General features: G+C 47.8%; 1 long non-coding RNA gene across 1 annotated transcript; it reads left to right on the top strand.

Annotated features, from left to right (window-relative positions):
* The first annotated feature begins 12,746 nt into the window (after positions 1–12,746).
* LOC142790102 (uncharacterized) lies at positions 12,747–22,316 on the top strand. Its single transcript, XR_012889378.1, has 2 exons — positions 12,747–12,849; positions 21,687–22,316. It is a non-coding gene; the product is annotated as an uncharacterized LOC142790102 (long non-coding RNA).
* Positions 22,317–70,881: the final 48,565 nt, after the last annotated feature.

Raw genomic sequence — 70,881 nt, 5'->3', positions numbered from 1 at the left:
TTGGACTAGTTGGAACATTATCATCACGATCAGTGCACAAAAAGAAAACTCAAGAAAGCGCTTGTGAGGCGCATTTGCTTGTGTTTTTTTGTCCTTTTGTGCACTAATCGTGATGAGGATGGCGTATTGGTGTCAGCTGATAGCCCTTCCAAGGCTGAATGTCCTTCCAAGGCTTCCAAAGCTTCCAAGGCTTCCAAGCCTGATAGCCCTTCCAAGGCTTAACCAGCGCCCGACAGATGGCAGCGCTTCACCGGCGACTTCTCCACTTTGACTGCTGTTCTAGAACACCATACTGTGGCCTCGTCTGCTAGCTGGAGCGTGAGCCATAGCCAGTGCCAACGGCGAGCCCGCAACTCATGAGTGTGTGTAGCGCTGTCAGGCGCAAATGGAATATGCCTTAGTCACTAATAAAGTTTGTTATCTGCCGTGCCCCTGCCGTCGACCTCGCCCCAGCCCAGCACTCACAGTAGTACAGACAGAAAAAGAAGCCCTTTTAATGTTTAAGCCGCTAGTCCCATGTGGAAATGCAAAGCTGTGAGCATAAAATTGAACACATAAAGTTGCTCGTAAAAGCGCTTTTATAAATGACATGTTCCTATTTACAAAGGACTTGGGAGTTTCTATGTTTACACGTCGTGGTTTCAAGGGCACTTATGTTTAAATGTTTCTAATCATCCTCATATAACTAACAACCTTTCTATCTTGTTGTACTTATGGTGTTCATATTTGGCTGCATATGAAAAGTGTGCAGATAAAGTGACAAGGTCCTGTCATGCACTAGCTATAATTTAATGTGAACAGCTTTTTCACTTACCGTATTTACTTGCATAATGAACACACTTTTTTTCTCAAACAATCGAAGCAATGTTGATGGGTGCGTTTATTATGCGGAGTAAATTTTATACAAACATTTTCGGGAGCAGCAAAAAATGCGGTAATGCAAAAAAAAGTTGGGTCGTTTAGCCTTTCGCAATTTACATACGCATGCACGGTTTAGAAACAGCTTCTTTAGTTGTACTTTACTCATCTTCAGTGGTTGATGGCGCTATCTTCTGCAAGCTGTCCCCAGGCCGCCCGCGAATGCCATAAAAACATTTTGCAACTCTTTTCTCGCAGTTGTCACACTGCAACAGTGGTATCTGCTGTGATCTCGAGGGGTGCCCAAAAGTGTGCGCTACTATGCTACGACGCACTTTGCCTACTTCGCGGCAACCTAGCACAACGACCGTGGCAATGCCGTTAACATTGTAGCAAGCACGACGAGGTCGTGGTAGCAAGTAACCAACATTGCGGCAAGCAACCCCCGAAGCATCAAAACAAACTGTCAATAACAAGATTACCGACAAAATACGGTTGCTACCTTGCTGCTACGTGAGAAATGTCTGTACGTGCGGATAACAATGCCTGTATGCGTGGAAGCAAGAATCAGGAGCGCTACCATGTTGTGGAAATCAACACGATCTTTTCTGGACGACAAGCGATTTTTTCTGGTTTTCCGGAAACCTGCCACCTGATAGTGACGAATGAACCTTCCCGACAGCATATCCTGCTGTTGTCGCTTAAAAATTGCGTGCACATGTTTGAGCTTTCAGGGGTGGGGGGAGGAGGGCTGATTTTTTAGAAAAAGGTAGAAAGGTAAGAAAATGGGGTGTGGAGTGAACGATAAATGTCTCTCATGTAAGGACACCTTAACCGATACACTCACGGGGGAAGGAAATCAAGGGACCGTTAGAGTGAAGAAAAAAGAAAGCAGGCTAAAAAAGAAAGGGGGGTGGGGAAGGGACCAACTTCAGTTGGCACGGGAAGTTGGGGGACCTTCACTCACTGTGTGCTTATCAGCTGTGATGTCTCTCCATTGGCACTGCTTGTGAACCCCGCTGTGGCACTCAGATAAGATGAGGAATGTGCTGTGCTCATATGGAAAGAAAGGCAATAGGCATGCAGCAACCGGCGAAGGGTGGAGGAAGCGAGCCAAGGTAGTTGAGGGGGGGTCGGCAAAGTAATAAAAGATGGAAGAGATGCAACGGATGAGCAGGCACCTGGTTAGCGAGACTGCAGCGGATGAATGTAGGGGGTGCATTTATTACGCTGGGGAAAAAATACAAATTTTGATGTCTGAAGTTCTTGGTGTATTTAATATGTGAGTGCGTTCATTATGCGAGTAATTACGATAATTTAATTCTAAGTTGAAGTTTCTTGGCGGTTATTAGAGTCACAACAGGTGGGTATTGCAACCATATTGTGAGGCATGTTCGTCACTGAACACAAATTCTCTTGGTATAAATCTTTCACGTGCTTTGGTGTAAACACATACAACCGTATCACATGTGCCAGTATTCACAAGAACTTATGGGCGATAAACCTTATGCAAAATTGCTGCCATCTGTCAGAGGTTTGACGAAACTATCGATTCGACGTCATGATGAAGGCTTGTGTCTGAACCCTCTAAAAGATATTCATAATGCTTAGTGCTCTAGCAACATGGGGCACGTCTGCCCATTATTGTTGGGCACCGTCGCGGAATCGTGTGCTAGGAGAGGTTGAGTTCCTGTCATTGGCGGAGCTTTAAGATAAAGAAAATACTGATTTTTCTTTGATCATCCAGCGCCAAATGGTCAGTAAAACCTCACCGTATTACCCCAAATCGGTGAGAATGCAATAACGGAGCTTTGTGCATTCAGAACACACCCAAACGAAAGCTGCACATGGCGCATCGTTTCCCACAGTTGCTCTCTAACATTTTCAGCTAAGTAATTACAAAACCATTTATGTTGCCAGGTTTTCGTAGATTCCGCACTATAAATTGTCGTAATCGTGACATTTGAGCAAAATTTAAGCAATGTTTAATTTTATTGACTACCGTGAAATAGAAGTTCCATGCTACATCATTGCACGCATATAATTAAATAGAAAGACACACGATGATGTGTAAAAGCATAAATTACTCTTCTAAATTGTATGGCTGCTAACGAGTACACAGTGTCCAGTCCTTAAGTGGAGGCATAAATAGGCTTCATGCTACTGATAGAGTAGAAATCCACAATGACGAAGTCTTTAAATTTTGTGTGTTAGTTTGCGTGAGTGTTTCCCTTTGTGATCCATTCATACGAGTTCACATGCTCATATAATTATATACTAACATATCATACGTTATTGTATCAGGATGATCACATGTGAGTATGATGTGATCATATGAGTATGCGATCAGTTCTCTGAGTATGCTGCTGTGATGCGCACTTACGAAGGTGGTTAGATGAAGTAGTCAGCGGCAATTATTGAATGTAAGAGGGAAATGTCTCTTTGTCTTTTTTCAATACTTTTGTCATAAAATCGTCTTGATATGGCAAGCGACATCTCTTTTCCCCATTTCCCCGCCCCTCAGTTCAGGGTAGTTAACCAGATTCTACAATGCTAGTTAACCTCCCTGCATGTCTTTCAATTTATTCTCTCCCTCTCTTGATATGGCAAAGCGCACACACATGTAACGAAATAGACTTAAACATTTATTTGACCGATTCAAGTTCACTTTATTTCACACGGTAACTGAAGCTCTGTTCCAATTATGAACAGCATTGTGGACAGTCATCACTGACATCTTAGAAGCCAGCATCGAGCACATGCTTTCCAAGAACTGAAACACGCCTGGATGGCTGCTACGCGTTGAGGTGCAATCTCACGTTCAGGAGAAAGTTAAAATAACCAAACTCAACTGTTCGTTTTTAGCTTTTGTCGTGTTCAAATTTAAGAAAAGCTGAATGTTACTTACATTCAGCATCTGGAGAAGCATCTGCTTGTGTGCAGATGACTATTCCGGCGAGATCCAAGTTACCCAAGCGTTCGCCGAGCTGCCATCTTATTCAGACAGCGAAGTAGCCTGCATCGTTTTTGTCCATGATGCCATCTTCTGGACACTGTTTATTTTGCCGGCTACGTAAAAATTGCAATGGGAATTATGATGGCCTTTGTCCATTTAGCTGTCTATTCAGCCATCTACAGTGAGTAGTAGAACAAGCCTTTGATTGCTAGTGTGGTTACTAACAATTTAGTAATGACCTGACCACCGAAGTCAGCACTGTTCACTAAGTAGGTAGTAAATTTTGCCATCCTACACTTTATTACTTCCTTTTACTTAGAGGCTAGTGCTTTTTGCTACAAATGAACTGAACATTCAAGTCGGCACTGTTCACTAACTAGGTAGTAAATTTTGCCAATTTGAACTTTTTTACTTTCATTTACTATGAGGCTAGAATGCCAATATCATCCTAATTGATAAGAAAGGACAAGTCAAGGACTTGAAAAATTGCAGGCCAATCAGCTTACTGTCCGTTGTCTACAAAATATTCACAAAAATAAAATAGCTAGTAGAATTAAGGTGACATTAGAGTTCATTCAACCAAAAAAAATAAGCAGGATTTCATGCAGAATACATCACAAGACCGTATTCATACTATCAATCTGGGGATAGAGAAATGTGCGGAATACAACCAACCCCTATACATAGCCTTCATAGATTACGACAAGGTATTTGGCTCAGTCGAGGCATCAGCAGTGATGCAGATACTACGAAATCTGGGCATTGAAGAACCCTACATAAACATACTGAAAGAAATCTACAGCCAATTCACAACCACTATAGTTCTTCATAAAGAGAGTGATAGAATCGCAATAAAGAAGGATGCCAGGCAAGGAGAAACGATCTCTCCAATGCTATGCACCGCGTGTTTACAGGAGCTTTTCAGGTCCTTAGATTGTGAAGAGTTAGGAATAAAAATTAATGGGTAACATCTTTGTAACCTGTGATTCGCTGATGACATTGCCTTGATGAGTAACTCAGGGGATGAATACTGAACTGGACATAGAAAGCAGAAGAGTAGGTTTAAAAATAATATCTATAAAAATAAAATAATGTACAGTGTCGTCCACTCTTAGAATGAACACGGCAATGCATGGCGGCGCTTCGCGGCATGCCAGCGCCCATGATGCAGGCGCGCATCAAAGCTTATCGGCGGAAGCACATAGGCATTGCGTAATCTCTTGTGACGCGCTTGTGCGTCGTGCTTGCTTTGCTGTGAAGCATGCCTAACGATGAGCATGCCAATAGAGATTGAGTGCGCTGCACTACTGTTGTGGCAAAGCTCGCATTACTTACTGAAGGGCGATGCTGTTTTTGCGTAACGAAAAAGTTTCTAACATGCTACCGACAGGACAAATGCAGCCTGCAGACGTCTCTCTGGCAGCTCAAGGCTTCTCCAGAAATGAAATATTTGGGACGTTACTAAGTCGCATTTGCGTTTTTTTCTCGCCTATCGCGATTAATAACCCATTGTTAGAGCAAGCTACAGAGGCAGGACTGGTATTAAGCAATTTTTCCTTAAAGCAGTTCATGCCGTGACTGTGTATTTAACGTACTGTGGAACAAATTGTAGTATATTTGCCAATCGGCATCCAGATCTGTCATTATGAAGACCTGTATGGGCATGTTTCTCAAACTGAACGCCAAGTCTATTTGAGAAATGATCCACACATCAGAAATGGGTTCTTTCAATAGGTAGTGTCAAGTTTTATTTTGCTCAGCATCCCTACTCCTTGCCTCCGGCCGCACTTCAACCCATTCTTCCCATTTAACCTATTCTGTCTTTGCGTGACGAATCAACTTTGTGACTGCGAGGCGCTAGCTGAGGTGAATTTGATACCTTTGCCCTTTCTGTGTTTTTTTTTCACAAACCTTATTGTTTGTGTGTATTTTTGCAAACATCGCTGCATTGCTTTGTTTAAAGGATTTAACAGAGCAAAACCACTGGACATATATGAGAGGTACTGTAGAAGATGGATGTCGACTAATGCCACTGCATGTGCAATAGCACATATGGTAACACTAATTTCAACGACCCATGGTTACTCAAATTACGAAATCGTTGTGTAACTTTTACAAAATAACATAACTTGATAAAGAAACTGGTAGAACGTTACATGCAATGTTAATCCCTGTATAGTGAAGTTACCCATGTCGAATAAAACACGCTTAAAAGGCTTAAGTATACAAAAACAAGTTCGACTATACTTATTGTGGTTTAACGAGGAACATAGCTTGAAAAGCAACTGCAGCCTTTTGGCAGCATCACAACCCAGTCAAAAAAGTTCAAGTAGTTCAATTGGAAAAATATCAGTTGGCATCAATTGGTTTTCAACCCATCGGAATTTCGCCACCAGTTGGAAACGTACCAATTATATTCAATTGGTACACTACATAGTTCATATCCAATTGGTTATACCCATTTAGACAGAACTGGTGGCTAATAAGTTGAGCAGTTGATGTAGGTTGGGGTACCAATGGTCATCCAATTGAAGCTAACTGGTGTCTAAATGGCTAACTAGTAAAAGTGAACTGGTGTGCAACTGGTAATCTAGTTAATCGTAAATGGTCACCCAGTTGAAACTATGTGGTATTCGATTGGTTGAGCAGCAGCCTGTTAGCTCGGCGGGCGTCATTGAAGTACCCGAAACGTTATAGAAAGGGAATGATTTGCTTACACATAATATTCCACTTGCCACACAGGCTATTCAAACGCCGCACAGGCCAAACACTGAGCGTGCGTCTCTCTGTTAACGTCATCAATTTGCTTCTCTATCTACAAAAAGGGACGGGCATTTCTCACAATCGGCCATTTTGCAACGCTTAACGCCCTCGTTAAGTCTGTCCCAAGAATGTTTTCGGCTGGCCTAACACAAAAGTTCGGCCATCGAACTATATGAAATACTTAATAGATGACACATGAAAGAAATAAGATAAAAACAAAACAGAAACAACACGAAAAACAACTACACCTATACACTGGTGCGTTAAGTTCTTAATGGCACGCAGAAGTTCGCCCGTTCGTTGCGCGAAAATTTCAAGGCAACGTCGTAGCTTCCAGCCACCTTAACTGGATTGACTTTGAGGAAAGCCTTACCGCGCACGATTCCAGTGTCCTCTTGTCTTAACTGCGACTTCGTTGCTTGGTCAGGCTCGGGCTTCGGCTTTAGTTGGCCTGTCTGCAGGGGTTCTTTCTTTGGATTTGCTCCGGCTCTCCAATGTTCTTGGTGTCGTCTGGTTCTGTTGGTTTCGGCTCAGTATATTCGTTCAAGTAGGTCCGGGGCTGATCGTTCTTCTTTCTCTGCCTCTGCTCTCCGGCAGTTTTTCCCGATCCTGCCAGTGGCTTGTCTTTCGTTTTGTCGTCTTGGCTTGGCTGATCTTTCGGTTTTTCGTCTTCTGCAACCGCGCGCTCCTGCTCACAAGTCGCCTTTTGTCCCTGGGCTTTTTCTTCATTTTCTTTGTTTTATTTCCTTCTTCGCCGCCTTTTCCTGATGCCTTTTTTTCGCCATTCCGGACTTTTCATTCATTCTCTCCGCCTCGCTGCCTTTTCTCGCAGTACCACGTTGGGAGTTTATCTGTTCTTCCCTGCTTTCAGCTTCGACTGTGCCCTTGTCTTCCGGCTTTTTTTTTTGCCTCCGGCAGACGTCTTGGGCTTCAATTCTTCGTGTTCCTTCGTTTTTGGTGTTTTCGCCGTTTCCTTCACTCTCTCCGCCACGCTGTCTCTTGCATAACCGTGTTGGGAGTTTGCTTTTCTTGGTCACGATATTCGGCTTCGTCCTTGTGTTTTGGATTTCCTTCAGCTTCAGCTTCGCCCTTGTTCTTTGGCTTTCCTATTGCTCTGGCAGACGTCTTGGGGTTCTGATCTCCGCCCTCTTTCATTGTCAGTGTTCTACAATTTCTGGAGTTCTCGGCGTGCGACAGGGCTTGTTGGTCTACGTGTCTTTTGCAGGCCGCAACTGGCGAGACTTCTGGTTCCTGTAGACACTTGGCGTCCCAGCGTTTTGCCGCGGCGCTTCCTGTTGAGAGTAGATGATGGCCTGTCGCGTAAACTCTGGAGCTATGGTGGACAAAGGTTTAACAGAAACGTACCTCGAAATCTTGTCGCGATGCGATTTGGGAGCTCCTTGAATGGCACCAGTCATTGGCACCTCCAACCAGTCGGGCCTTGGCAGTTTTCAGCATGTAGGCAGCTGACCACACATGAAGTTTCGACGTTGAACGAACGTTTTCAATCCACTCGCATGCTGAAGAAGCATCTCCAGAGCAGTAAAAGGGGCTGATGTTGCGGCTAAAGTCAGTAATTACCTGGAACGCTGGTGCTGGTTGAGGCTGTGCTGGACCAGCCAAAATCAGTTGTTCCAGAAGGGTCGATAGTAGACGGTCCTTTTCTTGGATAGCTTTAAGCAAGTCGCGAGCCGTAATGGTGTCTACACTGCCAAAGCCTATACCTCTTCTACCGCAAGTTGGGTTGTCTCTTCCGTCGGTGCGTTACATCTCAGGGTTACGGTTACATTAATCAGCTTCGTAAACTGACAGAACGCACATTTTCTCTCCATGGCAACTGGATGGCAATCCCACTTCTGAAATGTTAGCTTCGCCGGGCGTCGTTGAAGTACCCGAAGCATTATAGAAAGGGAATGATTTACTTACACATATTATTCCGCTTGCCACACAGGCTACTAACACGCCACACAGGCCATAAAAGAGCAACATTGCTCTTTTATGTCTGTTTCATAGGTACATTTATAGTAACGAAATTCACTGTTTGCCACTTTATTCTCCTGCGCGCACTTCCCAGCGCATTCACAATGCCCGTAGTTTTATGCGCATTCATGGTCACACGCAGGCATTTAACTTATCATCACTACCTCGAGCCATTGCATATTGGAACGGTCTTCCAGATCATGTTGTATCCATTTGTAACCGTGAAATCTTTCGTGACAACCTGAATTCGTTGCACTCTAGCATTGTATAACGCTGTTGCACCTTGATTTTTGATATTTGTAATCTTTTATATATGTATATATTTTTTCGTCTGCTTTTCTCCTTTATTGTTATTTCGTTTGTATACTGATGCCCCCCTTACTCAATGCCCTTCAGTGGGCCTGTAAGGTATTTTGAATGAATAAATAAATAAATAAATAAACACTGCACGTGCGTCTCTCTGTTAACAGGAGATGCTGTTCGAAGACACTTTTTCTTTAATATTCACCCTAGAGCAATGCAACTTGAGCTGTTTGTGGAACTTTTTATGCTAATTTCATATATGTAATTAGTTTTCTTGCAAGTTACAAACTTTTAGCTCTGCAACATGACAAAGGGAAAACCTTAACCCTTTTGCCCCCCCCCCTCTTTCTTCCCAAAATTCTGTAATTCTCTACCATTCATAGTTTATAATGCTTCAAATAAAGTGTAGAGTGCAAACAACTAATTAGGAGGCACATACAAAATATGTATTACACGTGAAAAATAATAGATGTAAAAAGCCCATACTTCACCTATCCTAGTAAAGGTATACATACAATTTTTTCATTATACAATAAAATATTGAAATTTACTCTTGATAATTGCATTCGTCATTCTTTGAAAAAAATTTGGGCAAAATTTCATGCAGGTCCAAGTACAGTAAAAGCTCGTTAATTCGACACCCGTTAATTCGGAAATTCGGATAATTTGGACGGGTCTATTGGTCCCGGCCAAAGTGCATGTTATTCTATGGGACCAAACCTTCGTTATTTCGTCGGAATTCGGCTCCGCACCGCCTAATTGGGGCAAATGCTGACGGCTGCTGCTACACAAAAGTGTGATAAAGCAGCGCTGGCACCACTGGAGTGAAACTGAAACCTGAGTGGCATCGCCATCATCATCAACTAGTGGGGGCGATCGCAGCGACACTGAACGTCGGCGTCTTCTTTCTTCTCCACTCAGCGCCTCCGACGCCATTTTCCCTTGTGTTGTCGTGTCGGAACCATCTCTTCTTGCGGAGTTCTCTTTTTCTTCCATTGTGACCGTTTTTGCATGCCACCACTATCCTGCGCTACAGTGATGGCAACGCTGAAAAAGCCGCAGAACTACGTTGCGAAGAACTTGGCGACTAAAGTGGAAATTTTGGAAGCACTGAAGAACGGCGAATCGCGACAGCAGGTTATGACCAAGTACAACGTGAAGCGGAGCACGTTGGGAACGTACGTGAAAAATGAACAACAGATTCGACAAGCCTTCGAAAGCGAGAAGCTTCATGCCTCTAGAAAGCGGTCGCGAATTGCAGCTCATCCCCAGCTCGAAGAAGCTTTGCTCTGGTGGATAACTGGCTGTCGCAACGCGCATCTGCCTTTGAGCGGACCTCTCATCATGGCGCAAGGTGAGAAGTACGCTGCAATGATTAACATTGAACCGTTCAAAGCGTCAGAAGGGTGGTTTTCGAGGTTTCGAGACAGACACGAACTTGTGTTCAGGAGTGTGTGCGGCGAAAAGGCCAGTGTTGACGAAAGCGTGACCACTGAGTGGAGAAATGTGAAGCTGCCGGAGTACATCGCCGCATATGAACCATGTGACGTGATTACTGCAGAAAAAACTGCTCTATTTTTCAGAGCTCTACCCGACAAGACGGTGACTTTCAAAGGGGACGCGTGTATTGGTGGCAAGAAGTGCAAGCAAAGGATAACTGTGCTTATTGCCGCCAATATGACTGGCGCGGAGCGCTTGCCACTACTTGTCGTCGGGAAGGCGCTTAAGCCACGTTGTTTTAAGAACGTCAAATGCCTTCCTGTCGAGTACACAGCGAACAGGAAGGCATGGATGACATCGGACATTTTTCGCGGCTGGCTGCATCAGTTAGACCGGCACTTCACGTCGAAGGACCGCAAGATAATTATGATTGTTGACAACTGCAGTGCCCATAACTGTACAGTCGAACTGAAGAGCATCAAAGTAGTTTTTTTGCCGCCCAACACTACGTCTGCTCTTCAGCCGATGGACCAGGGTATCATTCACTACTAAGAAGGTAAGTCGAAGTACCGCAAGCACCTGCTAGAGCGAATGATTCTATGCTCAGAAGCTGGAAAGTTGTATCGAGTAGACTTACTCGGCGCAGTGCACATCATCGCCCACGTGTGGAAAAACACTCCGCCGCAAGTCATCGCCAACTATTTTCGGCACAGCGGTTTTGTGAGGCCCGAGCATGCAGCAGTAGCTGACGATGGCATCGAGCAGGTGTCAGCCGAGTCCACCGACGGCGACTGCCCGACTTTCGATGCTGTCCTTCCCACAGATGTGACCTTTCAGGACTACATAGCGATTGATCATGGTGTCGCCACGAGTGGTCTCGTGACCGATCAAGAGATTATTAAAGATGTCACGGGGGCCCATGAAGTCCACGATTCCGACAAAGAATCATGCGAGGAGATACCGCCGCGACCTCATCGCACCACACGGGAAGTCTCGGAGGGGCTGTTATTATTAGACGACGCTTGCCTGAACACTCCCGACAGCTTGCGTGCTGTTGGCCGTTTGGAACAGTTAAGAAAAATTGTGATGTCAGCCAGAATCTGCGCGAAAACGCAGACGACAATTACAAAATTCTTCAACAAATAAAGGTATGCTTCTGCAGCTTGATTTTAAATGTTGTTTTTCCTGTCTATTCGGTTAATTCGGACAGTTTTTCTGGTCCCGTGAAATTCGAATTAACGAGCTTTTACTGTACTAGAAGCGCCCGAAAAAGGAGGGGCACATTGGAAAATATGACAAATTTGTGTTTTGAGAAAAACGAGTTTTAAAGTTAACATTGAGTTTTATTTATGAAAGATATTATTAAATCAGATGAAATTTGCACACCAAAAAGAACAATCCTTTTTGTTGTGGCCACTGCGACTAAAATACGCTAGCACCATGAGTTTGTCCCTATCGGCGCTTTTGGCACACTCTTCACAGACATTTCCCTCGCAGACAGGACCATGAAACGCTTGCCAAACTTCCGCTTCATTTGGCAGAGCCTTGTGCCAAATGTAAGCTAGGAAGAAGTTCGACAGGACTGCGAAATCCAAACTAAGTCCAGTGTCATGCCATTTTGCAGCCATGTTTGTGCCACATACCGTCGCAAATAATGGCAATGTCATCCCTGCTAAGTTCTCTCACTGCGAGCTCTTTCGACCTCTCAAGATTGGCGCTGGTGTCATCCATTGCCGCATCACGAACTTTCTGGCTGACAGGTGTGAACGACTTTGATGCATTGGCTTTTGCAAGCCCACAACTGCCGCAAATCGGACCAGCGGCTCGTAGCCTATTCCTACAGAGCTCGCCGCACAACAGCTTTCACTTGCGAGCAATGCCTTTTTCATTCATAACGGAGATAATTACACGAGAAAAGCATTGTTCAGCTGCGCTGCTCGACATGACATGAACCCCGCAAACAGGTTTCACAGCACATACAGGCGCGCAGCGGCCAATGGCGGTCCCCGATTAGTACCATGTAATAAGCCAGTCGCGGCACTCGAAAAATGCGCAGAACAGTGATTCTTTTTATTATTTCTTGCGCTGCATCAGCGAGAGAAACTGTTGTTATGTGAAGAGTGAGGCTCGAATTTCGACTCATGCGATCAACAATGGCTAGCGGCGGCGCATTATCGGCGGCAAGGTGCTCGAAGACTGCACACTTGCCACCTTTTAACAGGCACCTTGTGCTCTTTAGATGAAGTTTTAAAGCATTTCCAGTGAAGTCTCGACCTGTATTATTTTTTTCATAACAATAGAGGTACTAACATTATCAAAATAGGCGAGAATAAAAAATCAGTAATTTTGAAAAAATGTCGCGTTTTTCGACCTGCATCTCCCCTTAACATCTTCGTTTTCCTTCTCTATCTATAAAAAGGCGCGTGCATTTCCAGCAAGCGCGTCTGTTCGATGTAACTTGCCGACTTGTCACTGGGATACTGTAAACACCTGAAGTGCATGACACAAACTGATTGTGCTGTGTTGTGCTACATTCCCTTTATCACGAGGTAAGACTTTTATCAATTTTAATGCGAACGGCAGCGCAAATCGTAGTAGTTCATTAGGGGCGCTTAAAGCAACTGTATGCCGTAGTGTACACCGATTTTTCATTTTTAGACAATGGGAAAGCTTGTGTGCAAATGAAAGGACAGCAGCATTCTTTTTATTCATCCTTATGTTATGATAGATACAATGCTTTAACCAGCTTCAAAAGCTTTTCACATTGGGCTACTAAGGTCTGAGGCGGGGAGACGGAGACGTCTATCTAATCAAAGGGAGACGCTAGTGCCAATGAGGTGCCTACATGATTTATTGAGAGGTCAATGGAAGCGAGAAAGTGCAATGCCATTTTTGACTGTTTTAGAATGTGATGACTTGTAACTTAAAAGTGGTTTTGCTGATATGGGGCAGAACATCCAAAGGTTGTATTCAAGTGAAGATATGTATTGAAGAGCCAGAAACTGTAGGCATTGATCATAAGGTACCGTATTTACTCGCATAATTCTCGCACCCCCCACATCGCCCAACAAAAATACCATTTCTTTTTTCCTCGAGTAATTATTGCACCCCCGAAAACTGCTGCGATAATGTCGTCTGCTCTTTCCAGCCACTGATGATGATAGCGCACGCCATCTGGCGCCATCTTTTAAGCATCAAGCGTACTATTCTACAGAGATTCAATCCAAGTCAAGCCGAAGTGGCCAGTGTGCGTTGCGTCGTGTTTTCTATGTTGTGTCGGTAATCTTGTCACGTTATGAGGCGATACTGAAGCTGTACAGCTGCTTTCAAGTTGCAAGTGATAGATCATGCACTAAACAATGGCAACAGGGCCGCCGGTAGGCCCTTCAGAGTCTACGAGTTTTGTGTTCGTTACTGGTGACGGCAGCTTAAAGCCACCAAGGCGCGTTGGGTCTGCCGTATGCCTAAAACTGGGATTGATGGTAAACTTTATTTCTTCAAAAGGAAACTGTGGACGATTCTGTTAAAAGCCATCAGCCCAATACTGACATCCCACTCTTACCTTTTGAGGGCTCCTCTTGAGCGACGCTGCCGCTACGCCCGCAACGACCGCAAGCTTTGCGTACAGTATTCTAATTCTCGACTATTTGCTTCCACTTTTTGTGTCTTTATTAAATCTTGTCTTGTGTTGTATCTCTGCTTTTATTGTTGAGGTAAGTTCTAATTAGTATTTCTTAAAGCTTGCTGTAAGTTGCTGGTGTGAGAATCCCGATTTGCGGCCCCTTCGTTTTCTTTTTCGCTCTTTACGTTTTCGTGGAAAGTTTTCCCCGCGTAATTCTCGCACCCCCCAACTTTGCATCAATTTTCCGGCAAAAAAAGTGCGAGGATTATGCGAGTATATACGGTAGTTTGAACGACAAGGTGACACCTAAACTATCTTGAAAACCTTCAGCATATCTAGAAGGAGCTTTCTGGTGCAAAAACTTGGAATATAAATAAGAAAAGTGTGTACATACGTAGTGGTAGTTTTGCTTACTTAAGCCATTCAAATTATGTACCAGCATCCTGTTAAACTTACTCAGGTAGTTTTCTCGGAAGCCAAAAATCTATATATCGACTATATAACTGCTGGGGCGTCACAATTTTTTTTCATGTTCCATGCTAATAATGTAACCAAATATTGCCAGCTAGGTACTGCTGCTGGCACCTCAATGTTTCTTGAACCACCTCAAAAGCTATCAACACAACCTTTGCTGCATGATCATAGAGACTGTGATTTATTTTTGTTGTGCAGGACAATGTTGGTGACGAGATATTGCATATTTCTTCACTAAAGGTATACTGTGTTAAATATGGCACATACTGATTTCCTGTAACTCGAGAAAGCATGGCACCTCGGTGCCCATCCTGATGCTTCCTTAGTCAACACTCCTGGCTGTGAATAGGGTACATCAGCGACAGTCTAGGACATTGTTTGTTAGGATACGAGAGCCAAAAGAGAGGCAAAATGGTTAACTGAATGTTCTTTCTGTGGTTATCAAGCTGTCGGTCCTTGGACATGATAGGAAACGCCAAACCAATATAATTTTGAATACTTGAAGAGATCAAATGCCCCGCAGGGGCGCCTGTTAAAGCAGGCGTTTGGTGTGTAGCGACACCACGGACCCGAGCTAACGGGGGAGTTTCTACTCCCTCCCACGCCTAGCCGTGCGTGGCTTTGCCGTGTCCGGGGAAAAGGGGATCCTGGGGGTTGAGCTGACGCTGGGTGATTGGACCTTTAAGGCCCCCTGGCAGAGGCAACACACCCCTTTGGCCCCGGCTTCACGTAGACGGCACCCCTGGGCTGACCCAACCAAGGGAAATCGGTAGTCGCCTTTTCCTATTTCTCTCTCTCTCTACATCTTAGTCTTTTGTCATCTTTAAATCAATCCTGTCTTCTTCTCTCTTTAATTTACTTCCGATTTTTCCTGGCGGCAAGGGTTAACCTTGTGTATGTGCTCTGTCTTGGGCACAATACATTTGGTTATAGCGGCTGTGTACAGCTGACGTTGACATGCCTCATATATATTTAGGACTTGTCACGTCCCCGTGTTGGGCTTCATGGTGGGCGGCTGGCATGGCTGCCGAACTCACATTTAGTTTATGGCTTTTTCTTCTCTCCCTGCATTGCATGATCGTCCTCTCCCGAAGAGAGGGCGCACCGAAGACTTTTGCAAGTATTTCAGCAAACCGAAAGAAACCTTTCCCCGCTACCATGTAATCCATTGTGAAACCGCTGAAAAGAACGCCAGAACTATTTCGCCTTTCGTTGTTTCCAAATGCCTCACCACTACACTTGGACCAGGTTACCACGCTACAAGAATGGCCAGTGGGGATCTCCTCCTCGAGGTAAAAAGTCAGAGCCAGTACGAAAACCTCTCAAAACTAGAATCGTTTGGAAACATACCTATCTCAATTACACCACACCGCTCACTCAACACTTCCCGAGGCGTTGTATCTGATCAAGACTTGCTTGACCTGACTGAAGGTGAGCTCCTCGAGGGCTGAAAGGACCAGCAGGTGACACAAGTACAAAGAATCAAAATTAGGCGTGATAAGAAGGAAATCCCAACAAAACACATAATTGTGACATTTTGCACCAGCACCCTGCCTGAACATCTCGAAACAGGATACTTGAAGTTGAATGTGAGACCTTACATTCCCAACCCGCGACGTTGCTTCAAATGCCAGCGTTTTGGTCACGGCTCTCAGAGTTGCCGCGGCCAACTCACCTGCGGAAAGTGTGCCACCACAGGACACGCTACAGACGAGTGTAAGGTGGAGGATGGGGCCCACTGCGCAAACTGCGATGGTGCCCATCCCGCATACTCCCGAACCTGTCCAACATGGAAAAAGGAAAAAGAAATTGTTACAATCAAAATCACACAAAACATTACTTTCCGAGAAGCCCGTCAACAAGTATCTGGGCTTTTCACAAACAAACCATCGTTTTCCGATGTAGTGCAACAGGGGGCAGCACTACAACGGCCTGCGGCAACTGCCCATGCCAGGCACAGTGTGCCCAGGTGGTCGCCAATGCCCCCACCCACGGCGGGAACAGCCAAGGCTGCCCTGCCACTCGTCCCCACGGCGACAACCAAGGCCGCTGCAAACTCTTGCAGCGGCCAGGGTATCCCAGCACCAAAGGAGGTTCCTTCGACCTCTAGCTCAAGAGGACCGAAGGTTTCGCCCCCCGAGGTGAAGGAGACCCGAGGGTCGGCCGATATGAAGGCCTCGTCTCACCAGGCGAGGTCCCAAGCCCAAAACATCAGCTCGCAACTGCGGGCATGCAGTGCCTCTGAGGAGGCAATGGACACCACGGCACCCCTGGTGCAGAAAGATCGGCGTAGCTCCCTGGAGCGCGCCAAACGAAATAAAAAGCCAATAACGGGGCCCGACGACGGCCCTGTTCTTTGAGTCTTAACGCTTAGCTTAAGAAGCAGACACACCCATTGTTCCTTACACACAGCACTACGTTACCTCCAATATGGCAACACAAATAATACATTGGAACGTCAGAGGACTCCTCAGAAACCTCGATGATGTTCAAGAGCTCTTTTGCAAACATTCGCCGAAAGTACTGTGTGTACAGGAAACTCATTTAAAATCTAAAAACACGAATTTTTTGCGTCGGTATGTTCTCTTCCGAAAGGACAGAGATGATGCTGCGGCATCATCCGGCGGTGTAGCCATTATTGTTAATCAAAAAGTAGCATGCACACATTTACCACTGCAAACAACACTAGAGGCAGTGGCTGTTCGAGCAGTTCTTTTCAACAAGCTCGTCACCATCTGCTCTCTGTACATACCCGCACACCACCGTCTTGGAAAACGAGAATTCGAGTCCTTAATAGACCAACTACCCGAACCTTACTGGTCCTTGGTGACCTGAATGCTCATAGCAGTCTATGGGGTGATTCTCGCTGCGACGCACGAGGTCGTCTCATTGAACAGTTCCTTTTTTCCTCCGGCGCCTGTCTGTTGAATAGGAAAGAGGCAACATATTATAACCTTGCCAACAAAACCTACTCTTCCATAGATCTCAGCATCGCATCTCCATCACTTGTACCATTACTCCAATGGAAAGTTCTAAATAATCCCTACGGAAGCGGTCATTTTCCTGTCGTTTTGAGTACAAAAACATCATACGAATATCCTGCACGAGTTCCCAAATGGCTTATACACAAAGCCGACTGGGAACAGTTTCATAACAAAGCTCACTTATCTTGGACTGACATATGTACGCTAAGCATAGATGAAGCTGTGCAGTACTTCACAGCTCTCCTTATTAACACAGCAGCCAAATGCATCCCACAAACATCTGGACAGCCCGGCAAGCGACACGTCCCATGGTGGAACACAGAGTGTCGTAATGCGCGAAAGGAACAGAACAGGGCATGGAGGTTGCTGCGCAACTCGCCGACAGCGGAAAACCTTGAGAGCTTTAAGAAAATAAAGTCTCAAGGCAGGAGAACGCGTCGGCAGGCCAGAAGAGAAAGCTGGCAGAAGTTTTTGTCAGGGATCACTTCATACACACAGGAGGCTAAAGTCTGGAACATGGTCGGTAGGATAGCAGGAAAACAAGTACACACACTTCCACTCGTAAACACTCAGGGTGATACCTTGGAAGATCAGGCAAACTTCCTCGGTGCACACTTTGAACGGGTATCCAGCTCGTCCCACTATACTGACACTTTCCAAAAATACAGAACAAGAATAGAAAAGCAGAAACTAGAACATAAATCCACTAGATACGAGTCATATAACCAAGCTTTCAGTCTAGCTGAGCTCCGAACATCTCTAAACTCCTGCAGTACTTCTGCCCCAGGTTCTGACCGTGTGGTGTATGAAATGTTAAAAAACCTACCAGCCGAAACACGAAAAACCTTACTTTGTTTATACAATGCTATCTGGTTTTCTGGCACTATCCCTACCTCCTGGAAAGAGACTATTATTATTCCCATTTTGAAAGAGGGCAAGGACCCTTCTTTAGCTTCAAGTTATAGGCCTATTGCACTTACAAGCTGCTTGTGCAAAGTATTCGAAAAAATGATAAACTGCCGACTTCTACATATTCTTGAAACAAACAATTTGCTCGACCCATTTCAGTGCGGGTTTCGAGAAAGTAGATCCACCACAGACCACCTCGTTCGTATCGAGGCACAGATAAGAGACGCCTTCGTCCATAAACAATATTTTCTCTTTGTGTTCCTCGATATCGAAAAGGCGTATGATACAACATGGCGTTTCGGAATTCTAAGAGACCTGTCCCACCTTGGTGTGCGCGGAAGAATGTTTCATATAATCGAAAGTTACCTGTCAAACCGGACATTCCGTGTCCGTCTAGGCAGTGTGCTCTCCCAAACATTTGTCCAGGAAACAGGCGTGCCACAAGGTGGCGTGCTTAGTTGCACACTTTTTATTATCAAAATGAATTCTTTGCACTTGTCCATTCCCCGCAATATGTTCTATTGTACATATGTCGATGACGTTCAGCTTGGCTTCAAGTCATGCAACTTAGCCATGTGTGAGCGGCAGGTTCGGATGGGTTTAAATAAGGTCTCCAAATGGGCATACGAAAACGGATTTCGACTTAACCCACAGAAAACCACGTGTGTCTTGTTCTCTCGAAAGAGAGGCATGCACTCGGAACCTGACATTTGGCTGAACGGGCAACGTCTGTCCGTCAAAGCCGAGCATAAATTCTTAAGCTTAATCTTGGACAACAAGTTCACCTTCGTACCGCACATCAAGTATTTAAAAACAAAATGTTTAAAAGCCATGAATGTTATGAAAGTGTTGTCACGTACTACGTGGGGTAGTGATAGGCAATGCCTCATGAACCTCTATAGAAGCCTTATTCGTACCCGCTTAGATTATGGGGCCGTTGTCTATCAGTCTGCCACTCAAAGTGATTGATTGATTGATATGTGGGGTTCAACGTCCCAAAACCACTATATGATTATGAGAGACGCCGTAGTGGAGGGCTCCGGAAATTTAGACCATGCCACTCAAAGTGCCTTGAAGATGCTTGACCCCGTGCACCATTTGGGCATCCGCCTTTCTACGGGTGCTTTTCGCACCAGCCCCGTAGAAAGCCTTTATGTTGAGTCAAATGAGTGGTCGCTTCATCTGCAGAGAACTTACATGTCTTTTGTTTATTTCCTTAAGGTGAAAGCAGACAAGAAGCACCCCTCATACTCTACAATTAATGATTTGTCGAGCTCAACTCTGTTTCAAAACAGGCCTTCGATGAGGCAGCCCTTCTCAATTCGCCTGAAGTGTCTAGCTGAAGAAACTGAAGTGTCACTTGAACACAGTTTAATGGCTCCTGTAGCATACCCGCCACCGTGGCAGTGGCAGACTATAGACTGCGATGTGTCCTTCTTAGAGGTTACAAAACATGCACCTATTGCCCATATCCGAACATACTTTCTGGAACTCAACACAAATACACATGTCCTGAGTTCTTCACAGATGCCTCCAAGACTAACTCCTCTGTGTCCTACGCTTCGGTCGGCCCATCCTTTTCGGATGCTGGCCCTCTACATCCACGCACAAGTATCTTCACAGCGGAAGCTTACGCGATACTGGTGGCAGCTAAACACATCAAACAATTACAAATACAAAAAGCAGTAATTTATACAGACTCCCTCAGTGTGGTAAAGGCTCTGCACAGTCTTAAAAAACAAAAAAACCCAGTCCTTGTCTCACTTTACTCCATTTTGTGCACACTCTACACGCACAAACAACATGTTGTAGTGTGCTGGGTGCCAGGGCACCGTGAGATCCAAGGCAACGTGAGGGCGGATCAGCTCGCTGCATCCGTCCATGAGAGCACCGCCATTACATCCATATCAATCCCGGACCTTGATCTTAAGCCGTCTCTCAAACTAAACCTCAGGGACTACTGGCAGAGCAAGTGGGATACACACTCACAAAACAAACTACACGTTATCAAGCCACACCTTGGCCAATGGCCACCAGTATCAAAATCACGTCTAACAGAGATAACACTAACAAGACTCAGGATAGGGCACACATACACGACACACACACATCTTTTATCCGGTGGTGATCCACCATTGTGTGATAAATGTGGTGAGGCTTTAACAGTTCTTCACGTTTTAATCCAATGTAAACAGCTAGACATTCTAAGAAGACAACACTTCCCATTACCCTACCGACAACATATACCTTTACACCCTGCAATGTTTGTCGGTAGGGAACCACTTTTCACCCATAAATCATTGTTAGCTTTTTTAAGGGATGTTAATTTTTACCATGTATTATACCCAGGCATTGCGTAGAGTGACCTCTCAAGAGAGGTCGCTGCTGCTGTGATTACATTTAAAAGCACATGTCTCGCAGCCCTTGGACACAAGGGCACTGATGAGGCAAGTGTGCTAGTGCCAAATATTTTTGCATGTTTTTATTATCAAAACCTTTGTCACCCTTTTAATATGCATATCACGCCACTGTCATGTCTTTATTACTTATGTTTTTACCCGCATTATCGCGAGGAATTTTAAGGCCCCTATACAGCCACGCAACATATCATTGTCCACATCTCTATACTCATTGAAAAGGCGCTCTTTGGCCATCAATAGGCCCTTGCGCCATAAAACACCACACATCATCATCATGAAGAGATCAAATGCTCAAACTGGTGACTGCATCGCCTGTGCACATTGAAAAGCAGGGACTAAATGCACTCTTGCCTCCCGTCTACATATGACTGTTCAAAAAATTTATGCATATTTGAAACTCACCAAGGTACTTGTCCTGTTATAAGCGTTTTGCATTTTGTGCTGTGTCATTGGGAATGACGCACTTTGGGTGGGCCTATGTGCTTTGAAAACAGGCTGTACAACGAAGAAGCATGTTTTCATTTGAGAATTCTTACGTTTTTGCACCTTGTGTGAGTAGACTAATTTACACTGTGGGCTTCTCCAAATCATGTTAGTGATGGAGAATCTGTTGCTGGGCCTGTTGGTACATACTTAAAACAAAAAACAGCTTAAGGACGGGTACACAAGATGAGAAGACGCACGCTGGAAGCAGTATTTGTCTGTCGTGCTCTCTTCTTGAATATGGCTCCCAAAGCTGGTTTTTCCGTTTCTTCAAGTGTGAAAGTGCTGCTTAAAGAATATGCACAAGCTGGTTTGTTATTGCTTTTATGCTTTCATAAGCTCACATATTTATTTTTCATTGCGTTTGGCGGGTGCTTTAATAGTGACAGGTTCCTCTTTGAATTCACCTTATCGAAGAGGTTGCTTGACCTTCTATCAAGCATGGCAGCTTCGTTTTTTTCCCTGCGTGACTCTTCGTGTTGTTTTTTCCTAAGGGCCACCACCCAACACTCGGAGCACCTGCAAAGTTTACGAACTACCGCTTTGATGTCGACGAGTTCCTTCGGATTCTTCGCATTACCATGGACTATGTCAAGAAGTTGCAGGCCGTTTCTGTTGAGCTGGGCACCAGCGGGTCACAGTTCTTGACAGGTCATCAGGAATTGTAATACACGGAGATGAGACCTCTTGTCTCTCTATTTGCACCCTATGCCTTCCTTCATGATGAACCCCTACCAACTAGCTCAACTTTCGATCTTTTTGTTCTCAGGTATCACCTGCAATAATGTATTTTGTTTCGATCACCTTGCCATCTATTGCACCAAGCTGAAAATATCAAAACTACATAAAGATTAGAAGAGTGTACTAATGGAGTGGTGATATCAGAATGGCAAGTCAATTTCGTAGAAATGCATGGGTTTAAGAAAAATTAATGATAGGCGAAAAATTTTGATGCAGCTTAGAGTGCAACACTGTATGCTGTTGGACTTAACGTGAGAGCTCTAGGAAGTGTTGACCAATGATTCGCCTGTCCTTCGAGGACAGGACGCTGGTGTATGCGGGCAAATGCACGCTGCCCTTCCAAATGTGTATCGAGCTACAAAATAAAACAAGGTACCAGACAAGGTCTTGTGTCTTAAATTATATGTCAATTGTATTTGACCTTGTTTCCCCAGAGGCCTTTGGCTATGTATTGTGGCCTTTGGCTAGAAGTAAAAAATAAAGAAAACAAAGGTAGGACGACATGCACACAAGGCACTCTTCAGAATTCAACTGCCCCGTAGAATCAATTTGCACCTGCTACTGAGCTAACAAACAAGTCATCATCACAAAATGAGCCCAACAAAAGCAGCACAAATTCCGTGAAGAAGGTCAATTATAGCATTTATTCAACTGACTGTCCCACTCTTGAAAATAATTTTAATTGTAGTTAAAAATTGCACTCAATTACAAAGGTAAGTTCAAAAAAGCATTTCGATTATATCAAACCATGAAAACATGCGCAGTTATGAACAAAAGCACATACTTTATTAACGTTACACAGCCCCGATTCTAAGTGACCTGCTTCTAGCCTGATACATTAGAAAGCTGCAAGGAGATAATGGGCCGTTTGGCAGCGTGAGGACGCTCAGGTATGCCGATGATTTTCTGGTGTTCTTCTGGGCGACCCCTGAAAAGGCTTTTGAGAAGATCAACAAGATTTTTGCCCACTTATCGACGTCCTTTCTTGGTTTCCCAAAGAAGCACCCCGCTGACGGCCAAATGCGTTTTCTTGGCCTCAAGTTGTACAACAGTGCTGTGCCCAGGTGCTGGAAGCATACCCTCGTTTAGACAAGGGCCTTCTTCCATGCACTATTCCGAACTCGTCAAACGGGCCACTGCGTTGTCTGCAATGAAAAATGCTATAATTAGGTCCTGCTCCCATCAAGTTGCAATAAGCTTCTCGCATCAAGTCCTGCGATTGATGACAACAGGCGTTCCTGAACAGTTACCTGTTTTAGCGGAAGTCATCCTATCTAAGCTGTGGCGATTTTCAACCTCACTCTAACTACATAACCAAATAGGGAAATTAGCAGTAATACTCTTCGATACGGGGTGTCTCACCACATCAACAAAGCTGCCGCACGGGCCAGTGTCGAGGCCGTTTATTCAGCACTCATGAAACTCTGTTCGCTGTGCAGGACTGTTAAGAACCAGAAACTAAGCCCTCCATGTCAGGAGCGCACAAAGAAACATGACCTGTTTTGTACCGTGTAACCTGGGTTTCATCTAAGAGTTTCCCACATGCGACGGCATTAGACAGACTAGTCGCTGTGTGAGCAGTAGCTTGCGTCAGGCACATAGCCAGGATTCTTTTTCGAGGGAGGGGCAAAGCCTAATTGTTCAAAAGAAAGGCTTTTTATGGCAAATAGAAAGAAAGTTGCCTTGGAATATAAAAGGTCCTTGACTATCGGAAGAAAATGAGAGCAAAGTGGAATGCAGTTTAAAAGGCGAGTTAACTAGCGATCTCGAACAAGAAGTTCACACAGTCAGTAATGGGAAAACAATTGACGGGAAAAAAAGAAAGGAGATTGGGGGGGGGGGGAGGCCTGTCTACGTTATGTGCCGCAAAAAAAACTAAATAAATATTGGACGCTTTCTCTGCCGAACTTCTCACACACTGTCTTAACAACAAGCCTGTTTTTCATGGGCCTGTTGTGAAGACTGAATGTTAAGACAACATTTTATGACAGAAATTTTTAAATAAAGAACACACATATTCAGGAAAACAATTTTATTGAACAAAGAACTTAAAACAAATACTTCCTTGACACAATAGACCGAATGCTACCACTCATTTTAGCAAGCAATTTTAAACGATGGCCGCACCAATGCTTTTACAATGAAGTAACAGTCAATTGAAAAGCAAAGAAAAACAAACATGTAGCCTGGCCGAAGACGGAAGTTCACACTATAATTTTCATACGTCACGATTTCTCCAAAAGCACTACGATAACTTCGTCGGCCCTGACTTGTATTTGGTGAGTGGACCTAAGGGCCAGATCATCAAGCCACTCTTCTGCCATCCCATTCCTCAAATACGTTTTCACTTTTTCAGCGTCAAGAAGCTGCTTTCTGCAGCAGCTGTACTGTTGTGTATCAGCTGCAGCTGTACAGCGTTGCCAATATCTTGAGGAGTGTGTAAATGTCCGGAAAGAGGGCTTTCCTTTGCGGCTGAAGCATCCGCCGCAAATTGGGGAATTTTAACCTCTTGCATGGCTTACCAATTGGGTTTCTAGATTTCCCATTCACGTTTTTGTGTAAGGATAGGAGCTGTTGTCATATCTCGGCTAAATATCGAAGGCCAGCTGTGCAGATTCAAATTTTCCTTTGGGGGCGTGCTTTGGCAACACAATTGGCAAGCTTTGCAGTGTTTTCTAATAGTTTGCAGAGCGCCTTTTAACGGAAGCTTTTAGGTCATCTATGTACAGAATGAATAAAACTTCCACAGAACTTCAGTTGTAGTTTGCCTGGTATCTCTGTGTTCCTACCATCCTTGGAATCTCACAATCCTATCCGGACTTCGCCGCCCTGTCTTGACATAGAAAAAATATGTTGTGGAATTCTGCCTCTGCGGCAGTTCCCATCTGTTCCAGCTCAGTCAGCACCAAGTCAATCTGCTCCAAGGCGACAGTGATGTCAATATATGTGGTCCGCAGATACACAGACAAGTATGGATTGGCAGATTGATATGGCTATACCCTTTTGATCGGCTGGCGGCTAACGCCACCTAGCCGTAGTACTTAGTGAACCGAAAACTAGATTTATCTTTTTTTTCCTTTAAATAGTAAAGTTGAGGACTGGTACTTTATAGTGAATGGTTTAATTTTCACTCGGGCCTTGACTTTAGCCACAAATTAGATAACCTCTTTCTAGTTAATTCTACCTGATTAAAGTCTATTTTGCCCTCCCTGTCCCTAAACCCCAGTGCTTTGAAAAAGTCTGCGCCATCATCCTGAACTATAGGGCGAAGCCCTTTACACAACATTATCAAGTGTTCGGCAGTTTCCTCCTCCCCTCTACCTGCACTGCATACCGTGTCTACCCCTTCGTATTTGGCCTGATATGTCTTGGTTTGCAATACTCTCGTCTTGGCCTTGAACAGTAGAAAACTACCCAGAGTATTATCATAGATCCTTTCCTTGGAAATTTTCTGCTTAAAAGTTCGATAGATCTCTAGTGCGGACTTCTTAATCATGCCAGTTCTCCACATATCGGTCTCCGTTTCCTTCACCTTCTTCTTAAACGGTAGTTCTTTTTGGCTTGGCCCCCTGCTGTTTTCTAAGCGTTTACTCGTCAATTTTCTAGTTCGCTTGCTCCAATATATAGACATTCTTCATGTATGCAGTAGCTGAAAACCTTCCTAGCCCAACGCTTCTCCCCTATTTCTCTCAATTGCTTCTTCAATTTTATCTTGCTGCTAGCTTCCCTGCCCTTGAATGATGTCCATCCCATATCACCCTGTACTCCCTGATTTGGTGTGTTTCTGTGAGCTCCTGAAGCAAGCCTACCTATTCATAGTGGCTTAATTTTTAATCCTGCTTCAACCTCTGATCTCATGCACAAGACCGCATTGCAGAAAGGCAGACCAAGAGCCATGACGCCTTTCCAAATTCCTCTCAATCATAACTATTGTAATTCCATAGTACCCTATTTTTCATCACCTCTGCATTCCTGTTTCCCTTAGTCGTTGCATATATTTCGTGTTCCCTTAGATGCTCGGTCCCATTGCTTATCCGTACGCCCAGATATTTGTATTTATTCGTTATCTCAGGCATGACTTCCTGTATCGTAAGCTCACTGCCTTCATTAACATTAAAGACTGCTGATCTTTCCTTATTGAATCTCAAATCTATGTTATCTCCTTCATCACCGCAGATGTCAATTAGTCTCTGCAAATCTTCCTTGTCGTCAGCCATCAACACTATATCATCTGTGTACATCAATGCTGGTAGTGCCTGTTCAATGAGTTTTCCTTGTTTGACGAAAGAGAGGTTGAAGCCAAGTCCACTCCCCTCTAATCCTTGTAGGTACATCATGAATAACAAGGGTGACTGAGGACACCCCTGCCTAAGCCCCCGTTTTATCTCTGTGGGATTGGATACCTGTTTTTCCCATTTTAAAACTACCTTGTTACTTTTATCGATATTTTTAAGAGCTTACAGGGACTCCATCCTCCACACCTGGTGTGTCCAGTATTCTCCACAAGGCCTCTCGAACCACACTATCGTACGCTCTCTTAATATCTAAAAAATTGGCAGATCCCATGCACAGTGGCAATCGATGCTAGGCGAAGCACGAATGAGAAATGTTGTACGTCACTTTACAATCAGCACAACATTACAAGATAGAGGTAAATGATGCGGTACATGACTTCCGTGTCATGATTATTATGCTTGGATGTGTCGTTTACCTTCATCATCTGTTCATGTCACGTGATACCAAATTTAGTATATGTGGAGCTAGCGAAACGGCCACGAGCACGCTATGAGCCTGGTATGTTGTCATGTTCTTACATGACACGCGTGTCAGGATTATCATCTTTGCACCAGTCACATATTTCGTTGTCCATTGACGTCACGTAATACCAAATTTGGTATATGTGGACCTAGCAAAACTGCCGCGAGCGCATCATGAAGGGCCCAATATACTTCAATGTAGCGTTGAGACGTGCACACGCTGTGAACAGCGACGCTACGTTAGCAAAACGCGAGCACTCTATCGTCAGACGCCAGGCGCGACCAGCGTCTGTCGGCACGGCCTGACAGCAACCGGCGTGAAATGCGACATGCTGCATTTCGCACCGATGCGTTACCAAGACGACACTGTGTTTCCCTCTTTTTGTGAAGGAGGGACACCGGACACGCTGAAATGGGCTTGCATCAAAGCAGCACAGTGCGCGCTTGCGAGTATATGGCAGGACCGGCACCTGGCATGGTAACGCCAGCATGACGCAACAAAATAAACGCCCGCGAGCAGGTGCACCGCGTTGCGTTGAAATGTATTGGGGCCTTGACTATGGCATGTAGTCATGTACTCACATGACACGCATCTCATTATTATCATGTTTGCATCAATCACATACCTTCATCATCCGTTAGCGCGACGTGATACCAAATCTGGCATAAGTGAAGCTGGCGAAACGGCCGCGAGCACATCATCAGTGTGGCATGTAGCATGTTGTTAGGTGACACGCATGTCGTGGTTATCATGTTTGGATGTGTCATTTACCTATGTCGTCCGTTCGCGTTGCTTAATACCGAGTTTGGTAGATGTGAAGCTAGCGAAACGGCTGCAAGCGCATCATGAGCGTAGCATGTAGTCATTCTGTTACATGACATGCATCTCATGTTTATCATGTTTGCACCAGTATCATACCTTCGTCATTCGTTCACGTGCCGTAATACCAAACTAGGTATAAGTGAAGCTAGCGAAACGGCCGCCAGCACATCATAAGCGTGGCATGTAGTCATGTTGCTACATGACACGCATCTCATGATTATCATGGTTGCACCAATCACATAACTTCGTCATCCATTCAAGTATAGTAATACCAAACTTGTTATGTATGACGCTAGCCAAACGCCCGAGCACATCATGAGCGTGGCATGTAGTCATGTTGTTACATGACACTCATGTCATGATTTTCATGTAAGGGTCTGTTGCTTGTGTTCCCCATGCAGTCATGCCTTCCATACCAATTTTACAACATGCCATGTGAACGAAACCTCCGCAAGAGCGGCAAAACCATGAAATGTAGATCATGACATACATGTCATGATTTTCATGTTATGACTAGTCAAATATGTTTTTCATACAGTGATGTTATGCCATACCAAGTTTGGGATCAATAGCATTATCGGAACAGCCAGGAGAGCTAAATGTCGCAGGTGGCTAGATAGATAGATAGATATATATGCTCAAAGTCGCCGAAGTTCGCTAAGAAATGCTTCGCATTTAAAAATGCTAGCCACAGGAGCTGTGTTCCTTTTCTGCTACTCCGATGCACTGCGTCAGTGAGTACAGATTGCTTTCAGCACCCCCTCATCCATTATTCATGCCTGAAGTCTTTCCTTTATTATCTGCATCACCCGCCTTTAAACCACTGATGTCACTGTTGAAAAATAACAAAAACGCCGACCAAGGTGAAATACACAAAAGTTAAAAAGACATTTTCGCTCCCCACATGGGAGCCTTGTTCACAGCCAAATATGTTCTTCATACAGTGATGTTATGCCATACCAAGTTTGGTATCGATACCATTATTGGAACGTCCTTGAGAGCTAAATATGCTAGGTGGCTAGATAGATAGATAGATACGCTCAAAGTCACTGAAGTTATAGAATAGGATTACTGTTATAGGATATAGGATCACTGTTATAGGACTATAGTTGTTTATGTCAGCTTTGTCCCTCTTTCCTTTATAGGTCATGCTCATCTTGCTAAGTTTCCATCCATCAGGAACTTCACCATGGAATATTGCTCTGCTCACTGCCTCTGTCAAAGCCTGCTTAGACTTGGGACGCAATTCAACTATCAGCATATTTGGGATGCCGTCAGGGCCTGTTGATGTACTACTAGGAACCCCATTCTCAGCCCTTTCCCACACTCGTGAAAATGTAGCCACTGCGCCACTTGATCCATACTTGTCTATTAAAACGCATAAGGCACTTTCTTGTTGAATTATTTTGTCATCCTTGTTCTTATATAGTATTCATTGCTTCGTCCCCTTCAATCCTAACAATTTGAACTGTAGTTACAAACCACTTCTCTAAGCTTGTCTCATTACTCAGGGATCTTAAATGGTTGCAAAATGTTGCTGCTGCTTTTTTATCCTTTGTTGTATTTCTGCTAGCTTCTGAGCCTCCTTTCTTCTAATCTTTTCATTGAGCAGAGGAATGCTTCTCTTCTATAGCTTAGAAAGATATCCCATTTTCTTTCAACATCATCTGTCGGTTTACCCCTCTGCTAAGCATGTCTGTGTTCCCTAGAGGCTTCCTGACGTTTTCCTACGGCTCTCTTGACTTCCTTATCCCACTAACTCTTGGGTCTGTGTCTCCTTTTCCGGGGTGACTTGTCCCGTGCCTTAGAAAGCTCTAGCTGAGTCTAATTATTTATTTATTTATTTATTTCAACATACTGCAGCCCCACAGGACTATCGCAGGAGTGGGCAAATACATACATAGAATAGCATAACAAGTGTGCTCTACATCAATGTTTTGTAATATACAATAAAAATTCATCCAGTGATAAAGATCGAACGTAACCAGGCAAAGAACTTCACGATTCAATAGAATGAACAAAAAAACTATACTTCAACGCCACTGTACGATGAACGAAAGTAGACATGTTTAACTCATGGTAATTTCGGGTGGTCGTTGGTCTAACGTGTGCTATATACTTGCTGAGTAGAGGGAACCGCGGGGAAATAATTAACGTATAAAGAAACTTCAGACATTCAACATATCGACGGGAAGAGAGACTGGTAGCTAGGTAAGACTGGTAAGATAGGACGATGGAAACTTGGTGAAAAATACCTGTCAAAGCAACGATAAATGAAGCGTGCAGCTTTCTTCTGAACAGATTATATTTTGTTGATGTCCAAAATCCTGTGTGGGTTCTACACAACAGATGCATATTCTAATATTGCATATTCTAAGATGCATATTCTAAGATGCATATTCTAATAGGAGTCGTAGGCTGAGAGGTCCTGAACGTAAAGTGCGTTGTAGGTAGCCTAATTTTCTAAGCGCACGGTTGCACATGAGATCGATGTGTTGAGACCAAGATGAATCCTGATTGAAATGGAGACCTAGATATTTGTATTGTGAAACCATTCCGAGAGGGCAACCATTAAGCGAATAGGTAAATCGAGAGAGGGAAGAACGCTTGGAAAATGACATAGATACCATTTCTCAAAAGTTGATTTGCATTTGCCAAGTGTCACACCATGATTGAAATAAAGCAAATGAATCGTTAAGAATGATGGGATCATGAGCAGTTTTAAAAATGGTGTGATCATAAGCAGTTTTAATTGTATGATGCAAAACACAATCATCAGCATATATGCAGATTTTAACAGGAACATTACTTGGTAGATCGTTAATGAAAATTAGAAACAAAAGAGGGCCCAATATTGAATCTTGAGGGACGCCGGACGTTACAGTGGAAGTGGAGGAATGAAAAGACTTGAATAGTACGTACTGAGACCTATTGGATAGGAAAGAACAAGTACAGTTTACTAATGCTTCATTTTTAAGAATAACAGTGAGCTTTTTTAGCAGTTCGTAATGTGAAACACTGTCGAAAGCTTTGCAAAAGTCTGAATACTGTGTTAATTTGATCACCAGCATCAAGAACCTGGAGGATGTCATGAGCGAATTCACTGAGCTGGGTTATGGTACTAAACCTACGTCGAAAACCATGCTGGGCATCAGATAAAACATTATTGCAATCTAAGAATTCTATGATTTGCTTGAAAATTATGTGTTCGAGTATTTTACAATGGGATGTGATAGAGATGGGCCTATAATTCAATAAGGACTGCTTTTTCCGGATTTGTATAACGGAAGAACTTTAGCCAATTTCCATGTCGTAGGGACAACAGACGTCGACAGAGATTTCTGAAAGATAATGGTTAAATACTGACCAGTCCATAAGGAGTACCTATGAAGGAATGCGTTGTCTATATTATCAGGAGTACTTTTCTTCTTCGGATCGAGTTTTAAAATGAGAATCAGCACACCCTGATTTGAAACAACAATATTGTCATAGAACAGCGAGTACGCCCTATAAAAGGAGGAACAACGGAGTTATCAAGTGTAAAATAGACTGAAAGTTATCATTGAATGCATCTGCAATAAGAGCTGTATCGCCTGTAATTGTGTCATTTATTTCAAATGTGTCAGTGGTAAAGTCTATCGGTAGGACAGACTTCCGAAATTTATGTGGATAATTTCTAAGTAAACCGGGGAGTGTAACTTGATATTAAAAATCACGAGCATAATTTGTTTTGCTTCGAAGTTCCTCCTTCAGAGAAATGAATTGTGCGGCAAGAACAGCATCACCATTTCGTTTAGCACACCGCAACAGCCCAAGACGTCGCGACAGGTGCAAAATTTCCCGTGTGATCCAAGGCAACTCTGAATTCGTCTTTTTTGTGTTTAACGGCACAAAATGTATAATGCACTTTGAAATAAGATCACTGAAGAATTTTGTTAAAGTATCAACATCTTCGGAATTACTAATCGCTTCAAACTGGGCAAAAAAAGTGTTAAGTGTATCAATAATACCAATATCATCAGCATGGCTCATATTGCGGAAAGTAGAATAGATGTATCGGGCTTTCGGTACAGGACATGAAATAGATGCAAAAACAGCTTTATGATGCGATATGCCATCCACAACAGTGCACACGTAACCGTAATCACAGATTCTAGGGCTGAAGAAGACAAGATCTAAAATCGCCGTGCCTTTTGTGGCGTCACTATTTGCTTTAGACCGGAAGTTAGTGAAAAGTTCAATGTTTCTCTGTGAAGTTGGGAAGCATGACGTAGCAGAGATAACGACGTCCAGTTTATATCGGGGTTATTAAAAGCGCTCATACATATTAGATTAGGCGAATGAGGAGCTATTTCTTGGATGAATGCACTCAGGGAAACCAAAGAGTCCGCGATTAGGTTAGGTGGACGGTAAAAGACACCAATAACAAAAGTCAGTGTTTCAAAGTAAGAAAGAGAGAGAGAGAAAACTTTATTAAAAAGTCAGTCAATTGTTCAGGCATGGCCCGTCGCCCCTAACTGTCGGCCGGAATCCCTTGGGACGCTGCAGCAGCAAGCGTCCCAAGGGATTCCGGCCGACAGTTAGGGGCGACGTCTTGGGCTGGTTCTCCCACTAGAATCCTCAGTCCCAGGATTCTAGTGGGAGAACCATCGTTTTGACTTCGACATGTCCACACCATGTGAACCAAATTCGCAACCTCATCCCAAAATTTACACTGGGACTGGAAAACTGTGCGTGTCACTTGCTGTAAAGTGCGGGGTTTGAAAAAACCCCGGTCTGTAACTTTCGCCACAAAACTTCGTTTTTCTTACTTAGTGAGTTGTCTGCTCTCGGGTATACTTGCCGATTAAGCCTGTAGTGTGCGACGACTTCATGGTATGTGCGCATATCCTCGCTTCTTTGTTCGGTAGCTTGGGAGGTTGCAGGGGTCGACCGGTAGGTGAGACCTCGGGCGACCGAATGAGCTCCCTCGTTCCCTCTAAGTCCCTGATGAGCTGGAGCCCAGGCAAGCAGAACCTGCTTTTTGGGTACTCCTACCATGTTTAATATACGGACGGCAGTCTCCGTCACCCTCACCGATTCATAATTTCTCATGGCGTTTTTGGAGTCGCTGATGACGACCCTGACACCGTTTTGGCTGATGGCCAAAGCTATGGCCACTTCCTTGGCCTCTACAGTCTCGACACCAAGGACTGTGCAGCACGCAATCAGGCCACCATCTTCCCTGAGCGCCACTGCCGTGTGTGCCGCTTTGCTTTCATATTCCGCAGCGTCTGTATACGCGACGTCCTGTCGACCGGTGTACCTGGATTGTAATGCCTCTGTTCTGGCTTTACGCCTGCCTTCGTGAAACGTAGGGTTCATATTTCTGGGTAGCAGAGGTATCTTTATCCTGTCCCTGATCTGTATCGGTATGTATTTTAAACGCGCTTGCTCACGCGTGGGCTCATAGCCCAATCTCTTTAAATATTGCTCTCCCCGTTTTAGATCCGAGTAGTACTGGGATACTCCACGATTTTATCAGGTACTCAACGATTTTATCAATGTCGATTTGCAGAGAGCCTTCAATTTGGCCGTCACTGCCCTTGTTCATCTATAATGTCAAGTCATTCGCGTAAATGGTGTGATTTAAATTCTGAATATCCTCTAACTGTTCAGGCAGTTTCAACATCACACTGTTGAAAAGGGTGGGTGATAACACCGAGCCCTGAGGTGTCCCCCTGTTGCCTAATTTAACGTCCTCGATGGATTCTTCCCCGATTTTTAAAGTGGCTGTCCTCTTCGAAAGGAAGTCCTTGACGTAGTTATAAACTCTCTTCCCGACATTCAGGGAGCTCTATTCTCCAAGATTGATACGTGCCTCACGTTGTCAAATGCTTTTGCCACATCTAGCCCCACGATAACTTTTGCGTCTCGCGTTGGCTTGTCTATAATTTGGTCCTTAAGCTGTAGCATCACGTCGCACGCCGAAAGTCGGGGTCGAAAACCAATCATGGTGTCCGGATACATACCATTGTCTTCCATGTACCTATTGAGCCGTGTCTGAACGACATGCTTCATGAGCTTACCAACGCAAGACGTTAACGCTATCGGCCTAAGATTCTCGAAACCGAGTTTTTTACCCGATTTAGGAATGAAAATTACATTTGCGAGTTTCCACTCCTGCGGTATCATCTCTTTTTCCCAACACTCCTGCATGTACGTTGCTAGGTTAGCGATGGACCCATCGTCTCAATTATGGAGCATTTTGTTGGTCACTCTGTGCGGCCCTGCTGCTGATTTAGTCCTTAGCCGATTAATCTCCGCTCGCGCCTCAGCCAGGGAGATAGGGGCGTCTAAGGCTGCGTTTTCCCGTCCTCCATAATCTTGGAAAGGTTCTGATTCGGCGGGATTAATGTATCTGCTCCGAACTTCTTCTAAGAGTTCCTTCCTAGTGCCTTCAAATTGTTGCGCCATCCGTTTCAATTGCTGCTTAGACGCTGTCTTCGTGCTCTCTGGATATAAAAGGTGACGAAGAAGTCGCCACGTCCCGGCCGTACTTATATTCCTATCCATCTCCTGACAGATGTTCCCCCACCTTTGCTTCGTGAGCGCGATTGCGTGCTCTTCAATTTGCCTGTTTAAAGCCGCTATTTGTTTCCCGGTACTCCGATCCCATGTCCTCCGTTGGAGTCGGTTTTACTAAGCTTCCTTTTTCTTCCAAAGATTTACTAATCTACTTTCTACCACTTCGTTGTCCTCCTCGGTTTCCACCACTTCAGTGGCTTCCTTAACAGTACGTAACACCCCATCGCACCACTCGGCAATGCCAGAAATGGGAGTCAGGTCGCCCCTGAGGTCCCTGAAAGAGTCTCAATTTACGGCCTTTACCCTTCTTTTCCGAGGTGTTGCCGGGCCTCCCTCTACTACTATTTCTATGATCAGGTGATCACTGCGTAGGTCCTCTTTTGTGTTGCACCACGTGGCACTAGTGCCGCTCCCCGTCAGAGTAAGGTCGGGTGTGGTGTCAACCGCGACACTATTTCCCTTCCTCGTTGGCTGCAACGGGTCGATTATTAGATCCAGATTATGAGTTTGCATGTCATCCTTCAATTTCCTGCCTTGAATTGAAGCCTGCTTATATCCCCATGCCGTGTGGTGAGTGTTAAAGTCTTCGACGATCAGCAATGGGTTGTTCCTACTCTTACGTCTTGTAGAAGCGAAGAGATCCCCAAAGTCGCATAGCCTTTGTCTGGGAGAGCTGTATATATTCAATACGAATTAGCTAGCGTTTTTCTTTTTTGGGGGGGTATTAGTTCTATGAGAACATGGTTAATGTGTGCATTACCAATGTCATGCTGCACCACCGTAACGTTTCGTTTCGCCTGACCAGGGTGGCCACCTGCGTACTCGTGCCTTCGCTTACATAGGATTTATAACCCGGCAATGTCGCCTTTCTCCCACATTCTTGTAAAGCTATAACATCCGGTCGATCCCTTTTCGTTAGGAATTCCTGCAGAACCGCACGCTTGCGCGTTAAGCCTCTGCAGTTCCATTGCCAAACGGTGTTTTTACTGGATCTGTGAGCCATGATTGCCACTAAGGTTATTCATCGGCCTGCCTAATACTTCTTGGGTGAGCTGTTCATATGCCCAATCCCTCTTCGCGCATTCCGTTTTAAGTTGCTCGGGAAGTTTATTATCCCGCTGATGCAACTGCTGTGTCAGATTCTGAAACATCTCGAACATTCGTTTCTCGGAGGCCTTACGCCATTCATCGTCCTGGGCAGATTTGGCTTCAATATTTGCCTCCAGTTGCGCTATTTTCATGTCTATCACTGTCTCTACGTTCTCATATATTACGGGATTTTCCGCTTCTTTTGCATTCTTTTTAGCTGGAGGCGGAGTAGTGCTCTGCTCCTCCGGCCTTTCTATATTTGGATTCTGTGGCATTCGTGGTAGGTAAACCGGTGTTGTGTTAGACGACTTAATAGCTATTTGAAGCTCCCTATTTGCCGACTCATCATTGCTAGCTGCTCTTTAAGCATGGGATTTACTTACCTAATGGTAAACATTTCTTCATCACGTTCATCCTGGGAGGCCCTCTCTCCCCAACCCACCTTGCGATTCGGCGACGTGGGTCTCCCACTGTTGAGGACAGCACTGCTGGAAGTCCTCTCAGTTACTGGACCAGTCATTGGTGGCAGCTCTCCTTCTTGTCTCTTCGGTAGTCTTGGGAAGGAACCTGCTCTTCCTTTTGACTGTCTTCGATGCTTCGACCGGCTCCTGGACCGTTCTTTGATCTTTTCCATTCTGCACGTTTGTGGATCGGGGTCTTTCACCTTCCGCTCTTCTCCTTCCATGCGCCGCCAGGCCTCCCACTGTCTCTTCTTTATTGTATAAGGGGTCCTGAAAGCTTCCTTGCATTTCCGATCTGCTGTCAGATGACCTTTGCCACACAGCTTACACTTGGGCTCACACGCCTGGTCCTCGGGTGGGGCTGTCATTCCGCATCCCCGGCAGCGAACATGGTCGCTGATACACACGTCCGATCTGTGTCCTAGCTGGCCACATCGGTAGCACACCTCGTATCGTTTCTTATAAAGCACGCACTTCAGTGGCACGCCGTAACAGTACAACCACCTAGGCACTGTCTCATTTAAAGATGATTACCGCTGAACTTGAGTTCCCCAGCCTCCTAACGCCTTCGGTGGGTTCCTTGAGTTGCCGAAAGCCTCTGTCAGTTCCTCTACTGACAATCTCGGGTCGATGCCACGCACGTACCACACCCCGCCCGCTATCCTCGTGCGGCGCGAGGTACGCCGTGACGTCGTAGTTCTTGCCTTCAATCTTGATAGACTTTATCCTGGTCACCTTCCAGACAGTGCCTATGTCTGGAGTGCTGAAAATCAGGGTGCCTTACTTGTCGTTAACAATGAGCATTTCCTTTTCTTGTCCCTTAATCCACGGAATCGGCGCTGCCATGCGCACCGCCTCACTGAGCCTGGTGTTCGGAACTTTTGCTAGTGCCAGCCCGCACTTCAGACGAATGACTATCTTGAAGTCGATCGCCGGCAACCGCGGTAGGTACGACGCAATCGAGCGCTCCGCGATCTTGTGCCCCAGCTTTTTGTATGCTGCGTTCGCAGCCGCCGTCTTTTTCCTGTCTTCGCCGCGCTCGGCTCCACTTTCTGCCCGGGCGTCGCAATCTTGGCGTCCCTGTCTGTCACCTCTAGCGGAGTCCCGTAGCTTTTTGACATGTTTTCCAACTTTCGTGATCCAGTCCGTGGTTCCGAATTCTTCAGCGGTAATTTCAGTACCCTCCACGGTCACCTTCATTGCCGTCGCGTCTCCACAACGGGGCTCCGGGGGTGTCGGCCGCCGCCGGGGGTGTCGGCCACCGCCGAGCCGCCGCGTTTGTTCACCGCTAGCGTTAGGCTTTGCTAGGCGGAGACGCAGTCAACACCAAAATAGCCATAAAATATCCCAAAACGTACTCACAGTCCTGAAGTCGTGGTCTAGAAGATCCCTAGAACTTCAGGCAGGCGATTATAAGAGTTGTTTGCTGTAACTGCACAATTTCCACCAGACCAAACAACTTTCTGCGGAGCTGATGCGAAGCAAATCCGAACTCCCTGGCCCCTTGGCGGCCTCCTTTCAAAGTGAACTTTACACCAAACCGATTCAGTTTGAGACGCAGCATGAAGAACAAAAACTTTAAGTCGGAATGTAAATATAAAGCAACGCCACCGCCTCTACCATCGATTCGATCGCTTCTTACGACATTGAAGCTCGGCAGCGAAATCTCGGCATCACAAATTTCGTTATGAAACAAAGATTTCGTGACATCGATGACATGAGGGGAGTGGGACAAAGTTAGTGAGAAGAAATTGGGAAGCTTGTTGACTAAACTTATTGCATTATTATTTAAAATACGAAGACTACCAGGGAAATCTTGGGTGCGTCAACAAGAAGTAGGAGTAGTGGCTGAAGGAGATGCCATCACCACAGTATCGCAATTACGAGACTGAAAAATTGTGTTAGACTGCACGTCCCAGTTGTAGCGTATGTTATCAATGAACACGTGGTTGTAAACAATGAGCACGGAAGAGCTGCTGTTGCAATGGGTTCTGGTTGTCTCCCATACCTTTCTTCTGATGAAACGTGATTGATATGTGGGGTTTAACGTCCCAAAACCACTATATGATTATGAGAGACGCCGTAGTGGAGGGCTCCGGAAATTTAGACCACCTGGGGTTCTTGAACGTGCACCAAAATCTGAGCACACGGGCCTACAACATTTCCGCCTCCATCGGAAATGCAGCCGCCGCAGCCGGGATTCGAACCCGCGCCCTGCGGGTCAGCAGCCGAGTACCTTAGCCACTAGACCACCGCGGCGGGGCTTCTGATGAAACGTGCGTTATCAGAATATGGTTCGGATATGCGTTGATTGGAGCCCTTCAGCTTTGATGCGTTTTTAAGAATATGAATTTTCTCACGAAAATCCAGCAGCCTGAAAATGATAGGGCGGGTGCAACCTGTGTGACATCTACCTAACCTATGACACCTTTCGATTTGTGAGCAATCCATGCTCAGCGTTCCCGCGAAAAATTTTGAAACAACGTTGGTCAATGCCTTATTATCATAATCTGGAGATTCAGGAATACCGCGAAAAATCAAGTTATTACGGCTCAGTGTATTTTCTAGGTCATCGTTTTGAGCCGTAAGCGTAATCACCTTCTTATTAAGAAAACAAACTGAGCTTTTTAAATCTTCTACCATATTTTTAGATGCGTTAGACATGGTACTGGATGACTCTAGAGCGTTAAGTCGCGACTCAACAGCCTCAAAGCGCAAATTGACTGAAGAACGAAGCTCGGCAATACCCTGGGCCATTTTATTTTGCCCAGCTAGCAGGCTGGAAAACATGGCAGAAACAGAAGGTTCACTATCTATGGATACCACGTGGCTATTGGCTCCGCGCACATCCCCACTCGGTAACAGAGTAGATCCCACCCTTTGACTGTCTCTGAAGTTTCTGACTCTAGCCTTTCAGCACATCATTGAGACGAGCATGAATAATCACGAGATTTTCGCCATTCATGCTGTCCTCTACAACCTCCTGAGATTTGGCCCCCACCACTAGGACCCTACTACGCTCCGATCGCCGGCTTCCTGTTTGCGACGGCGCACCTGTTTGCTTCACCTGCTTCTCTCTCTGCCGTCTTTCCTGTGCTCCTATCTTGCTCGAAGACTGCCGCGCCACCGAGCTGTATGTTCTCGGAGCCTCCGTGCTGTGGCCAGACACTGCGGCCCCCTGACCTCCCTTCTCGCCTGTTCTTTCCCGCCTGTCGCCTTCTCTGCTACGCACGCCTTCCATCTCGCACCGCTGGGGCATCTCGAGGCCGGAGCAGAGCGCCATTAGCTCCTTTAACCGCTGCTCGGTCAGCCTTTCCCGTTCTTTTCGAATTCGCTATAATAGGCTGCCGGTAGCCTCCTCTCGCTCACGCGACGCTCCGAGCTGTTTTTGGAGCTCTATCCACTGCTCCCGTTCCGTTCTAAGCTCCCCCTGAAGCCCCTCGATGCTGGCCTCCATGCCCCGCACGGCCGCCTTCAGTGCCTAGCACGGCCTGCACACGAAGCTCGCCTTCTTCGCGTCGGCCAAACTCGTGAATGTTGTCTCGTCCAAGTAGCACGGGCATTTGCATTCTTCGCAAAGCACCAGCTCCCTCTTGCCCGTGGTTTTCCTAGCCTCCTTAGCCATCGCCGGCCCGACCATCTACCGAGCGCCCGACAGCCTTATGCTTAACCCTAATCCTGCTATCCAGCCACCTCCGTTTACTCTCCTACCTCAACAACTGTTTGAAGCTGCCGCGTACATCACTTACACACGTGTTCAATTTCACGAAGAGCCCCAGTGCTTCGATTTTCCACTTCTGGCTACCCGCGGGCTCCCAGAGCCAGCCAGGGCTCGCTCGTTTTTCTCGGGCTGCTCCGTCCTCCCCGCGGCGCACTTCCGGTTGGCGCTGGTTTTTCTCGAGTTGAACGGTTCTGGCGACCCGCGGGGAGCCCGAGGGTCGCCAGACGCTCCCAGTACAATAATGGGGTTCTTCGACTTTCAGGCCCCTGGCAGCTCTCTGGCAGCCAGAGCTAGCCAAGGGGTCAGTCAGCTAGCTCCGGTCTGGACAGGAAACAGCGCCGTGGTCACGAAGGTAGGGAACCAGAAACAACCCGAAGCTGCCCGATGATCGCAAAATCGAACGCTGTGACAGCCAGCGTAAACGTAAACAAACTCTACCGTCATGGCAGCAAACGAAACAATGTGCCGCGTGTATGTTGGTATTTTTCTGCATTTTTCGCTTGGAAATACGTAGCTAAGCTCGTTAGCCCTGCCACGGTGGTCTAGTGGCTAAGGTACTCGGCTGCTGACCCGCAGGTCGCGGGATCAAATCCCGGCTGCGGCGTCTGCATTTCCGATGGAGGCCGAAATGTTGTAGGCCCGTGTGCTCAGATTTGGGTGCACGTTAAAGAACCCCAGGTGGTACAAATTTCCGGAGCCCTCCACTACGGCGTCTCTCATAATCATATGGTGGTTTTGGGACGTTAAACCTCACCACATATCAATCAATCAAGCTCGTTAAAAAGCCGAAATGATATCCTCGAGCGTACACATTCGAGGTACGACTTCGTACGCTCACACGATCACTTGCCGCGTGCGCGAACGAAACAGCCAGCTGGCGCACGCCGCCTCGAGAACGATGCAAGGTGAGCTGCCGTACAATGTACTGTAGCTGGCGCGACGCTGATGGCTTAACAAGCTCACGTCTCTTTTAGTACATGTATCAGTCACTGCACAACACGACGCGAAGTCACGCGAATGTGATCGTGTCCCCAAAAGAGCTCCAGGATCGCGTACTATACGTCGCAAACACACGTTGACCAACTTACGTTTTTATCTAAAGTTTATGATATGCGCAGGCATCGGTACCACGAGTGCGCATCGTATATAAAATAAACATTTGCATTACACGTTCTCGACCCGTTTTTGAACTTACCTTGGCCTGTTTTCCAGTCCCAAGTGGCATTAACGAATGTCACGTATATCAGTTTTGATTTGATCTACTAGGTCATAGTACTATGAAGTCTTGGTTTGGATTACCTTTTATTAGGCCCGATGAACCGGCAGCCGATAGCTACGATGAACGAACCAAGATGATGATGCTACGCGGCAACGATGAGGATGCATGAGTCACACATGATAATGATGATAATGTACCGGTGAAGAGGATGCGTATACTAAACGCCCACACCAATTCCCCCCACGTGAAAGCGGCCAGCCTGGCCGCGGAGAGTCAAGGGAATAAAGAACGTCGCATGAAGGGCTTCATACGGGAGACATGGACGACCTCTGTAGTTCGATAACGCCGATCTGCTAGGGCTACAAGTGGCGTCACGCGATAATTCACTGGTGAAGTCTCTTCAAGAACTGCGTACGGCCCGATAAACAGAGGCTGAAATTTGTCACACAAACCAGGTGTGCGAACAGGCATCAAAGAGAGCACTTCGTCTCTAGTTTGGAAGGATACAGCATGATGCGATTCATCATAAACTAGCTTTCTGTCTTGCTGTCGGGCTTCAGTGTTTATACGAGCACGTCCGCGGCACTGTGCGAGTCGTGAAACGTATTCCTCTGAAGATGATGGAGATGAGTTCGCTTGGCAGGTAAAGAAAGAGACGTCCAGGAAAGAAGTAAGGGAGCGTCCATAAACTAAGTAAAATGGCGGGTAGCCGGTTGTCCGTTGAATGGCCGTATTGTATAGGCGAAAGTGACGAATGGTAGAAAAACGTCCCAGTTTTTGTGGTCTGGTTGAATATAGGCGGCGATCATGTCAGCAAGAGTGCGGTGGAATCGCTCAGTGAGGCCGTTAGTATGGGGATGATAACTAGAGGCAGTCTTTTGAGTTGTGCCGGAGGCTTGAAGAAGTTCGTTCACTAGTTGTGAAAGGAAGGCCCTTCCACGGTCACTGAGCAACACACGTGGAGCACCATGACGCAGTATAATGGCTCGGAGGATGAAATCAGCAATCTCAGAAGCGGAACCAGTAGTAACGGATGCCGTCTCGGCGTAGCGCGTCAAATGGTCGACGGCTGTTACTATCCACCGGTTTCCAGCAGCACTGACTGGGAGGGGGCCATAAAGCTCGACGCCTACAACTTCGAATGGTGTGGCTGGGCACGGAAGAGGCTGTAGTGTACCGGCGGGAGCAGATGTTGGTAGTTTTTTACATTGGAAGGTAGTGCAGGACCCGACGTACCGAGCTACACTAGTGGTAATGCCTGGCGAATAAAACCGACTTTGAATGCGATCGTAGGTTTTATGGTAACCAAGGTGACCAGCAGTCGGATGGTCATGAAGCGCTCTGAGGACTTCGGACCGAAGCGATCGGGGTAGAATGGGAACCCAGCGCTGACCGTCAGAATGGTAAATTTTGTGGTACAGCACCGAGTTGTCCAGCTTAAATTGCGAGAGTTGGCGACGGAGCCTTGCATTAGGTGGGCGGGAACTGCCAGTGAGGTAGCCTATAATACGTGGACAGTATGGGTCAGCCAACTGTCGAGAAGGAAAATCGTAGGGGTCGTCCGAAGGCAGATGGTCCATAGACGCGAGAGAGGAAACCGCCGTAGACGTGGACTCTGAGGGCGTGTTGTGCAAATTGATTGCGGAAACCCCGAGTGGAGTTGCTGGTAGCGGGCAGAGAGAAAAAGCGTCAGCGTCACTATGCTTCCTGCCACACTAGTATACGATCTCAAAATCATATTCTTGGAGGCGTAGAATCCAGCGTCCGAGGCGTCCCGACAAGTTCTTGAGTGTCGAAAGCCAACATAAAGCGTGGTGGTCGGTCACAATGGTGAAATGCCGGCCATGCAGATATGGACAAAATTTCTGTACTGACCAAACAATGGCGAGGCACTCCTGCTCGATGATCGTGTAGTTCCTCTCGGCTGCGGAGAGGACGCGGCTGGTGTATGCAACGACTCGCTCTCGCAAAGAGTTGTCGCGTTGCAGGAGCACGGCTCCTAAACCGCGGCCGCTAGCGTCTGTGTGCAGGAAGGTCGGTGCATCATCGTGAAAATGAGAAAGTACAGGGTCGGTCGTGAGGGCACTCTTCAACCTGTCAAAAGCCGATTCACATTCCTGAGACCACTGAAAGGGCATACCGGAAGCAAGTAGCTTATGAAGTGGTGCGGCTATGGAGGCAAAGTTTTGTATGATTCGCCGAAAGTATAAGAGGCGAGACCAAGGAAACTTCGCGAATCTTTCGGTTTGTCAGGACGAGGGAAGCGAAGTACTGCAGCAGTTCTATCAGGGTCTGGACGAATTCCTTCCTTGCTCACAATATGACCGAGTACCTTGATTGATCTGCTGACGAAATGGTACTTTTTGGTGTTAATTTGAAGACCAGCGCCCGCAAGACAAGTCAAGACCTCGTCCAAGCGTTGTAGATGTTGAGGAAACGTCGTAAAAAGACAACAATGTCATCGAGGTAACATAGGCAAGTCTTCCATTTCAGGCCACGCAGCACGGTGTCAATCATGCGCTCAAAAGTTGCGGGTGCACTGCATAGACCGAACGGCATAATATTGAATTCGTATAGGCCGTCCGGGGTTGCAAACGCAGTTTTTTTCTTTGTCATCTTCGTGCATGGGGATTTGCCAATAGCCGGAACGCAAGTCGAGGCTCGAAAAATATTCAGCACCCTGTAAGGAATCTAGGGCGTCGTCGATGCGTGGCATGGGGTATACGTCCTTCCTAGTGAGCTTATTGAGTGCTCGGTAATCGACACAAAATCGTACGGAACCGTCTTTTTTACGCACCAGAACGATGGGCGACCACCAAGGACTGGTTGAGGGTCGGAATATGTCCCGTTGGAGCATATCGTCTAAGTTTCCTTCAATCATTTTTCGTTCCGCTAGAGAGACGCGGTACGGGCGGCGGTGTACGATGGAAGCTGCGTCGGTCTGAATACGATGTGCTGTAGCAGTTGTCTGGCCCAGTGTGGATGAATGAACGTCAAAGGAGTTTGCGTGCTTTTCCAACAAATCAAGCAGCTGCTGCTTCTGTGAGTCTGTCAAGTCTTTGTTGATGGCTGCTGTAAAGGCCGAGGAAGCAGCATGATCTGCAGGATGGCCTTTAGAGGAGACAGGGGTAAGAGGCACAACGCACACAGGCTGCATATTGGCAACGCATGCGACAGTAGTGTCCCGTGGCAGTAAAATTTTATCTTGTGTGGTGTTAATAGCAGCGAGGACAGTTGATCCATTGTTGAAGCGAGCCACACCAGATGCGAGAGCTATGCCTTTATTAAGGCAACGCGGTGACGGAGTGACCAAAATGTGACCAGAGTCGACGTCGTTGGACGAAACTGTAACTAATTGATGTTCGTTGGTGGTAACTCGATGTATACTGCAGCGATGAGTCGAAGTGGCCTGTAGGTTTCGTCGTTGAGCAAGTGGTCCGTATCAGTAAGATGGACGACACGTTGTGCACAGCAAATAGCCACAGAAGCAAAGGAAAGAAAGTCCCAGCCTAAAATGAGTTCATGGGAGCACGGGGATAGCACAGCAAATTCTATATGATGAATAATTTCGTCGATTAGTACACGGGCAGTACAGAGAGCGGAAGGGCGAATCATTGTTCTCTGGGCTGTAACCAGTGTCGGTCCATCATAAGGCGTCGTGGCTTTTCGAAGAGGGGCACACAAATCAGCACGAATAACAGAAAACGCAGCCCCATTGTCCACCAAAGCATCAACATCCACTCCCTCAACTGTGACCGCAATCATATTGTAGGGGCGCGCTGGAGGAATCGCAGTCCTGTGTTGGAATGCAGTTTGCCCTCCAAAAACTGCATCGCTTAGTTTTCCGGAAGCCGATCAGAAGTAAGGGAAGCAGGCTGAACAGGAGAAGAGCGACGGTAAGGCGACGGTGAAAGGCATTGGGTTGATCGGTGACTACTGCGCAGTTCACCCGATGCTGGCGGAGATGGAGACCGACGTGGTGGTGACGAATAACGGCGGCCCTGGTTTAAGGCTCCTGCGGTATAGTCCCGTTCGCGTATGTCATACCCTCGGCGCTCGTCTTGCTGGCGCTTGCGGCAAAAGCATGCAATGTGACCACGATAGCTGCAATAATAGCACGTAGGCCGAGTCGATCGATAAGGAGGGTAGTACCTTGCGCTAACTTCACCGGGTGAGAGAGCAGTCAGAGGGACCGATGACGGCTCAGGCGGTGGTGATGAAAAGCTCGTGGGAAAGCTTGTGGAAGGTGCGGCAGCAACCGACGCGTACGTTCGTGGCGGGGACGTCGAGCTGACGGTGCCTGGTGGCGCGGCGGCGGTGTGCGGGAACGGTGGGAGAGTACGAGAGACAGTGGGCTGCAGGTTGGCCATGTGGGTCATGGACGTGAGCTCTTCCCTGATGACATCCCGAAATGATGTTGAAGAAGACTGGATGGGACACACTAAAGGTAGTGTGAATCACATGGATTCTAATTCTTCGCGTATAATCGCCCAGTTCGTGTCTCGCAGGTTTGCATCAGTCGTAATACGGGCCGCGTCACTGTCTGGTTGTAGGCGCATAAACTCAAGTTCTTCAAGGCGCTGACAGGTTGTCGCAACGTCCACAACAGTAGCCGGATTCTGGATTGCAAGGGCATTGAATGAAACGGGTGCAATTCCCTTAAGAAACTGGCGCACCTTGGCTGATTCTGTCATTGGTGTGTCAGCCTGGCGGCAAAGTGAAAAAACATCCCCGATGTAGGATGTATATGACTCCCCGATGTGCTGTTTCCGAGTCGCGAGAGCTTTCTTTGCGAGAGCCGAACGAACAGCCGGTGTGCCAAAGACATGGCGAAGCGGATCTTTGAAGGCTGACCAGTCGGGGATGTCGATGAAGTGGATGAGGAACCACGTCTTTCCGACACCCGCGAGGTTGAATGACACGTGAGCGAGTCTGTAGGTGTTATCCCACCGTTTAGCAGCGCCGACACGTTCGAAATCGTCCAGCCATTCATGCACATCTTCCCCGCGCATACAAGCGAAGGGATGGGGCTCACGCTGGAGGCTGTTCATGACGTGAGAAGGCGCGGCACACGCTGGTGGAGTAGGAACGGCTGCAGCACCGGCATGATCTTGGTGCGACATATTTCCGGACACCTGGCCCAAGCGGCGACCTGAACGTAGCTCCAGGGGGTAGAGTGGTCGAGAGGATGGCGGGGGATCTAACAGCACGCTCCACCACGTATGAAGTCTTGGTTTGGATTAACTTTTATTAGGCCCGAGGAACCGGCAGCCGACAGCTACGATGAACGAGCCAAGATGATGATGCTACGTGACAACGATGAGGATGCATGAGCCACACATGATAATGATGATAATGTACCAGTGAAGAGGATGCGTATACTTAATGCCCACAGTAAATACAACGCGGCATTATTAGGAAGAGGTGAAAAAAGACAAAGCCAATGTTGAAATGGGCAATGAAAAGATGTACACATTTTTGAATCCATTCTCCGTTTTGTTTATCGCGCTGTATCGTACTATATCATACCACATATGCTGGCTCATAGATGGAAATGGGTTCGCACGCCGTTCGCAACCAGCGAGCATTACGAACAGTCGCGATCTAGGGCCTTCTATCGCCATAGAATATCAATCGATCGTGTAGTCAGGACAGAGGTTCTAAGAGGTTCACGTGCGCAAACATACGACGGAGCAACCTAGTTCGATCACAATCGTCTTCGCTAAGTGCACAGAAAGCAGGCACAGCTTCACAAACGACTACTACGAAAAAAAATTAACTCCAAAGTTGTCTTCATTACGAACGTGTACTACGTACATAACTTGGCATGTGCACGACGCAGTCGACAAGACCAGTTCACCGCGTTGCTCACAGTAGGAAGCTTCACAGGAAACATAACAAAAGCGATGAACAGTAACTTCAAACACTCGCCGCCACTCGTAATCACATCATCTCGCAAGGCGGGACAGGCTTCAGGAGATAACGCCACAAGTAATGACAAGCGAAGGCACAGTCCTCAATCACCCACATTGCAATCCATCTAGTCCTCACATAGATGGCACCGAGCGCGCATCGTACCTTTTCTGCGTCTACTAGCCCGAAACCTGCCCAAAACTTCCAGTGAGCTTCCATGACTTAATTGTCCTGGAAGCGTCTGACGACCCTCGGGCTCCCCGGAGGTCGCCAGAACCGTCCTACCCGAGAAAAACGAAGGCCAACCGGAAGTGCGCTGCGGGGGGGACGGAGCAGCCAGAGAAAAACGAGAGCGCTTTGGCTGGCTCTGGCATCCCGCGGGTAGCCAGAATTGGAAAATCGAAGAGCCCCACAGAAACGGCTTCAGTACCGCACGTAATGGATTTTTTGGTTAGGCTCGTCATTTGAATAGGCCACGACTTCAACAAATCGTCACTGCTATTGGTGCTGTCTGCAGAGCACGGCCCTCCGAAACTGGATGTTTGTTGACCTGCGTGAAATTGGCTTTATTAAATGCGAAGCATTTCTTAACGAACTTCGGCAACTTTGAACGTATCTATCTATCTATCTAGCCGCTTACGTTTGGGTACTCTCGTGGTCATCCTCTTAATGTGACGTGAACCAAAATTAGCATGGGAAGGTAAGACGATTTGACGAATATGGCGGGCTGGTCAAGGCAAGAATAATGTCACGACCCCGTGGCGTACGTCGTCAGACAGTTTATACCAAAGAGTGGCACATACCCATGGGCGGTTGTGTTCCGCTGGTATGCGGGTATGTGCGACAGGTGATTGACACTTAATATCTACCCAGGAATGACAAAAACACACGTAGGCGATTTTAACGTGTGAGTGCTAAGCAATACCCGACATCGATAGCGTCGACTCAACGAAAACATAGAATACATTTCCTGGTCCCAGCAGGTATCGAACCCAAGCATTCTGCGTGGCAGTAAAGCATTCTACCTCAGAGCTACGCCAGGTCTCGGAATTGCTTTTCAAACAGACGCTAATCATCGTGAAACGTCAATAGTTGTTGCAGTGATGTCTCTACAATTTATGAACATTACATATGTACTTTTTTGATACAGCCGTCACGTATGGTAAATGTTCATTGTGATTAGGTGCCATGCGCTGAAATCTATTTACGTAGCAGTGCCCAGGGCCAGCATCATCGCGAGCATCAGCGCTTCATATGATTGATTTGTGGGGTTTAACGTCCCAAAACCACCATATGATTATGAGAGACGCCGTAGTGGAGGGCTCCGGAAATTTTGACCACATGGGGTTCTTTAACGTGCACCCAAATCTGCATCAGCGCTTCATATATCAGCTTCTGGTGTTGCTAACACGCATGTTCCAGTTATCATCGTTGAGCAAGCGCAAACAGCTCATTAAATAAACATCTGCAACTTGTCAACATATGTCTGAGGCAGTAAAAACTTTATTGAACATGTCCGGCGTCACTGAGCGGAGTGGGGCTACAAGCACCCCGGTCTGTTTCAAATGTTCCATGTCTGTTCATGAAACATTTGTACATATATTTAGCGTTATTTCGTCAGGTCTCGCTCAAAAAAAAACTGCAACACAGTCACCTTCTCTCCGCATGCTTCGCATAACGTCGATTCCCAGGTGCGTGAGGTCTGCCGGATTTTTAACTATGACAGGCTGTTTTAAGACCTAATGCAATTTCTCGGCGAGACGCTGGAGGACACACAATATACAGAAGCAGCTGGCTGCCTTAATTGGTTTCTCGCACATCGCGTATGCGGCAGAATACACACACACAAACACCGATTCATGGCGGTTGTCGTAAATCGTAACTTTCGGCTTACCCACGCATGTGTCAGTACAAAGTCTCGAGACACCGCGGAAGAGGTTGCGATTGCGCTTGCGCTTACTGACCCCATTTGCGAGGCAGTGTTCAGAGCGACCCGCAGTTCGTAACTACATGCGCTCATGCATTTCTCCCGAAGTTCTACAGATTCTGAGAATGGCTGGACGACAGCGATTCAATAGCACCATGATTCTGTGGTTCCCAGCACATGTCACCACCCCAACTGACGTAAATGCCAACATATATAGGTCCACGCAAGGGGAAGGTGACCGGTGTTTTTTAACTGCGAAGCATTTCTTAGCGAACCTCGGTGACTTAGAGCGTATCTATCTATCTATCTATCTATCTATCTATCTATCTATCTATCTATCTATCTATCTATCTATCTATCTATCTAAAGGAAGTGGTCACGAGCTCTCGTGATCACCTCCTTAACTTGGGGTAGAACGAAATTAGTGCGGGAAAGTAAGAGGCTTTGACGACTATGAACGACATGGCATGAATATTTTGAAAATTGCGTCGCGTACGACGTCAAACCCTACCCTCCAGGCACGTTTGGCACATACCCGTATGCCAAGTGCCGCGGTATGCTGGTATGAGCCACGGGTGTTTGAGAGTGTATATCTACCAACGAACGGAGAGTACAGAAATTGGTAGTTTAAATGCGAGATCACTAAGAAAGTCGACCTCAAAGAATATACGAGCACATTATGGTCCCAAGCATTCTGCGTCGAAATCGAATACAAATCCACAGCGCCATGCCAGTTCATGAAAATCCTTTTGAAAAAGATTCCGTGTAGGTGTACTGGTCGCGTATAACACTTGAACATATGTTTATGCAATTTCATAAACATTCGCTCAAAGAAAAAGAAGGGGTAGATCCCTCGTATCAGTGGCGTAATAACTTCTTCGCGAGGGGTGGGGATATATATATATATATATATATATATATATATATATATATATATATATATATATATATATATATATATATATATATATATATTTATTTCTCTATATATATATTATTTCTATATATTGTTACGTTTGAAAGAGACTGGTAGACGTTGAAAGGGGCCGTTTATTAGGTCGCGAGGGGCAGCTCAGAAGCGGCCGACTGGGTAACGATCCTCCTAATCCTCTTCTTCTTCTCTCGCTGTGGGCGACAAGTGCGTTCACCGTATACGCTTCTTTTTCTTCGAGCATATACGCAACATTCCTCTCCGCGCAGACGAAGGCCGCCGGACGAGTCAGTCGAGTTGTCGTGGCGTGTACAGTTTCAGGCGGGCAACATGAACCACTTGAGTTTTGGCAGCTCGTCGACCACTCGCCGTGAGACGAGCTATTACATAGTTGACCTCTGTAAGTCTGTCGACAATCACAAAAGGTCCATCGTAAGTGGCCAAAAACTTTTGGCACAACCCGCGCTTGCGCATCGGAGTCCACAACCACACCAGATCACCACGGCGATAAATCACTGGTCGATGGTGAATGTCATAGCGTGCCTTCGCCTTGTCTTGCGATGCCAATGTGCGCAGTAGAGCTATGCGACGCGCCTCTTCGGCGAGGCAGAGAGTCTCGGCGACAGTGACGTTGTCGTGGTCACAAAAAGGCAATATCGTGTCGATTGTGTACCGGGGCGAACGGGCATAAAGCAAAAAGAAAGGGCTATAGCCTGTAATCTCATGCTTCGCGGTGTTGAACGCGTAAGTAATGAAAGGGAGTACGTCATCCCAGTTCTTGTGGTCGCAGGAAACATACATAGACAACATGTTGATAATGGTGCGGTTGGTGCGCTCCGTCAGCCCATTAGTTTGGGGGTGGTATGGTGTCGAGTGACGCAGGCGGGATTCACATAAACGGAGTAGCTCCTCCACGACATCCGCTGTGAATTGTCGTCCACGATCACTGATAATCAGGCGAGGTGGGCCATGTCGGAGGATGACGTACTGTAACAAAAACGACGAGACTTCACTGGCAGTTGCGGAGGGGACGGCCGCCGTCTCGCAGTAGCGTGTGTGGTAGTCGACGCAAACAATTATCCATCGGTTGCCCTTAGCCGATTTTGGGAAGGGGCCCAGAAAGTCAATGCCCACTTGTTCAAAAGGTGCGCCTGGAGTAGGCATCGGCTGTAGAAGACCAGCTGGACAAGTTGATGGACGTTTGTGACGCTGACATTGCATGCAGCTTGCCACATAGCTCTCAACAGACTTCTGCATACCAGGCCAATAAAAGCGCTCTTTAGTCCGGTGAAGCGTCCGCGCCAAACCTAAATGTCCAGATGTAGGGTCGTCGTGCATGACACTCATAATAACTGTTCGCAGGCTCTCCGGGACCACTAGAAGGAAACGCGCGCCACTACTGGAGAGGTTCCTTTTGAACAACAGTCCATCACGCATACAGAAACGGCGGGCACTAGTAGAAGCGGATGCAGCGGCGAATAGTGGTGCCAGTTTAGCATCCTTCCGCTGTTCTGCTCTGAAACTGGGATAGTCCGGGAACGTAGGCGACACAGACGCTACAAGCTGGTCAAGGTCATCGGATTCACAGTCTGTTGTACTAAGTGGCATACGCGAAAGACAGTCCGCGTCAGCATGTCGACGACCACTCTTGTAAGCGACGGTAAAACTGTATTCTTGTAGCCGGAGTGCCCAGCGCGCAAGGCGACCACAAGGGTCACGAAGGTTGACAAGCCAACACAAAGAGTGGTGGTCGGTTACGACTGTGAATGGGCGTCCGTACAGGTAAGATCTAAACCGCTGAATTGCAAATAATACCGCCAGGCATTCTTGTTCTGTAACAGTGTAGTTTTGTTCCGGCCTGCTTAGGGAGCGACTTGCGTATGCGATGACGTGTTCGCGGTCGCCGTAACGTTGTACTAGGACGGCGCCAATACCTATGCCGCTAGCATCCGTATGAAGCTCTGTCGGAGCAGAAGGACTGAAGTGCTGAAGGACGGGTCGTGACGTCAGCAAAAACTTCAACTGACGGAATGAATAATCGCACTCCGGAGTCCACTCAAAGGAATTGTCCTTTCGTAAGAGGCATGTGAGAGGATACGCCACGTCGGCAAACTTCGGGATAAAGCGGCGGAAGTACGAACAAAGCCCCAGGAAACTACGAAGCTCCTTGACGGAACGCGGCGCATTGAACGCCTCAACTGCTGCTGTCTTCTGGGGGTCAGGGCGGATGCCATCCTTGTCAACGAGATGCCCGAGCACAAGCGTCTGGCGGTCTCCGAAGTGGCATTTCTTCGAGTTTAAAATTAGGCCAGCGTTTCGGATGCAGTTCAAAACAGTATCCAGACGAGAGTTGTGTTCACTGAACGTGCGGCCAAAGATGATGACGTCGTCGAGGTAGCACATGCAAATGTTCCACTTCAAGCCACGCAGAATGGTGTCCATAAACCTCTCGAAGGTTGCCGGTGCATTGCACAGTCCAAATGGCATTACGTTGAATTCATAGAGCCCATCAGGGGTTACAAAGGCAGTCTTTTCCTTGTCCTCTGGGTGCATCGGAATTTGCCAATAACCGGATCGTAAGTCTACGGAGGAAAAATAAGAGGCCGAATGTAAGCAGTCTATTGCGTCCTCTATACGGGGCAGCGGGTATACGTCCTTTTTAGTCACGGCATTCAGTCGGCGATAGTCGACGCAAAATCTCCAAGATCCATCCTTCTTCTTAACAAGGATTACCGGTGCTGCCCACGGACTGGCTGACTCTTGTACCACTCCCTTTTGCATCATTTCCTGCACTTGGTCGTTGATAATTTGTCTTTCTGACGGGGAAACACGATACGGTTTTTGGCGAATCGGACTTGCCGCGCCAGTGTTGATGGTATGGCGCGTTCGAGACAGGGGGATAGGGATTACTTTGCCCTTCTGCGCAAAGTCAAATACCGAAACGTGCTTCAACAGCACATTCATTAAAGTTCGGCGCTCGCTTGAGCTAAGCGACTTATTTATCGTTGCCATAAGCGCCCCGTCTAAATTGTGACAACCAGTTCCGTCACGTTCTTCCGGCACGTCTGTGAGCTCGACCACTGATAAGGTCGCGTGTTCTTTGCTGACCGAAGCTAATTTCAAACCATTGGGTAGGGTCACGGGCTCAGAGGAACAGTTTACAGTCCATAGACCAGTTCTTCCGCCATCAATCGACACCACACAATGGGGAACCAACACATTCTTCTTCACGCAGTTTATGTGCATTGGTTCTACGCTCGCATCGAAGCTGTCAGAATCAGCGCCGCGACAAACAACAGGAACACGTACGGTAGACAACGCAGGTATGAACGTATCGCCACAGACACACAGCGTAGTTTGGTCATTCGCTGGAGTTTCCAGAAGTTCTGAAGGCATCTGGCCACTCACAAAGACTTTCCCCGTGCGACAGTCTACAGTGGCACCACATTCTCGCAAGAAGTCCATGCCGAGAATGACATCATGTGTCGACCGAGGAATAATCGCAAACTCTGTCGTTATCATAAGGCCTCCCAAAAATACCTCAGCACTACACACACCAATAGGGCGCAATGGCTCTCCACTCACTCCACAGAACGTCGAAGTTTCATCCCAGGTAAAAACAACTTTCCGCCCTAACACGTCTTTAAAAGAACCACTCATCACGGAAATCGTTGCACCTGTGTCCACCAACGCCATCACAGGCACATGATCCACCAAAACACGCACTTTGTTTTTAAACATACACACAGGAGGTATTTCTCTTAGTAGCACGTTTCCAGCGACCTCACCCCCATTGGCCGCGCTGGCTAGTTTTCCGGTGGCGAAGAGGGCGCTTTGCGACGCAGCGGTGAAGGAGAACGATGAGCACGAGGTCGCGGTGGGGGCGTTAAACTCCTGTCAGATGCCGGGGAGTAGTTGCGGAAGTTGCTGGGCCAATAGTTGTCATCAGGTGGTATGTGGGCCGGCCGCCGGACACCATGAGGCTGTTCGAAGGGTCGTGAAAAATCACATGGTTGGTGATACCGAGGAGTCACCCGACGGTTGCAAAATCGCGATATGTGGCCTGGCACACCGCAGGAATAGCACACCGGCCGAGGTCGAAACGTCGGTCGCTCGTCGATGAATACAGCGTCATCATTTGCTCTTGTGTGACGGATGTACTGGTTGGGTGCGTCGTACCGAGACGTCGGGCGTCGAGGAGGCATGCGCTGAGAGCGTCGGTCATACCGCGACGCGGGAAATCTGGTTGTCATTCTTGACTGTGGGGCTGGGCTGTACTCCACAGTTGCCGCGCTCATCGTCGGTTGCCATTGGGTCAAAGGAGGCACATCCATAGCCTCACGTGGCAGACACAACTCGCGATGGTCACCTGTCGAACACGACATTTCTCGGTGCGACAGTTCCTCACGAACAATCTGTCGAATGGTAGAGAAAAGGTCGAGGCCAGGATTCGTGTCCACACTGGCAACAGTTGTAACGTTAGCCAGCCGACCAAACTTGGGCGCAATTCGACGCATCTTGAGCGTTTCAAACGTTCGGCAATGCTGAATGACGTCGGACACAGAACTGAGGCTTTCTTTTCCAATTAGAAAATTATACACGTCCTCAGCAATCCCCTTCAGCAGATGCCCAACTTTGTCCTCTTCCGACATGGTAGCACAGACCACCTTGCACAGCCTTAACACTTCTTCTATGTAAGTGGTGCATGTCTCACCTGGTAGCTGTGCCCGTTGCGACAGTGTTTGCTCAGCCCGCTTCTTTCTAGCAACCGAGTCGCCGAAACACGCCCTGAGCTCTTCAACAAAAAGATCCCACGTCGTGAGTGCGTCCTCGTGGTTCTCGTACCATAGCAGTGCGGTGTCGGTCAGGGAGAACACTACGTTGGCTAGCATAGCGGCTGCATCCCAACCGTTGGAATTGCCCACACGTTTGTACTTGGTGAGCCAGGCGTCGACATCTTCTTCGGCTTTTCCTCCGAAGGGCGGTGGAACTCGGTAGTATGGAAGCGGGCCAGATGGTGCCGTCCTGGAAACGCCTGCTTCTTCGGGCATGTCGAAGTCACTCACGGCAGATGGTGGGAGACCGGCAAGTCGACGGCTTCGTCGAAGCTGTGGCAGTGATCGTTCCGTAGTTGAAGCGCTTACCCAGCACCTCCACCACTCTGTTACGTTTGAAAGAGACTGGTAGACGTTGAAAGGGGTCGTTTATTAGGTCGCGAGGGGCAGCTCAGAAGCGGCCGACTGGGTAACGATCCTCCTAATCCTCTTCTTCTTCTCTCGCTGTGGGCGACAAGTGCGTTCACCGTATACGCTTCTTTTTCTTCGAGCATATACGCAACAATATATTTCTATATATATATTTCTATATATATTGTCACGAGGTTGTGATACACGCAGCACTTGAGAGGAAGCACGCAGGAGTCAGGGCGGTGTCAGGCGAACTGTTTATTGGGCGAACTTGTGCCCAGCAAAACAGGGCCAAACACAACTCACAGCAACAGCGGCGTGAACAGTCGTCGGCCGACGGAAAAAAAAAGACTCCCCAGTGGCGCACTGCGCCGGCTTTTATACACGCATCGTAACGCGTTCCAGAGTGGCATACAAGATAAACGTGGCCTGCGTTGCGCTTAACAGAGAGTGATAGCGGCTTCCTTCGTAAACCAAAAGAACCGCACGTGTCAGTCTTTTATACACGCGTCATAACGCGTTCCAGAGTGGCATACAAGATAAACGCGGCCTGCGTTGCGCTTAACAGAAAGTGATAGCGGCTTTCTTCGTAAACCAAAAGAACCGCACGTGTCACTACCCCCCTCTGAAAAAAAACATCGTCTTGATGCTAAAGACAGAACATAAGAGAGAGTACATGCAATAAATTACATTAACAATGCGTCACAGCTAATCAGCGCGCGTAATAAGGTTTAAGTCGCACCACGTGTACGACTTCGGGTCGTGCACGGCGTCGTTGGGATGACGTTAAGCCATCGGGCACGACCTCATAGTGCAGTTCACCACGACGTCGGACTACCTTGTAGGGTCCAAAGTAGCGTCGCAGGAGCTTCTCAGACAATCCCCGTCGTCGTATCGGCGTCCAGACCCAGACAAGGTCGCCGGGTTGGTATTCGGTGTGGTGTCGTCGAAGGTTGTAGTGGCGCCTGTCGACCGTCTGTTGGCTCTTGATACGCAGGCGGGCTAGCTGTCGAGCTTCTTCAGCGCAATCCAGGTAGCTGGCGACGTCGAGGTCTTCTTCGTCGGTGCCGACCGGTAGCATGGCGTCAAGCGTCGTTGTTGGGCTCCGTCCGTAGACGAGCTTGTATGGAGCAAACTGCGTCGTTTCCTGCATGGCCGTGTTGTACGCGAAGGTTACATACGGGAGTGTGGCGTCCCACGTCTTGTGCTCGACGTCCACGTACATAGCCAGCATGTCGGCGATGGTCTTATTTAGACGCTCGGTGAGGCCATTCGTCTGTGGGTGGTACGCGGTGGTTTGGCGGTGGCTTGTCTGACTGTACCTCAAGATCGCTTGCGTTAGATCAGCCGTAAAGGCCGTACCTCTGTCGGTGATGAGGACCTCGGGGGCTCCGTGGCGAAGGACGATGTTCTCAATGAAGAACTTGGCGACCTCGGCGGCAGTGCCCTTGGGCAAGGCCCTTGTTTCGGCATAGCGGGTGAGGTAGTCAGTCGCTACGACAATCCATTTGTTGCCAGAAGTTAACGTCGGAAACGGCCCCAGTAAGTCCATGCCGATTTGTTGGAATGGCCGTTGAGGTGGTTCGACGGGTTGCAGAAGTCCGGCTGGCCTAGTTGTCGGCGTCTTGCGTCGTTGACAGTCTCTGCATGTTTTTACGTAGTGGGCGACGTCGGCAGTGAGGCGAGGCCAATAGTACTTCTCTTGTATTCGTGACAGTGTGCGGGAAACACCAAGATGTCCGGCTGTCGGGTCGTCGTGTAATGCTTCCAGAACCTCTGGACGTAACGCTGAAGGCACCACGAGGAGGTAGTCGGCGCGGAGCGGCGAGAAGTTCTTCTTCAGGAGGACGTTGTTTCGCAGGAAAAACGAAGCCAGTCCTCGGCGGAATACTTTCGGCACGTCGGCGGTCTTGCCTTGCAGGTAGTCCACGAGGATCTTGAGCTCTGGGTCACCTCGTTGGCGTTCCGCGAAGTCGTCGGTACTTATGGGTCCCAGGAAAGAGTCGTCGTCCTGGTCATCCTGGGGCGGCGGATCGACAGGGGCGCGAGACAAGCAGTCGGCGTCGGAGTGCTTTCGTCCGCTCTTGTAGACGACGGTGATGTCCAATTCTTGTAGTCTGAGACTCCACCGTGCGAGGCGCCCTGATGGATCCTTCAAGTTAGCTAGCCAACACAAGGCGTGGTGGTCACTCACGACTTTGAAAGGCCTGCCGTACAGGTAGGGGCGGAACTTTGATGTAGCCCTGATGATGGCAAGGCATTCCTTTTCTGTCGTGGAATAATTGGCTTCTGCCTTCGAAAGTGACCGGCTAGCGTAACTGATGACCCTTTCAAGTCCGTCGGTCCTCTGCACGATCACGGCGCCGAGCCCTGTGCTGCTTGCGTCCGTGTGAATTTCGGTGTCAGCTTCTTCGTCGAACTGCGCCAGTATTGGCGGCGTTTGCAGGCGTCGCTTTAATTCTTGAAATGCCTCGACTTGCGGCGTTTCCCATTTGAAGTCGACGTCGGCCTTCGTGAGGTACGTCAGTGGCTCGGCGATCCGCGAAAAGTTCTTCACGAAGCGCCTGTAATAAGCGCAGAGGCCAAGAAATCGGCGTACTGCTTTCTTGTCGGTGGGTGCAGGAAAGTCGGCGATCGCAGCTGTTTTCTGTGGATCAGGGAGCACTCCCAACTTGCTGATAACGTGGCCAAGGAACAATAGTTCCTCGTAGGCGAAGCGGCACTTTTCTGGCTTCAGGGTAAGTCCCGAGGCTTTGATTACCCGAAGAACAGCTTCAAGGCGCCGGTGGTGCTCGTCGAAGTTGGAAAAAAATACGACTACGTCGTCCAAGTAGACGAGGCAAGTCTGCCACTTCAAGCCTGCGAGTACTGTGTCCATAACCCGTTGGAACGTCGCAGGCACCAAGCAAAGACCAAAGGGCATGACCTTAAACTCGAATAGGCCGTCTGGTGTTATGAAGGCAGTCTTCTCTCGGTCTCTCTCGTCTACTTCGATTTGCCAGTAGCCGGTTTTGAGATCCATCGACGAAAAATACTTGGCGTTGTAGAGTCTGTCCAGAGCATCGTCTATCCGTGGGAGGGGATACACGTCTTTCTTCGTGATCTTGTTCAGGCGACGATAATCGACGCAAAAACGTAGGGTTCCGTCCTTCTTCTTCACCAACAACACGGGTGATGCCCACGGACTCGTAGACGGCTGAATGATGTCGTCACGCAGCATTTCGTCTACTTGTTGCTTGATGGCCTCGCGTTCCCGTGCAGAAACTCGGTAGGGGCTCTGACGGAGTGGACGGGCATATTCGTCGGTTATGATGCGATGTTTCGCGAGAGGGGTCTGACGAAGCCTCGATGACGACGAGAAGCAGTCCTTGTATTGGTGGAGTAAGGCGTTGAGCTCGTTTTGTTGCTGCCTGGAAAGGCTTTGATTGACGTCGAAGGCGGGCGCGGACACTGCTGTCGACGTTGCGTCTCCCTGAGAATCGGTGAGGGCGAAGGCATTGCTCGCTTCCACAAATTCGCTTAGATGTGCTACCGTCGTGCCCCTATTCAAGTGCCTATATTCGTTGCTGAATTTCGTCACCATTACCTTGGCTTCGCCGTTATGAAGCTTGGCTATGCCTCTTGCGACGCACATCTGACGGTTTAGGAGCAGGTGCTGGTCGCCTTCGATGACACCTTGTAAGTTGGTAGACGCTGTGGTGCCGACGGAAATGATGACGCTCGACAGTGGCGGGATGGTTACCTGCTCTTCTGTCACATTCAAGGCATTGTGAGCGACGTTGCAGTCTGACGCCGTTGCATTATCCGTGGACAGCGTGATTGACCTGGATCTTAGGTCGATGACTGCGCCTTGCTGGTCCAGGAAATCCATGCCTAAAATGACGTCTCGCGAGCATTGCTGCAGGACCACAAAATTCACAGAATACGTCTGGCTGTGAATCGTGACTCTTGCCGTGCAGGTTCCAGTCGGTGTTATAAGGTGGCCCCCTGCTGTTCGGATATCCGGTCCTTCCCATGCAGTCTTTACCTTCTTGAGCTTAGCGGCGAAGAGACCACTGATGATAGAGTAGTCGGCGCCGGTATCGACTAGGGCGGTGACGCTGTGGCCGTCGATGATCACGTCGAGGTCGGTGGTTCGTCGTCTGGCGTTCCGGTTAGGTCGGGGCGTCGGATCACGGCTGCGTCGGCTTGGTCCGGTGCTGCTATGTCGCGTCGGCGGCGAGGCTTTGTCGTAAAGACTCTGCTCAGGCGGCGTATTGCGACTACGTCGGGTAAGTTCGTGCGTCGTGGTCATCGTCATCGGCAGCGGCGGCGGCGGCGGAGGAGGATCTTCGGCATTGCGTCGTGCAGCAACCGCACCTCCATCGGTTGCTGCCTTTAGTTTCCCGGGTAGGGACTTGGGGATCGGCCCCGGTTAGAGCCGGTGTACTGGCGGCGATCCGGGGAGACGTAGCGGCCAGGCGAAGGTGAACGGGATGGTCGTCGTTGTTGCCACTGCGATCTGGCGATGTAGTCGGCGATGTCGCGAGGTCGCTCACCTGGGCGCGGACGCGGCGCGTTCACGTCGAAGCCACGCAGTCCCATCTCACGGTACTGGCAGTAGCGGTAGGTGTGCCCGGCTTCGCCGCAGTGGTAGCATAGTGGGCGGTGGTTCGGGGTGCGCCAAACGTAAGTTTTCCTCGGCGAGCGCTGGATTACTGGCGAGCGGGAAGGCGTCGGGGGTGGCGGCGGTGGCTGGCGATGAAACTGCGGAGACGTTGGGTCCTGGTGTTGGCGAGGAGCGGCGACAGGTCGTCGTGCAGTAGCGGCGTAGGTCATCGCCTCCGGTTGGGGCTGTGGCCGTTCAGGAACGCTCAGTGAGCGCTGTAGTTCCTCGCGGACTACGTCTTCAAGAGAGGCGACTTGGGGCTGAGACGATGGCAACATGCGGCGCAGTTCTTCACGAACAATAGCGCGTATGGTCTCGCGCAGGTCGTCGGGGCATAGTCCTCGGACTTCTGCGACGTCTGGCGACATGCGCCAATCGTATTGGCGGGTCCGCATTTCAAGAGTCTTCTCGATGATGGTAGCCTCGGAGAGGAACTCTTGTACCGTCTTTGGCGGGTTTCTGATCAGTCCGGCGAAGAGCTCCTGCTTCACTCCTCGCATAAGCAGGCGAACCTTCTTGTCCTCAGACATGTCGGCGTCGGCGTGGCGGAAAAGTCGCGTCATCTCCTCCGTGAAGATCGTTACGTTTTCGTTGGGGAGCTGCACCCGAGTTTCAAGCAGTGATGCGGCTCTTTCCTTCCGCACGACGCTTGCAAAGGTGCGCAGCAAAGCAACGCGGAAGTCATCCCAGGTTCGAAGCGTTGACTCGCGGTTCTCAAACCAAGTCCTTGCGGCGTCTTCCAGGTAAAAATACACATGACGCAGCTTGTCGTCCGGGTCCCACTTATTGAGGGCTGCGACGCGGTCGTAATTGTCAAGCCAGCTTTCCGGGTCTTCGTAGGTCGATCCGCGGAAGGTAGGCGGCTCTTTGGGCTGGTTGACGACCACGGTTGCCGAAGACCTTGCTTCCGTCATCGTGGATGCCGGCTTCGTAGCAGCCTTTGTTTTCTTGTCCTTGTCGGAGAACGGCAGGTATTCGGGCGGTAGTCCTTGTTGTCTTCGGCTCACTCGAACGACCGGGTCGGCGTCGTCCTCTTGGCGGCTTGGGCTTGGCTCACGGCTGGACGGGGGCGTACGGTACATGGACCGAGAAGCACCTCCACCAGATGTCACGAGGTTGTGATACACGCAGCACTTGAGAGGAAGCACGCAGGAGTCAGGGCGGTGTCAGGCGAACTGTTTATTGGGCGAACTTGTGCCCAGCAAAACAGGGCCAAACACAACTCACAGCAACAGCGGCGTGAACAGTCGTCGGCCGACGGAAAAAAAAAAGACTCCCCAGTGGCGCACTGCGCCGGCTTTTATACACGCGTCGTAACGCGTTCCAGAGTGGCATACAAGATAAACGTGGCCTGCGTTGCGCTTAACAGAAAGTGATAGCGGCTTCCTTCGTAAACCAAAAGAACCGCACGTGTCAGTCTTTTATACACGCGTCATAACGCGTTCCAGAGTGGCATACAAGATAAACGCGGCCTGCGTTGCGCTTAACAGAAAGTGATAGCGGCTTTCTTCGTAAACCAAAAGAACCGCACGTGTCAATATGATATATTTCTATATATACATAATATATATATATTTCTCCCCACCCCTCGCGAAGAAGTTATTACGTATCAGTGGCGTAATAACTTCTTCGCGAGGGGTGGGACGAAATATATATATATATATATATATATATATATATATATATATATATATAGTGGGAGTAATAATTCAATGGGCCCGTTAGTCCTCTTAAAGGTATGGGATATGGCACAACGGGAGCGTTGTCAACAAGGATAAATATATTTATTTCTCAACAGTTTCGGGAGAGGTCTTGCTTTCATCAGGGGATGAGTTATACTAACATGAACTTCCAAACTTCGTTTCTGCCGCGTCCCTCTCGCCTTGGAAGATGTTTGCGAGAGTGAGAGAGATATAAAAAAAAGAAAGAAAGAAGAAAAAAAGAAAAAAAAGAGAAGAAAAAAGGCGAAAAGGAAAAAAGAAAAAAAAAGAAAGTGAAAAAGAGGAAGAACCACCGTCAACACTGAGAACAAAACCAAATGTCCGTGTACGTCCACATCCGGTTCTAATCCCGTGCTGGTCAGTTCTCGGGGTGTGTTGGGCCACCCAAGATTGTCGCCCTGGTGGCGGGAGGGGTCCGTGACAGCGTGCGTAAGGAAAGGGTTTCCCCTTAATGGGTCGGTCGGCTTGCTTTCATCTTTGTCCGTTTCTCTCAAGGGTCATCAAGTGATAGGGGAACAGAACGACTTTGTGCATGTGAAAAAAAGAAAAAAAGAAAAAAAAAGAAAAGAAAAAAAAACAAGAAAGGACAGTGTACACGTACGAGTCAGTCAGAAAAAACAAGCATATTCTCCAGCTATCAATCTTTGTCACCAATTTTCTCCTGGCTCACTTCTCGGAGGCAGGAGAGCCTTCCGTGGTTCTCGTTGATGCTGGCTACTAATGTCCGAAATTTGAAAGTAAAATATGCCTCACGCTGTTCGCGCTCGCGTCTGTTTGAGAAACCTGACTGCAAAAAAGTTAGGCTGATATTTTCAAAACTGTGGTTTGGCAGGCGCAGATGTCTAGATAAAGGTAGCTTTGGCAGTGAAGTGGCGTGGTACCGGTGTTTATTGAACCGCAGCCGAAATGGCATGTCTGTTTGGCCGATATATTGATTGAATTTTGGCACCCTGATTGAGCAAACACCCACAAAATTCAATCAGGGTGCCATCCCTGCGGAAAAGCTTAATGCAAGGTATGCCCACAGATGGTCACAACACGTGAATGCAAAGCGAACTTCTCGGATTTCAAATTCTGCATAACTGAAAGCCTTAATTGTGACTCCAGTAACGTAATATACATGCTACATTCCAACATCTGCGGACAAGAATATATAGATATATATATATATATAAATATATATAATTATATATATATATATAATATATATATATATATATATATATATATATATATATATATATATATTGTCACGTAGTTTATTTACGTACAGACCTACTGGAAGGCCGAGGAACGCCAGAAGAGCGAGGAACGTCAACAGGCCGAAAAATACAAAAGCGCAAGCTCGGGTCGCGCGTGTGCACCAACGCTGTGGCTTCCCGTTACTTGCTGCTTCGTCGTCGTTCGTATAGTTAGTTCTCTACATTGGCCCGCAGTGAATAGCGTAGCCAACCTGGCGACTTAAGGCGTAGTCACTATAGCGGGGTCGTAATACGGCTTCAGGCGACTCACATGCAAAATTTCTCGGCCACGACGGCGTAATTCCTGAGATTGTGTCAAAGGCTCAATCTCGTAATTGACTGATGACGTACGGGCGAGAATGCGGTAGGGCCCGTGGTATCTTGCCAGTAATTTCGACGAAAGGCGAGGAGCACTCGGTGGAATCCAGAGCCAAACGAGAGCACCAGTCGTGAAAGTAGAGATATGTCGGTCGGTGTCATGCCGTAGCTTCTGGTGGCCTTGGTCCTCGGTTGTCAGTGAACGGGCCAATCGTCTGCAATCTTCTGCGTACCTGGCAACATCAGAAATTGCAGTGTACTCAGAGGAGTCGGGCGTGTATGGGAGGATAATGTCCAGTGTGCATGATGGTTTGCGTCCGTACAACAGAAAGAAAAGGGAAAACCCTGTTGTCGCGTGCGTAGCGGTGTTATACGCATACGTGCCGAATGGAAGGACAGTGTCTCAATTGATCTGGTCTGAAGCTTTGTACATCATCAACATATCACCGAGAGTGCGAATAAATCGTTCTGTGAGGCCATTTGTCGGCGGGTGATATGCGTCGTCATGCAATGAACCATGTTGCACTGAGCGAGCAAGACAAGAAAACACGCCCCCGGTCGCTCAAAAGTTCGCGGGAAGCACCATGGCGAAGAACAAAGTTGCGCAAGATGAAAAACGCAACTTCCTTCGCGGTTGCTGCGGGTAGTGCTGCCGTCTCCGCGTAACGCGTGATGTGATCTACGCCGACAATTATCCACCTATTTCCAGAAGACGACGTGGGAAGTGGTCCGTATAAGTCGATACCGACGCGGTCAAATGGAAGCGCTGGACAAGGCAGAGGCTCAAGTGCACCGGCAGGGCGTTGAGGTGGGGCTTTACGTAGCTGGCATGGAGTACAAGCATGTACGTACTTGCGAACAAATGTGTACATGCCGCGCCAGTAGTACCGCTGACGTAGACGGTTGTACGTTTTGAGAGCGCCGGCGTGAGCACTTTGCGGGTTATTGTGGAAAGTAGTACAGATTTCCGAGCGCATGTGGTTGGGTATCACTAACATCCACCTTCGACCTTCAGACGTGCAATTCCGCCGATAGAGGAGGTCGTCTCGATTAGCGAAATGTGTGGCTTGACAGCGAATATTTCTTGAGACCAAATTAGCTAACGGATCAGTCAGAAAGGCGAAGAGTTGGGAAATCCACACATCTTTGCGTTGTTCCGATGCCATGTCTGAGAAGTTGATTGCTGTTATGACAGGTGAAGAAGGTGGCGAGGAGGTTGGGTCAGCTGGTAGCGGCGAGCGGGATAGCGCGTCAGCGTCGGAGTGCTTGCGGCCGGATCGGTATACAACACGAATGTCGTATTCTTGTAGGCGAAGCGCCCAACGACCAAGGCGCCCCGATGGGTCTTTGAGCGATGATAGCCAGCATAGAGCGTGGTGGTGCATGACGACTTCGAAAGGGCGGCCATAAAAGTATGGGTGGAACTTCGTCGAAGCCCAGACAATTGCGAGGCACTCTTTCTCCATGACGGAATAATTACACTCGGCTTTCTTGAGGGTTCGACTCGCATAAGCGACCACGTATTCTTGGTACCCTGGTTTTCATTGAGCCAATACAGCAACAAGACCGACACCGCTGGCGTCGGTGTGGACCTCCGTAGGCGCATCGGGGTCAAAATGACGTAGTATTGGAGGTGATAATAATAACCGCCGAAGCGCGGTGAAGGATTCGTCGTACTCTTTTGACCAAGCAGAAATACCTTTGGAAGTTGTCAACAGGTTGGTAAGAGGCGCTATGATAGAAGAGAAGTTGCGCACAAATCGACGAAAGTATGAGCACAGGCTGATAAAACTTCGAAGCGTATTGATGGAATTGGGCTGCGGATAGTCGGCCACGGTTTGGAGTTTCGACGAATCCGGGAGAACACTCTCTTTGCAGACGACGTGACGCAGTGTAGTGAGCTGACGTGCAGCAAAATGGCAGTTCTTGATGTCAAGTTGAAGGCCAGCAGAGGTGAGACACGTGAGAATAGCACGAACACGAACAAGGTGAGACGAAAAGTCGCGAAAAAAACGATGATGTCGTCTAGGTAGCAGAGGCACGTGTTCCACTTGTAGCTGCGAAAGATGGTGTCCGTCACCCGTTAGAAGGTAGCTGGGGCGTTGCAGAGTCCAAACGGCATGATGTTAAACTCATACAGCCCTTCAGGTGTTACAAATGCAGTCTTTGATCGGTCAGGATCAGCCATTGGAACTTGCCAATATCCTGAGCGTAAATCTAAAGGGGAGAAATATTCTGCTCCTTGCAAGCAATCGAGAGCATCGTCGATGCGTGGCAACGGGTACACATCCTTCCGAGTTATCTTATTGAGCCGGCGGTAGTCGACACAGAATCGGATAGACCCATCCTTTTTGTGCAAAAAAGCAACAGGGGACGACCAAGGGCTCTGCGATGGCTGGATGACACCACGCTTGAGCATATCGTCGACTTGTTCGTTGATAATACGGCGTTCTTCCGCTGAAACACGATATAGTCGTTAGCGTAAGGGAGCATGAGTACCGGTGTCAATGTGGTGCGTGATGTTCGCTGTGCGACCCAAAGATGGTTGAGCGCAATCGAAGGCAGAACGGAACTCTCGAAGAAGAGACAAGAGTTTGTGTCTTTGTGTCGGCGATAGCTCAGCGGCAACAGAGGGCTGGAACGAGTCTGCCGCGGCAGTGTGGCCCCAGGTGGCGTCATAGCATTGAGCTGGAGGTGAGGTGGGTGTTCGGCAAACTCCAGAGGGCGCAAGAGGTCAACGTCTTGTATGTTACCGAAACATTCTCCGCGAAGTAAGGTAACTGGCGACGATAGCGAGTTCGCAACGAGCATGGCGGTAGCACGGGATTCCATGGTGAGTATGGCAAAGGACATGTGTAGGCTACGGCAGCGGGTAAATACGTCAGACGGAGTTAACAAAACAGTTCCGTCAGGAGCGGCCGTACAGGTCAGGGCTACAAGCATGGATGTTCTCGGTGCTATTTCCGTGTCTGCAACAACGACACGTTTGTAAGCTTCAGAAAGAGAATCTACCAAACAAGAGGTTGGCAGTGATGTAAGGGCGACTTCTGCACGTGAGCAATCTATGATGGCCCGATGACGCGAAAGAAAGTCCCATCCAAGAATGACTTCGTGGTAGCATGATGCCAGCACAAAAATTCAATGGCATAAAGTTGACCTTGAATAATGACAGGTGCAGTGCACATAGCTGTAGGTTCTATGCACTGCGAGTTGGCCGTGTGGAGCCTCAGGACCGAAAGAGGCGTCGTTACCTTTTTCAACTTGCGGCATAAGGTGTCACAGATTATGGAAACGACGGCCCCTGTGTCGATAAGCACTTGTGCGGTGGTCCTCTCAACATCGACGTCGATAACATTTTGCGGCGAGAAAGATGGAGGCCTTGAGCAATTCGAATTGTATGCAGCTGTTGCCTTCGGAGCTGCAGCGATCAGTTTCCATCTTCCGTAGCAGGTCGACGACGCATAGGTGACAGGGCCCGTCGTCGGGGCGATGGTGACCGATGGTTTGCGTAGGGTCGATGACCGTCAGTGGTGTACCTTGATTACGTCCTAGACGACGACGCTACTGGCCTGCCCACGGTGTCAACTGGAGAAATATCTCGGTGACAGTGGCGGGTGACGTGTCCAGCGATACCACAGGAGAAACAGATGGGCCTATTATCCGGCGTCCTCGAAGCGTCTGAGCGACGGTAAAATGGAGCTGAAGATCTCGCGTAGAAATACGGCGCAGCAATTGGGGTTGTAGGCACGACATAGGGCGGCGGGGCAGGTTGAGCATACGGCATATGCTGTTGCGTAGGACGAGCAGAGACGGCGGCGTACGTGAGAGGCGTAGTGACAGGTGGTTGCTGATGCATCGGTGGAAGGGCCTCTGCGACTTGGGTCCGAATGGCGTGTTGGAGGTCCGGTGCCAAAGCTTGCACGGGCTCATGTGTCAGTGACAGCTGGCGCGCTACCTCTTCGCGGACGAAGTCCTTGATTGTCGAAAGCAGCGGCTGCTGATCGGTAGGATGTGCAGCTAGATGCAAGCTTGCGAGCGTGTCTGGCGTCGTGAAGTCTTGACGAGCAGTTGCGCGCTGCCTACGCAACTCATCGAAGCTCAGACAGAGGGAAACGAGCGCAGCGATTGGGGGGGGGGGGGGATTTCTCGCGAGCAACATCTGAAAAGCGCCGTAGTCGATGCCTTTCAAAATGTGCCTAATTTTTTTTCCTCAGGCATGGTAGAGTTGACGCGGTTGCATAGATGCAACACATCTTCAATGTAGCCCGTGTAGGTCTCGCCTGGTTGCTGCGCACGGTGACGTAAACGGTGCTCGGCTTGAAGCTTGCGTGCCACAGGTCGTCCAAAGACGTCCTTAATAGCAATCTTGAATGCAGGCCATGGACGTAGGAAAGTCAGCTGCGTGGTTATTGAACCAAAGTTGCGCGGTGTCCACAAGGTAGAACGTGACGTAGCCCAGGTTACTTGGGTGGTCTCATTTGTTACTTGTGCCGACTTTGTCGTACCTTGCGAACCAATCTTCGACGTCCGACTCAGTGAAGCCCGTGAAGATAGGAGGATCTTGTTGAGTATACACGGCGCCGCAAGTGACATGGACGGTCAAAGGTCCCACCTGGAGATGCGTCTCGGTGGCCATGTTCGTGTCACGTAGAGGGAGAAGCTTACGGGAGCGAAGTTCCAGGTTTGTACGGGAGTCGACACACCTCAACCAGATGTCACGTAGTTTATTTACGTACAGACCTACTGGAAGGCCGAAGAACGCCAGAAGAGCGAGGAACGTAAACAGACCGAAAAATACAAAAGCACAAGCTCGGGTCACGCGTGTGCACCAACGCTGTGGCTTGCCGTTTCTTGCTGCTTCGTCGTCGTTCACATAGTTCCGTACATTATATGCCGTAAGAAGGCAGGTGTTGTGTTTTGCCGCTCATAAGTTGATCGTGCGGATGGGACAGCACCGGAAGCTACGTTATTCAAAGCTTCTTTTTCGGATCTCTCTCGGCAAGGTCGCAAATTGCTTCCTTTAAGCATGGGACGACAGCGCGGGAAGCTACGTTATACCAAGCTTCTTTCTCGACTCTCTCTCGGTATGCCCGTTTAACTGTACACCACTTATCTATTGGAATGCAAACTACGTCCGTCTCCTCCGCTGCTGGGGACAAACACACAATGTGAAACGAACCCGCTCTGCTAACCGGCTTGGAATGTTTGTGGTTTAGAGACAAGTCGCCGCTGCCGGGGGCCAACGCACAATGGGATTAAGCGACCCCGTCCTGCCTCCGCAGCCGGGCACGAGCTCAGTGGAAGTAGGCGACACGCTTTGCCCTGGCGATCGGCTCAAAGTCGCAGCGATGCACGACCCGAACACAAGGAAAGCGGAGAAAGTCAAAGGCCGATTGCTACCTGCGGGGGCAATTACGTTCCGCGCGCAATCATTCAATTTCCGGCTTCGGAGGTTCGTCTCGGGTCGCTGGGTGTGGGAAAAGGGCATGAATGTACCGGGTCTACAATGCCGATATCTCCCGAGCGTTAGAATTCCTGAGCGCGTGGGAGGTGGAGAGAGAGAGACATGATGGGAAAGAGTACCAAAACGCCTGTTTAAACTGTAGAAGCGCTGCTGTCGAGAGTAAGGTCAGCCCGGGAGTGACTTAATCTGAGTGGAAACAGATTGGATGAGAGAATGTTGAGGTAGACCAGCAGTGGCCCCCTCCCCTTTTTCTTTGTTACCGCAAGATGCTTAAGACTGGGGGGAATCCGTTTCTCTTCAGTCGAGGCTGCAAGCACTTAACTGATAGATCAGTACGACTCCGTACGATGCAACTTTTGTCTGGGCCGTAACCACTTGGTGGTCGAACAGTGAGACTAAGTACGTTGTATATAGTAACAGTGTTCTAGGCTCTAACTTAAGAAAAGTTAAGTAGAAGAGTAAGACGCTGTTGATGTCTGTGTTATCATGAGTGTGCTTCGGCAAGATGTACATATGACTGTAAATATTTTGCTGTAATATACCTTCAAGTTTTCATTACCTCCAACCTGCCTCCTGCTTCATCGACGCCGATCATCCCCTTGACGGGACTTCAATCCACATCAAGGAGATCAACGAACAAAAAGGAAAACTTAACTGGCGCAATCGATAGGGATTGGCGAGCTCTGCAGCACCATACACTGGACCAGCGCTGAGAGGACCGAGGGGCAAGGCATCCAACAGCCACCAGCGGCAAAGTCGAGACGCTCCCAGAGCAGCCAACTCCGGCACCGTGGAGGAGATCCGGGAACGACAGTGCATACAGCAAAGGGTGAGCAGGATTTCTTGCGTTCTTCTCTAGTTGGCATGGCAGTTTATGTGTAGAGCACATGGTGAGAACACGCGGGGGTGCTAAAACATTCAAAATTCAAAATTCAAAATTCAAAATTCTGATCAAAATTCCGGTATTCAAAATTCTGATCAGTCAAATGAGGCGACAGTGCTTACTCAGAGGCAAGAATCGATGCAGCAGGCATCTCAGGTTTGGCCGAAATCAAGCGAAGCGAGAACGCTCGAGCTTGAAATTCAAAAACTCAATCTTCAGATTCAGTAAGAAAATTTATTGCAGACTAGAATGAACGTGGAACGTCTCAAGGGCACGTTGTTCAACTCTGGGTCGGAGACGGCTGATCAGAGGCGCCGGGGCTTCGATTCTGTTCAGCAATGTGCAAAAGTGCTAAAAGGGTTCCGCCTGCCGAGTGACGCGGATGTCCCATTATGGTACATTATGTCCCATTATGGTAAGGAATAACATGTACGTACACACAAAAACTGATGCTAAATAATTTCAATATCGAACTTTCAGAGACTGTCAAAACTTTGGGCGTCATCTTTCATCAACATATGTTCTAGAATTCTCACACTGAACAATTGTGTATTAAGCTAAGAAAAGCCCTTGGCGTGCTGAGAAGGTGTCAGTCGTTTCTACCGCTCCCCCAGAAACTTCTTATCTTTAATACGCTTTTTTGTTCTCATCTACGCTATTGTCAGTTGGTATGGGCTTCTGGAACTGAAACATCAAAACAAAAGTTGTATACACTTCAAAAAAGCGCTTTGCGTGCTGTTGCAAATATAGGTTACAGAGAACACACATCCCATTTATTTGTCAAGTTTAAAGTTTTAAAATTTTGTGTGGCATATGAACATAACTTGTTGTTGTCTTTGAGGTCTGAAATTCGAAAGAATTGCGCAAACCTGAGAGGATTAGCACATTTACAGCCGAAAATTTTGTTGCGTCCGATGCGGAGTTCTGAACACTGGCACATCCCCCGACCGCGAACAAATTACGGACTCCAAATGCTAAAGCACTCTGTTCCCCATATACTAAATAAGTTCAAGCTCACAGAACAGCAATTGCGTCTCCTTTTAAGTAGTGATATATTAAACCTGTTTGTATAAGGAGCTATAAACCCAGAAAAATTACACCCAGTACTTGTAAATGCATGAAATTTTAAGTGTACCCCTTTCTGTTATAGCGTCTTATATTGGTTGCCTTTTTTCCCAAAAATTGTTTGTTTGTAAACACCCAAGTGTGCATCTATTCTGTACTTCATAAACAACCACTAGAATGTTATTTTCTTTTCTTTTTTCTTTCAATCATACGTGAGCACCGTATGAAGCTTGGTGTGCCATTGTTTCTGTTGCCTTGTACAAATGGGAGGTGGGGCTAGTCAAGCTGCTATAGCGCAGCTTTTTTCCTACTTTCCATGCCACAATTGTTTCTTGTTTGTGTAAATCATGGTGTATTGTTGTGGTGAAATAAATTTCAACTTTCAACTTTTGGTTTGAGGAAGTAGAAAAACTTTTTGCTACTTACCAGGTACCACACGAGAGCCGCGTGCATTTGGTTATGCCAGCGCTAACTGAGCGAGTCCGTTACCTACTGCGTAACTTCAACCCTGGAGAGAGTGCAGATTATGAGTCAGTTAAAGCAGCAGTGCTGATGGAACTAAAGCTTTCTCCGGCAGAGTACCTGCAGAGGTTCGAAAGAGCAGTAAAGCGTAAGTGAGAGACGTGGGCGCAGTTCCCGTCCCGCGTGAAAACTTATTTCTCGTACTACCTCCAAGTGAGAGAAGCCGACACGGTAGAAGTGATGGCAGAACTCATGGTTGCTGACCGCATAAAATCGGGCCTTAGTACGGAGGGTCTTGAGTATGTGAGATTAAGGGAAGGCGAGGGATGGCTTAGGCCAACTGAGATCGCGAAATTGCTCCAAACTTTCGAGCAAGCGAAAGGGAAAGGGCGTGCTTCAAAGCAACCAACTGTAGAAATGGGGCAGAAGCCGGCGACACGAGTTGAGAAAGGGGCTCTGAAATGCCACTTAGGTCACGGCTCAGGCCATTTCGCTAAAGAGTGCCCGAAGGCTAGTGATAAGGAGAACAACCCCAAGAAGGCTACCGAGCCA

Source organism: Rhipicephalus microplus, unplaced genomic scaffold (assembly GCF_043290135.1).
Source record: "Rhipicephalus microplus isolate Deutch F79 unplaced genomic scaffold, USDA_Rmic scaffold_71, whole genome shotgun sequence".
Classification (NCBI taxonomy): domain Eukaryota; kingdom Metazoa; phylum Arthropoda; class Arachnida; order Ixodida; family Ixodidae; genus Rhipicephalus; species Rhipicephalus microplus.
Note: the sequence above shows the minus strand (reverse complement) of the source record. Positions and strands in the feature narration are given on the sequence as shown.